This window comes from Pongo abelii, chromosome 13, assembly GCF_028885655.2.
Source record: "Pongo abelii isolate AG06213 chromosome 13, NHGRI_mPonAbe1-v2.0_pri, whole genome shotgun sequence".
Classification (NCBI taxonomy): domain Eukaryota; kingdom Metazoa; phylum Chordata; class Mammalia; order Primates; family Hominidae; genus Pongo; species Pongo abelii.
In genome coordinates, this window is record NC_071998.2 from 17,015,965 (window position 1) to 17,088,053 (window position 72,089).

The following is a 72,089-nucleotide window of genomic DNA, read 5'->3' on the forward strand; positions in this document are numbered from 1 at the left end:
AACAAAAAGAACTAGAGAACCAAGTGCAAACAAACCCCAAAGCTAGCAAAAGACAAGAAATAACCAAGATCCAAGCTGAACTGAAGGAGATAGAGACACACAAAATAATCCTTCAAAAAGTCAATGAATCCAAGCTGGTTTTTTTTTTAATTAATAAAATAGACCACTAGCTAGACTAATGAGGAAATGAGAGAAGATTCAAGTAAATATAATCAGAAATGATAAGAAGGATATCATCACTGACCCCATGGAAATACAACCATCAGAGAATCCTATAAACACCTCTGTGTGCATAAACTCAAAAATATAGAAGAAATGGATAAATTCCTGGACACATACACCCTCCCAAGACTGAACTAGGAAGAAATTGAATCCCTGAATAAACCAATAATGAGTTCTAAAATTGAGGTAGTAATAAATAGCCTACCAATCAAAAAAAGCCCAGGACCAGATGGAGTCACAGTTGAATTCTACCAGACGTACAAGAAAAGCTGGTATCATTTCTCCTGAAACTATTCCAAATAGTTGAAAAGGAGGGACTCCTCCCTAATGCATTCTATAAGGCCAGCATCATCCTGATACCAAAACTTAGCAGAGATACAACAGAAAAAGAAAACTTCAGGTCAGTATCTTCAATGAACATTGGTGCAATAATCCTCAATAAAATATTGGCAAACCAAATCCAGAAGCACATCAAAAATCTTATCCACCACAATCAAGTTGGCCTCATCCCCAGAATGCAAGATTGGTTCAACATACACAAATCCATAAATGTGATTCATCACGTAAACAGAACTAAAGACAAAAACCACATGATTATCTCAATAGAAGCAGAAAAGGCCTTTGATAAAATTCAACATCCCTTCCTGTTAAAAACTTTCAATGAACTACGTATTGAAAGAACATACTTCAAAATAATAAGAGCCATATATGACAGACCCACAGCCAATATCATACTGAATGGGCAAAAGCTGGAAGCATTCCCCTTGAAAACTGGCACAAAACAAGGATAATCTCTTTCACCAGTCTTATTCAACATAGTATTGGAAGTTCTGGCCAGGGCAATCAGGCAAGGGAAAGAAATAAAGGGTATTCGAATAGGAAGAGAGGAAGTAAAACTATCTTTGCTTGCAGATGATATGATCCTATATCTAGAAAACCCCAATTGTCTCAGCCCAAAAGCTTCTTAAGCTGATAAGCCACTTCAGCAAAGTCTCAGGATACAAAATCAATGTGCAAAAGTCACAATTATTCCTGTACACCAAAAACAGGCAAGCAGAGAGCCAAATCATGAATAAACTCCCATTCACAATTGCCACAAAAAGAATAAAATACCTAGGAAGACAGCTAACAAGGGAAGAGAAGGACCTCTTCAAGGAGAAGTACAAACCACTGCTCCAGGAAACCAGAAATGACAAAAAGAAATGGAAAAAAAATCCATGCTCCTGGATAGGAAGAATCAATATCTTGAAAATGGTCATACTGCCCAAAGCAATGTATAGATTCAATACTATTCCCATTAAACTACCATTGAAATTCTTCATAGAATTATAAAAAAATTATTTTAAAATTCCTATGGAACCAAAAAAGGGCCCCAATAGCCAAGACAGTCCTAAGCAAAAGAACAAAGCTGAAGGCATCATGCTACCTGACTTCAAACTATACTACAAGTCTACAGTAACCAAAACAGCATCGTACTGGTGTAAGAACAGACACATAGACCAATGGAATAGAATGGAGAGCACAGAAAGAAGACTGCACACCTACCACCATCTGATCTTTGACAAACCTGACCAAAATAAGCAATGGGAAAAGGATTCCTTATTTAATAAATAGTGCTAGGAGAACTGGCTAGTCATATGCAGGAAACTGAAACTGGAACTCTTCCTTACAAAATCAACTCAAGATGGATTAAAGACTTAAATGTAAAACTCAAAACTATAAAACCCAGGAATAAAAATCTAGGCAATACCATTCAGGACATTTTGTGATGAAGATGCAAAAAGCAATTGCAACAAAACCAAAAATTGACAAATGGGATCGAAGTAAACTAAAGAGCCTCTGCACAGCAAAAGAAACTATCATCAGAGTGAACAGACAACCTACAGAATGGGAGAAATTTTTTGCAATCTATCCATCTGTAGCAAACCTCCTCATGGGTCACACTTTGTACTGAATCCCTGAGCTCATCCTTTTCTTTCTGCAATGCAATTAGAAGCAATTAGCAAATTTTATTCTATTCATTAGTTTGACAAAAATATTATAACATATTAAATATATGGTCACCCAGTAGCTTGCCTTTTATGAGCTTTTGATTAAGAGTATCTAATGGTGACATTGTGTGTGTCTCTATTGCCAGATCATGCCAGTGCTGTCTTCACTAATGGAAATAGAGTAATTGATGTCTTTAAATCTAATCAGATTAGAGAACCAATTCCAGAAACCTCAGAGCCAATCCAGAAAATTTATTCTTAAGATTTTGTTCCTGGAGAGCTATTCTTGGTAGCAAACGTTGGATTAGCATTGTTGAGCGAAATAGAACCATTATGAGGTGTGTGTATATGTTGCAGTCTTGAATCTGAAGGTAGTCTGGAGGCAGAGCTCCTTTCTCCTCGGGGGGACCTCAATCTTTTCTCTTTAGGCTTCCCACTGATTGGATGAGGCCCGCCCATACTGTGGAGGGTGGAATGTAATGGACTTTACTCAAAGCCTCAAGCTATGCTTATCACATCTAAAAAATACCTTCCCCACAACATCTAGACTGGTGTTTGCTGAAGCAACTGGGCATGTGTTAGTCAGGGTTCTCTAGAAAAGCACAATAGGGTATGTGTGTATGTATGTATGTTTGTGTGTCTGTGATTTCTGTATATGTGTGTGTACATGTATATTTACTTAATTGATATTTGTCTAATTTTTGGTTACTTATCTATTATCTATTTACTTATTTGGAGTTGGCTCATGCAATTATGGAGACTGGAGAGTACCAAGATCTGCAGGGTGAGTTGGCAGGCTGGAGACCTAGAAGACCTGATGGTGTAGTTCCAGTCTGAGTCTTAAGGCCCAAGAACCAGAAGAGCCAATGGTATACTTCCAGTCTACAGGCCAGCAGCATCAATATCCTAAGAGCCAATATTTCAGTTTGAGTCCAAAGGCAGGAAATAAAGAAAGCCACTGTCCTTCTTTGAAGGTCATTAGATAGCAGAAATCCTCCCTTACTTGGGGGCGGGTCAGCCTTCTGGTTCTCCTCAGGCCTCTCACTGATTGGATGGGGCCCACCCACATCAGGAAGGGCAATCTGCTTTACTCAGTCACTCAGTCAACCGATGTAAATTTTTATCTCACCCAAAAACACCCTTGCAGAAACACCCAGAATAGCGTTTGACCAAACAACTGGGCACATTGTGGCCCAGTTAAGTTGACATATAAAATTAACCAACACAGGGCACTATAGTTTACTCTAGTTGACAGATGTCGCTATGACACTTGTTAAATCTCCAAGCAACATTGTGGATTTCTCTATGTTTTCTTTTTGTTCTCTCAGTTTTTGTATCATGTATTTTGAAGTTCTCTTATTAGGTATAAACATCTTTATGATGATTGCGTTCCCTGGAGAAATTAACCTGTATTAAGATTGTGATATATCACCTTTTATCTCTTGAAATAACCAGTTGTTAATGCCCACTGTCCTCACTTCAGTATGAATACAATTTTTGATATGATTAAGTGAAAGATTACCACCTAAAAATTCATTTTCTACTTGCCCCCTGTGTTTTGTTTGTTTTTCATTTGGGCCTCTGTTTCATTTTTCTTGCCATCTTTTGGATTAATCAAATATTTTTTAGTATTCCATTTTTATTATTTTATTGGATTTTTATTATATTTCATTGCATTTTTTTAGTGGCTATGCTAGGGATTACAATATGTATCCTCAGTTTATCGCAATCTATTTAGAGTTAAAATTGGACCACTTCACATTAAGAGCCTTTCCACAATAGAATTCCACTTATTTACTGTCCTTTTTGTCATTGTTGTGATATATTTTGTAGCTACATATTAATCAACCCCATATGATGGATATAATCCTGTCATTTGTGCCTTTAACTGTCTTTCATAAAAGCTAAGAAAAAATGTAGTCTTCAAAAAAAATCTATCCATATATTCACCATTTCTAATGCTCTTCATTCATTTCTATGTATCCAAGTTGCTGTGTGATATGACTTCTCTTCAGATTGAAAAACTATCTCAGTTTTTTTGTTTTTAGTGGAAATCTGCTGGCAATGAAATATCTTAGTTTTTATTTATTTAAATGTTTTTATTTCATCCTCACTTTTGAGATATAATTTCCTTGATAGAGAATTCTGGGTTTATACTTTTAAAAAATTTCATCATTTGAAGACATCATTCCCTCATAGCCGGGCATCCACTGTTTCTGATGAGAAGCCTGCTGTCATTTGTATGGTGTTCTCCATGGGGCAGCTTGCCTTTTTATTCCCTCTTTCAGTATTTAAGGTTTTCTTTTTCTTTCTGGTTTTCAAAAGTTTTCTATGTTCTGCCTAGATATGATTTTCCTCATATTTACCTTCTTTGGGTTTTACTGAGCTTCTTGGGTCTATAAGTGGTATTTCCCACTGTATTTTGAGAATCTTTAGCCATTATTTTTTTTGAAGATTTTGCCATTAGTCCTTCCCCTGTGTCTCATTACATATAGGTTTCATAATTTGTGAAATTAGTGCTTCTGAGGCTCTGTTCACATTTGTCCAATCTATTCTTTTCTCCAATTTTCAGTTTGGATACTTTCTATGGATTTATCTTCAAGTTCACAAATAAGCCATTCAGTAATGTTTCATTCCAAATACTCAGCTTTAAAGTTCAAGGATTTCCTTTTTTTTTTTTTTTTTTTTTTTGAGATGGAATCTCGCTCTGTCATCCAGGCTGGAGTGCAGTGGCGCGATCTCGGCTCACTGAAAGCTCCACCTCCCAGGTTCACGCCATTCTCCTTCCTCAGCCTCCCGAGGAGCTGGGACTACAGGCGCCCACCACCACGCCCAGCTAATTTTTTGTATTTTTAGTAGAGACGGGGTTTCACAGTGTTAGCTAGGATGGTCTCGATCTCTGGACCTCGTGATCCGCCTGCCTCGGCCTCCCAAAGTGCTGGGATTACAGGCGTGAGCCACCGCTCCCAGCCAAGGATTTCCTTTTTTAAAAAAATAGTTTTTAGTTTACTGAAATTTCCCATCTGCTCACTCCTTATGATAATATTTAAGTCCGTAAACTCAAAATAGCTCCTTCAAAATCTGTCTGCTAATTCCAAGATCTATATCCTCTCAGGTATTTTTATGGGTACTTCCTCCCGGGATTTTGGATTCCATTGTCCGGGTTCCCAGGTCTACTGGTTCATGACTGGATGCTGGACAGTGAGGATGGGATGTTATGTGGTTTCTGGATTCTGTTTTTATTCATCTCTAGGACCTTGAGTTTTGTTCAGGCAATCAGTTGAGTTACTGGAAACCCTTTTTGTCTGGCTTTGTTCATACTTTGATAGGCTGGGTTTATGATGGCATTGAGCTTAATCTTAGGGCATGGTCCTTTTGCTAAGATGTAGTCTTCACTCTTCTATAGTTTCATTGAAATGCCAAGGTGTTCCTTAAGGTCTCTCCTCTCTGAGTAGCCAGAAGTGTTCACATACCTCTCAGCCCAAGCAGATGACCTCCGCTAGGCTCAGGAAGCCTCAGCCTGTGTAATTAGACTTGCTCTTGCTCACTATTACATGTTGAAATCTGTGGTATAATACAAAAAAAAATCTGCTCTTTGTCCCCAGTTCTTGACACAGTGCTCCTAAACTCTTAGAATATCCTGAGTGACAGAAGTATCTTACGTCATTCATAACAAGCCCCTTTTCATCACACCTGAGCTTATGGTAATGAGGTGACTTAGGGTGAACCCCAAGACAGCCTCAGCATGGGACTAGTTAGTAGAAACACCAAATTGTTAGAGAGTTGGAGCTTTCTGCCCTAATATCCAACCTCCAGGGAAGGGATAAGGGGTGCTAAAGATTGAACTCTCTATAAATGCTCAAACAATGATATTCAGAGAGCTTCTGGGATGACAAACAGACACCCTGAGCTGCAGAGAGGGTGGCATGCCTGGGGAGGCATGGAAGCTCCGCAGAACCCCCCATACCTTGCCCTATGCATCTCTTCCATCTGGCTGTTCCTGAGTTGTATCTTTTAGAATAAACCAGTAAGCCTTAAGTAAAGTGTTTTCCTGAGTTCTGTGAGCCATTCCAGCAAGTTATCACACCTGAAAGGGTACAGTGCCTTGGGAATCCCCTGACTTTGTAGCCATGCTGGACAGAAATGTGGCTTACCTGGGGACTCAATACTTGCAACTGGCATCTGAAGTGAGGGGGCACTTGTGGGACTGAGTTCGTTTCCTGTGGAGTCTGATGCTGACTCTAGGAGCTTAGTGTCAGAAGTGAACTGAGTCACTGGACAGGTGTTTGGTGTCTGGAGAGTTGGATAATTGGTTGGTGTGAGAAAACCCCCCACACATTTGGTGTCCAAAGTGTTGTGAGTAAAAACAGCACAAATTCCAGACAAGCTTTTGCCACACCTCTCCTTCCCACATACTAGAGATTCCATTTCTTGATCCTGACCCAGATTCAAATTCCTTCAGCAGCTCAGCAAGACCATTGCTCCATTTGAACTTAATCTCATTGTCCCCAAGTGTCCATAAAGCAAAGAGACAGAGGATAGAGGGACCGAAATCATGCATTTCTCTTCCCTCAAGGATCACTGTCCCCAAACGCCTGCTGTGTGCAGTGCTTGAAAACAGTTGTGTCATATGTTGTCATTTTTGATAGTTGTTTTTGAGTGCAAGTAGCTTCGTATGATATTGTCATCAGCAGAGTGGTAGTCGCAGGTGCTGAGCCTTTTAGAATCACTGTGGGTGTTGTGCAAACAGTGGACTGAAAGAATTAAGATTAGAAGCAGTTAAGAGGCTTCTGAAGTAAGTCCTGGGGTTGCTGGAATAAGATGATGGCCTCAGGGATAAAGATAAGGAAGGAAAAATGTTAGGTACCTAAGAGGCAAAAATGGAAAAGAATCAGTTTTTGTTTTGGGGGGTTAGGAGAAGAAAGAGGTAAAGGATTCCTTCTACAGCTCCTGTGTGAGCATCCTGAGTTGGTGCTGTCCAGTGAAACAGGTCAAGTTGATTCTCATATTCATACTTGCTTCTTACAAAAAATATTATATTTAAAAATGAGTAACAAGTTTCATTTAGTAAAGATTAAATGTTATTAAATCATACACTGAGTTTACTCAGTGTCTATGTGCTCAGAAATTACACTCTATGTTTTTACAGACACATACACTTCTGTGAAAAGACTATAGGATGCACACACTACTATTCAGAGCACAAACACATGAGTGTAATTCTACAACACAAATGAACAGACGTTTTCAGAGACAGAAATCTACGTAAATTATCTTCTCAACGATCATTCTCAAAGGTGCACGTCTGTTAGCTCCGACAGGATGGTGTCCTGTCAGGGTCCTTTTCCCTGAGTTGAGAGTGAAGAGTATCTGTCATGAAGGGAGAAGTCACAGTCAGCTGGAATAAGAAGGCCGTCAGCAACACAGGCTGTCAGGCTCTCCTGGGATTTCTCTGGAAGACTTCAGCCCACACCTCCCCTCCTGGACACTGAGTGGGAATAACGAGAATCAGAGGCCGCCCTGAACAACAGAGCTCCAAGTGGAGCTCGGGGGTCAACTCAGAGTCCTGCTCTTTCTCCCCCTCATTTGACCCCAGAGAGCAGCAGAGTACAGTGCAGTGGCTGTGAAATGGATTTTGAATAGACTATGATATTCATGAGCATTTTTTGCGGGGGAGTCTCTTTTGAGTAGTGTTTTTTTTTTTTTGACAATTTTGAGACATTTAAGTTAGCAATGACATCAAGAATCTGATGGAAACCATAAGCTCTCACCACAGCAACATGCGCACAAACTTGGTGGCTTATGGACTCTCTGCAGGTCACTGATGGTTCTTAGGTTAGGAAGGGGCTGGAGGCATCTCAGAATATTTATTTGCTGGTTACCTGATCCTAGCATCTGTAAGTGTGCTCAAGCGAGTGGATAGGCATGGATCTGGAATGCAGAGGAGCCCAGGCATGAAGCAGCAGCACAGGCAGCAACTTGCTCTGACAACACCCCCTGACTTCTCTGACTCGTTGGGTTACACAACCCAGCGGCCTGTCATCCTGACCATCAGGTCAGAAATGATTGGTGGTAAAGTTAGTCACTCAGTCACTTAGATAAGTGGGCAGGCAGTGAAGTCTGCTTCATAGACTACCTATTAAGTTTAGTTCCAGTGTCAGGCAAGCAGCTGAGATTCAACATCATTCATTTAAACATTTTCGTTTATCTTGAGATATTTTTTAAGTTTCCTTTTCATTTTCTCTTTGACCCACTGGTAGCTCAAGAGTATTATTTAGTTTCCATCTATTTGTGAATTTTCCTGTTTTCTTACCGTTATTGGTTTCTAATTTTCTTCCATTGTGGTAGGAAAAGATACTCGGTATGATTTTCAACCTTTTTTTTTTTTTTTTTTTTGAGATGGAGTCTTACTCTGTTGTCCAGGCTGGAGTGCATTGGCACAATGTTGGCTCACTGCAACCTCTGCCTCCCAGGTATAAGCGATTCTCCTGCCTCAGCCTCCCGAGGAGCTGGGACTACAGGCACACACCACCATGCCCAGCTAATTTTTGCATTTTTTTAGTAGAGACGGGGTTTCACCATATTGGCCAGGCTGGACTCGAACTCCTGACTTTGTGATCCACCTGCCTCAGCCTCCCAAAGTGCTGGGATTACAGGCATGAGCCACCGTGCCCGGCTGATTTTCAACTTTTTAAAATTAGTTAAGATTTGATTTGTGACCTAATGTGATCCTCGGAAAGTTTTGTGGGCATTTGGGAAGAATGTGTATTCTGCTATTATGTGGGAAGTTCTGTATGTGTCTGTTGGATCCATTCAGAATATAGCATTGGTCAAGTCAGCTGTTTCTGTATTGCTCTTCTGCCTGGATATTCTATTATTACAAGTGGAGAATTGAAGTCTCCTACTATTATGGTATTGCACTTAATTTCTCCCTTTGGATCTGTCAATATTTGCTTTATATATCTGTATATTTGGGTGCTAGTCACATAATTTGCAGTTTTTCAAATGGATTTTTGACTTTTCATCAGCTTGGAAGAGCTTTTTTTATCATACATATGAACCGTGAATAAATTTTCTTAGTCGATTTGGGTTGTTTTAGTCTCTCAAAGGTATCTAATGTTTTATAGAGAAATCCTTTCCCTTTTCTTTTACAGTTTCTGTATTTTTGTTTTCATGTAAAAGTTGTCACAATCTCTACAACACACATAGGTTTTCCTTTTTTATTGTCTGTTTCACCAACTAAAATGTGTTCTTCATGTGGAAAAGGACACAACCTATCTTGTTCATCATTGTATCACTAGTTCCTAGAGGAGGCCTCAAGTATGGCAACAACTTAATAAGTATATTGCGAGTACATTAATGGAATTATTTTTATTTCTGTAAAACCCCTTGTGTATGCACTTGACTGACTCAAGCAAAATGGTCTGAACTGGAGAAAGGAACTTTTCCCCTCAAAGTATGTCATAGGGCCTTCAACTTGCACTGTTAGTGCAACAAGATCTCCATCATTGCTGAAGTATGTCAAAACTCAGACATTCATCAATAGCTCCAATAAGACAAAGTTGTCATATGGGTTAGCCTCTGATTTTTCTTTTTCAGATGGAGTCTCTCAGGCTGGAGTGCAGTGGCATGATCTCGGCTCACTGCAACCTCTGTCTCCCGGGTTCAAGTGATTCTTCCAGCTCAGCCTCCCAAGTAGCTGGGATTACAGGTACCTGTAATCATGCCTGGCTAATTTCTGTATTTTTAGTAGACACAGGGTTTCACCATGTTGGCCAGGCTGGTGTTGAACTCCTGATCTCAAATAATACACCAGCTTCAGTTTCCCAAAGTGTTGGGATTACAGGCATGAGCCACTGCGCCTGGCCAATTTTTCTACTAAGTTCTAAATTAGACATTGCCTGTATATCACCTGATATACAGGTGATAAAATAGTTTATTCATTAGGATGTCAGGTAAATCCTAAAATATAGGATTACTTTAGGCAAGGAAAGTAATTTTTGTTTCCTCAAATTTAAGTATATAGGTTTCTTAATTTTCTTTTTAAAAAATAAATTTTAAAAAATAAATTTTTAATTTTCAAATAGGTTTACATTTACAGAAGAGTTGCAAATAGAATACACAGAGTTCTCCTCCACACCATACCCAATTTTCCCCATTTTAATGTCTTACATTACTATGTTACATTTGTCACAATTAATGAATCAATATTGATACATTATTAAGTTTATACTTTATTTCTATTTCCTTGGTTTTTTCTTAATGTCCTTTTCTGTTCCGGGATTCCATATCAGGATACCACAGGACACTGAGTCTTTAGGTTTTTCCCGGCTGTGATCATTTCTCAGGCCTACATTGTTTTTGATGACCTCGATGGTCTTAGGGGGCACTAGTCAGGTGTTTTTGGGAAGTGTTTCTCAGCTGAGGTTTGTCTGATGTAGTGGGATTATTAGTTTTGGGAGGGAACATGTCAAGGTAAAATGCCATTCTCATCCTGTCGTATGATACACACTTTCAACTTGACTGATCACTGCTCACACTGGCCTTGATCACCTGGCTGACAGGATTTGTTAGGTTTCTCCAATGTGAAGTTACTCTTTTTCCTCCTTTGCTATACTGAGTTCTTGGTAGGATGTCATTATGTGAAGCCCACAGTTTAGAAGTGGGGAGTGATGCTCTGCTTCCTGGAGTGCCTGATCTCCTTTTCAAATGATTTTTCATGCTGAACACAGAGTAATTAAAGTAAGAAAAATACAGATATTGAATGACTAGTTGCAAGAAGTCCATTATGGCATCTGACATGAAAAATTATCTATCTACCTGTCTATTAAATGATTATGTCTATGTATACAAACATTAAATACTAAGCTATGCAATATTGTCTTTACTGAAGGTAAAGGTCATTACATTATATTTCATGCAGTGAACTGAGAAATATCTCATTTTTCAGACCTAAATCCCATCATTTCTTCAGAATACCAACTCTTTATAGAATGTTGTTCTGGAAGAAGTTTATATTGGTGAAAGTTTACTTTGACTTATCTATGGGATAAGATGACTTTCTCCACTTCATAGATTTTGAATTCAGGATCCGACTTTCTCTACCAATGAGCAAAAATGGACCAAAAAATGGGGTAACATGAGGAAATCAAGTCTGAGACGGTCCACAACTGATCCCTTTTCTTCACCATACTTAGGTAAATGCTGTGGCACGAGCTGCTCACATTAAATACAACGAAGCAAATCATAAGCAGCAGCGCAGTTGTGATGGTTCCAGTCTCATGGGAGGCTCTAGAGGAACAGCCGTTGTTGTGAAGATGTTGATTATTTTTCTGGTGTCTGTGAAGGAAAATCACAAAGTAGCCACTGGCCCAACTCATGAGAACCAGAAAAATTAAGTCCTGGAGTGTGATAACACTCGTATGAAAGACGGCAATTGCGTTACCCATGTGTGGTGTAGCTAAACACATTTTATGGAGAGATTCTTGGTGACACTGCCATATTTGATAGTGCCAACAAACGGCACAAGCCTGATGTAGATGAGACTGTTGATGACTCAGAGTTTAAGAAGAAGCATAGTGGTGTTTTGAGCATTTTATCTTTCAGCCATGCCCACCTGGATTTGCTGGGGCTCCCACGGAGGGCCTGCACCATGCTTAGGAGGTATGTTGTACATAGGGGGAGTCCCCAAGATACTCTATATAAAAATTCAAATTCCCTAAATCCAGCATAATTCAAAAGTTTTTAATATTGAAAGATTTTACTGCCAGTGGAATAACTTTGTGGAGAAGTGTCATCGTATTAGCAACAGACAAGTGAAGGAAAAGCAAGCCCATGGGCTTCTTCTGCTGGGGACATGTCAAAAAGGTGTAAATAGGCATCAGGAGTAGCAGTAAGTTCCTCCAAATCCCAATGTCAATATGAGAGAGGAAAAAAAATTCCGTAATTGTATTGCTGGAAAGCATGGTGTTACAGGCTGTCAGAATGATACAAATATTATATTTCAGCCTGAAAAGACTGAAAAACATCAAATTAAAATGTAAATTAAAAGTAGAACGCAAAAGGATACATGTCCCAGGGAGAAAGGATTTCATCTCTTATGTAGTTCCTTTAAAAGGGAATACAAAAGGAATAGAACTATATTAAATATCATGTTGGAAAATTCCATGGTAACCAATTATCCCTCTCAATGTTCACAGGTAATTTTGGGATATGATGTAGACCAATAGGAAATAATGAGTATTTCCATAGCAAATAAGCCTTCATTTATGACACACATTTATTTTGGCAGTAATAATTAGTCTCTCTCCAGAACCCAGAATAACATGAGAAAAATCAAGTGGGTTTTGATCTGCAGTGCCATTTATATTTGGTAAGATTTCTCATTATGTTAGTCAGTGTGAAACAAAATACAGTGGAGTGTGGCAGGAACATGTATTATGAACTAAATAAATACTCACTAATGCACTCATTATCCGGTTAGATGAAAACATTCAGTGTCTACTCTGATGGAAGCCAAAGATGCTGATCATAATGAAGTCAAAACCATCAGTACCTGATTCACACTCTTACATTTCCTTAAAAATACCAGGAGGCTGAAACAGAAAAGTGGAAAAGAGAAATTAAAGATAATGTATAGAAGGTTTATAAGTGATAAAAACATGAAAAATAACTTTTTCAGTTATTACATCAATTCAAATGGAAACAAATAATTTTGCTCATCAATTTGTAAAAGTTTCCAAATTAATCTGCTTCAAAAATGTAAAGGTCCAGTAAGATAATAAATTTTCCTATAATGCTAATGGGGATTAAGTGTTGATATCTTTGGCAAAGCAATTTAAAATACATATTAAAAATTTGAAGACAATTGTACAAAAATAAATAGCCTTCACACATACAAATTACAATCAGAAGCTATAAGGGCAGAGATAACTACATTTACAATAGCAATAAAACATAGTTAGGAATAAACTTACCAAGAAATGTACAAAGCCCATAAGAAGAAAACTGTAGGCCAGGAATTGTGGTTCACACCTGTAATCCCAATGCTTTGGGAGGCCAAAACAGGAGGATCACTTGAGCCTGGGAGTTTGAGACTAACCTGGGCAATAAAGTGAGACCCTTGTCTCTACAAAAAATAAAAAAATTAGCTGGGCATGGTGGTGCGTGCCTGTGGTCCCAGCTACTAGGAAGGCTGAGGCAGGAGGGTTGCTTGAGCCCAGGAAGTTGAGGCTGCAGGATGCTGTTTCATGCCATTACACTCCAGCTTGGGCGACAGGGCAAGACCCTGTCTCAGATACAAAAAACAACAACACACACACCAAAAAAACACTGTAAAACATTTCTAAAAAACATAAAAGTGTCTTGAACAGATACAGAGACATTTGGATAGAATGCCTCAATATCATCAGTATGTCAGTTCTCCGGTAATTTAGCATATGAAGTCAATGCAATCCCAACTGAGATAACAACAGTAGGTTTTTTTGGTTGGGTTTTTGGATCTAGACAAGTTGATATTGAAGTTCATATGGAAAAATAATCACAAGGGTAGAAAAATACTATCAAGAGAAATGAGGGGGATTAACATCACCACATATTAAACCAACTGCAAAGACTGTGTAATTAAAACAATAATAATGGCCCACGACTATACAAATAGATGAATGAGATAGAACTAAAATCAAGCACACAAATAAAATCCAAATATTATGGAAAATTAGTAAATCATAAAAAGTTCATATCTCAAATCATTGGGCTAAAAAAGGGGATTTTTTAAGCAAATGATGCAGCCATTTATTTTTCCAATGGCATAGCCATTTGAAAAAGTCGGATTAGTTTCTCACACTATACACAAGAACAAACACCATAACAATGGGAAATATAAAGAAAGAGTCATGCATGGTCTCTGTTCTGGCTGCTTGAACTCTATCTGGGAGCAGTGCAATCTAGAATTCTCCATTCAGCCCCCAAGTGCCCCTCTCCCTTTTGCTCCAGCCCCTTATTTATCCTCTCTGGGCTCTCAGGGTCCTGCCTTGTGTCCTTGTGCAAGTGCAGCTTAGTGTACAACCAGGACATCACATGACCTGCATGCAATCCTGGGGCTCCTTCCCTGCCCCACTCTTTCCCCTCTGGTGACTTTCCACATAAAATTCAGCCACTTCAAAAGCCCCAACATCTCATAGGTTTCATCACCCAGCAAGATCTCTGCTCTACGTTTGGGCTCCATTTCCTGGCTCATGGCTCTGTTCCCTTCACTTGAGAATTATAGTCATTCAGCCTGGCCAACATAGTGAGACTGTCTCTACAAAAAATTAGCCACATGTGGTGGCGTGTGCCTGTAGTCCCAGCTACTCAGGAGGCTGAGGTGGGAAGATTGTTCGGACCTGGGAGGTCAAGGCTACAGTGAGCTGTGATGGAGCCACTGCACTCCAGCCTGGGCCAAAGGGCAAGATTCTGTCTCCAATAAATACATAAAGGAAAGAAAGAAAATAAATAAATAAAAGGAACTGTATTCTGTACTGTCTGTTTTTCAAAACCTGGACACAGTTGTTTATTTTCTTCCCCTTTGACAATTGTTGATGGTGAAACAATAAATCTGCTACTTATTCCTCTGAGAGGGCTGCCCCCCCATCTTTTTTTGTTATTATGTTTAAAAATTGAAGAGATCATGCCACTATTACTATAGATTTTTCCTTTTTTCTCTTTTTTAGTTTTTCATTTTTTAGAACAGGGTTTTGCTGTGTCACCCAGACTGGAGTACAGTGGTGTGATCACAGCTCACTGTAACCTCAAGTGATCCTCCCTCCTCAGCCTCCTAAGTAGCTGGGACTACAGGTGTCAGCAACCACATCTGGCTAGATTTTAAATTTTATGTAGAGAGAGGGTCTCACTATGTTGCCCAAGCTGGTCTTGAACTCCTGCCTCCAGCAATCCTCCTGCCTTAGCTTCCTAAACTGCTGGGATTACAGAGATGAACCATTGTGCCTGGCCTACCAAATTTTTCATAATCTGGATTTGACAGACGGTTTCCTCATGGTTTCACTTTACTTGTATCTCCATCCTCTATATTTTGCAGAACTTTCAACTGTATCTACAGATTTGATATATTTCATTTTTGTTTTATTGAGAATATTTCACTATAGTACCGTGTACTTCCTTTTGCATCAAAACAAAGCACAATGTCTGTTTAGTGATATCAAAATTGATTATTGGGTCCAAGTATTATCAGCCCGAGTCATCCGTTATATAGGTTCCTCATCAACCTGTTAAACACTTGGTATCCGTTCATGTTCGTTGCCTAGACATAGTCCTCATTAGAGTTATAAAGTAGTGATTTTCTAATCATACTATTTCTCCTCTGTTAATTAGCTGAAATGTTCTGGCACTAGAATATTCATTAGTGAATTTCATTCCTAAGTAGAAGAAACACAATGAACAAATTCAAATGATAAATGGTAAGAGAAAAATGGAAAATCTGCAACTCTTACCAGATACAAAGGGCGAATTTTGATATTTTTGCGTTCTAAAAATGATCAAGATATAAAACAAAAACCCAATAGAAAACAATGTGCAAAGGGTATGAGGCTACAGTTCACAGAAAAAGAAAATACAATGACTCTTAGATGAACATATTTTCATACATATTTATAATGGGATAAATGCAAATCAAAACTTCAATTCCATTTCTTTGACAATTAGAATGACTAAGATTAAAATTTTAATTAAAAAATGTATGGGCAACATAATAAGACTGATTTCTTAAAAAAAGGTAGTTATTCATTTCTGTTGGTAGAGTCGTTGGGTAAAAGGTACTTTCATAACATTTCCTACAAAAGGTACATTTTCTCTTACCATTTCAGTCAGCTGTTTCATATTCACAAATTTATCCTCTAAGTATACTTGCATATGTGTAAAATTTTTATTTAAAAAGTTATTCACTGTAATAAACTTTTCACTGCAATGAATGAATATTCCTTCATTTTCTGTAGTAGCAAAAGACTAGAGCAACCCATTAATTATGGGTTGAGTACACAGAGTGTATCAATAAATGAAACAATACAATTTCACGTATTTATTTATTTATTTTTATTATTTTTTTTTTGAGACAAAGTCTTGCTCTGTTGTCCAGGCTGGAGTGCAGTGGTATGATCTCAGCTCACTGCAACCTCTGCCTCCTCAGTTCAAGCAATTCTTCTGCCTCCGCCTCCCAAGTAGCTGGGATTACAGTCATGTGCCACCACATCCAGCTAATTTTTGTATTTTTAGTAGAGAGAGGTTTCACCATGAGAGCCAGGCTGGTCTCGAACTCCTCACCTCAGGCGATTCACCCATCTCAGCCTCCCAAAGTGCCAGGATTACAGGTGTGAGCCACTGCACCTGGCCAACAATTTCGTGTGTTTAAAAATCAGAAAGCTCTTTATGTAGTTATCTGGAATTATGCAAGAGACGGTTAGAAGAAAATATGTGAACATTACTTGTTAACTAGTGTCAAGGGTAATATTTCCAAGATAAAAAGTTCATATAAAATAAGAAAAGGATTGTTAAAAATTGACCTAAAGAACTTTTGCATGATGAAAATAACGTAAGTCAAAATGCATATAATAAATCTGAAAAATATTAGTAACCTGTTCATAGATAATTGGTTAACATCAGGTGTGTGTGTGTGTGTGTGTGTGTGTGTGTGTGTGTGTGTGTCTATATGCTTTTAAAAACAGTGAAGAAAATCTTACCAAAAAATAAAAACAAAGCAAAAGACATGAGTAGACCTGAATTGCTGGGACATGATCAGATGGAGCAAAGAGAAAACGAATAGTAAGATGATAGATTTAAAATAAACTATATTAGTAATTATACTATATGTAAATAAACTAAATAAAATACAGACATTATAAAGCAAGACCTACATATATACTAAAACATATACAATTCGAATAGATAGACACAGATATGCACAACACTAAACATAATAAAGCTTATGTGACTATATTCATTTCAAATAAAATACACTTGAAGAAACCGGAAATGCCAGAGAAAGAGACTACTTCCTAATGATAAAACTGTCAATTCATCAAAAAGTCACAGCAGTTCTAGGTGTGCATTTATCTGTAACAGCTTCAAAATGCGATGAGCAATATCTGTCAGAACTAAATAAAAAACTCTATCAACACACATCATAGTTGGATGTTTCAATGCCATTATCTCAGTAATTAATGACATACTAAAAAAACTGTAAGAATGTAAAAGATCTGAACAAGTCAAATTGATTCAACTATTTACAGAGTACTACACCACAAAATGGCAGAGTGAAAATGGCGGAGTTCTGGGAAATAAAAATAAATTTCAATATACTTTAAAATATTAAAGCCATACAAAAACAAATAAGAATAAAGGAGGTGGGAGGAAATTTGGAAGGTGATGGATATGTTTATGTTTTTGAGGGTGATGATGGTTTCTGGATGTATACTTATCCAAACTCATCAGGATGTATACATTAAATATGTATTGCTTTTTTTATGTAAATGATTCCTCAATAAAGTGGCTTAAATTTTAATTACAAAAACCCATGTGAAATATCTTATGTGAGCACAATAGTATTATAATAAATTAGAAATCAGGGCCAGGTGTGGTCGCTAACACCTGTAATCACAGTACTTTGGGAAGCCAAGGCAGGTGCATCACTTGAGGTCAGGTGTTGAGACAAGCCTGGCCATCATGGCGAAATCCCATCTCTACTAAAAATACAAAAATTAGCTGGGTGTGGTGGCAGGCACCTGTAATCCCAGCTACTCAGGAGGTTAAGGCAGGAGAATTGCTTGAACCCAGGAGGTGGGGGTTGCAGTGAGCCGAGGTCGTGCCACTGCACTCCAGCCTGGGTGACAGAGCAAGACTCTGTTTCAAAAATAATATACAGATAAATAAATAAATAAATAAATAAGTTAGAAATCAGGTACTGAGAAAAATCACCAAACATTACAATTAAATTACACACTTCTAAATAATCCATGGTTACTAGAAGAAATTACAGTGGACATCAGGAAACTTATTGAACTAAACAATTAGGAAAACAAATGCCAAAAAATATGAGATCTATCTAAGGAAGTACTGAATGAAAAATGCTTAAACAATAAATTATTAAACTTAATGATTCACTTAAGAAGCTAGAAAAAGTAGAAATAAACTAAAAATAAATAGAAGTAATGCACTAGTAAAGAAAGGAAAATAAGTCAATAAAATAGGAAAAAACTCAATAGAGAAAATTAAAACCAAAATTTGAACATTTAAAAAGAAATTAAAATGAATAAATCCCTAAAAATAAAGCACAAATTATTAATACCAGGAATAAAACGGGGCATAAGTGCAATTCCCAGAGATATTAAAAATTATAATAAGATATTATGAGTAACTTTATGCCAATATATTAAATAACCAATTAAATAAATTTCTTGAAAGCCACAATTCATTAACCTGACATAGAAGAGAAAGCTAAGTAGCTCTATATATGATAAAGAGAGTTCATAATGAAAAACCTTTCCAAAAAGAAAACTTCAAGACAATAGTGAATTCACTAGTGAATTCTTGAAGCATTTAAGAAAGAAATATCAATTTTGTAAAAGTATTTTTAGAAATAAAGAATGAATACTTTCTAACTTAAGTGACCAGTGTAACTTTGGTACCAATACATTACACAATGTAAATACAGAGACCAATATTCTTCAAGAACAAGAGATGAAAAAATTTTTGATAAAATATATGGAAATAAATATAGTGATATCATACATAATAAAATGTATGAAAATGTAGAGATATCATATATAATAAAATATATGAAAATAAATATAGAGATATATAAAATGTTTAAAATAAATATAGAAGGGCCGGGCGCCAGTGGCTCATGCCTGTAATCCCAGCACTTTGGGAGGCTGAGGCGGGCAGATCACGAGGTCAAGAGATCGAGACCATCTTGGCCAACATTGTGAAACTCTGTCTCTACTAAACGTACAAAAATTAGCTGGGCATGGTGGTGCACACCTGTAGTCCCAGCTACTTGGGAGGCTGAGGCAGGAGAATGGCTTGAACCCAGGAGGTGGTGGTTGCAGTGAGCTGAGATCGCACCACCACACTCCAGCCTGGGTGACAGTGCGAGACTCTGTCTCAAAAAAATAATAAGAAGAATAATAAAATAAATAAATAAATAAATATGTAAAAGGTATAATCTCTAAATATAGAGATCTATAAAAGGTATAAGTACAGAGAAAATAAATATGGAGATATATAAAGGTATAATATAATGATTTCTAATTTATTATAATACTGTTGTGCTCACATAAGATATTTCATGTGGGTTTTTTTAATTAAAAAAATTTGGCTGGGCATGGTGGCTCATGCCTGTAATCCCAGCACTTTGGGAGGCCAAGGCGGGTAGATCATGAGGTCAAGAAATCAAGACCATCCTGGCCAACGTGGTGAAACCCCATCTCTACTAAAAATACAAAAATTAGCTGAGTGTGGTGGTGTGTGCCTGTTGTACCAGCTACTCGGGAGGCTGAGGCAGGAGAATCACTTGAACCTGGGAGGCAGAGGTTGCAGTACACTGAGATCGTACCATTGCACTCCAGCCTCGCAACAGAGTGATACTCCATCTCAAAAAAAAAGAAAAAATATTTAAGCCACTTTATTGAGGCATAATTGACATATAAAAAGCAGTATATATTTAACATATACATCCTGATGACTTTGGGTAGGTATACATCCAGAAACCATCATCACCATCAAAAACATAAACATGTGCAAAAGGTAAAAGATATATAAAGGTATATCATGACCAAGGGGGATTTATCCCAGGAATGCAATGTTGCTTTAGTATTTAAAAATAAATCCAAAGAATTAATCACATTTATAGAATAAAGGAGAAAAAGTACATGATCATCTAAACTGTTGTACAAAGAAACATTTGATGAGATTCAATACGCATTAATAATAAACTTTCAAGCAAATACATTTCCCCAATATGATTTTTAAAAGTCTGCAAAGAAACCCAGCGCAGCTAATATTATAATTAATAATGAATTATTGTATATGTCCTTCCTAAAATTGGGAACAGGAGGAGGATTTCTATTCCCAATACTTCTGTTCCAGTTTGTATTGGAGCTCCTAGCCAGTGCAATGAGGAAAAAAGATGAAATAAAATACTAAGATAGTTTGGAAAGTAAGAAGACCGTCTTCATTTGCAGATAGCTTGACTGTGTATATGAAAAACAAAGAAATCTACAAAGATCTACATGAACTAGTGAATGAATTAAACAAGTTTGGAGTATAAAAGTTCTGCATATAAAATCAATTGTGTTTTATTAAAGAGCAACACCCAGCCGGGCGCGGTGACTCAAGCCTGTAATCCCAGCACTTTGGGAGGCTGAGGCGGGTGGATCACGAGGTCAGGAGAGCGAGACCGTCCTGGCTAACAAGGTGAAACCCCGTCTCTACTAAAAATACAAAAAATTAGCCAGGCGTGGTGGCGGGCGCCTTAGTCCCCGCTGCTTGGGAGGCTGAGGCAGGAGAATGGCGGGAACCCGGGAAGCGGAGCTTGCAGTGAGCCGAGATTGCGCCACTGCACTCCAGCCTGGGCGACAGAGCAGGACTCCGTATCAAAAAAAAAAAAAAAAAAAAAAAAAAGAGCAACATCCATTTGCAAAATGAAATAAATAGTATTGAAAGTATAAAACACTTAGGAATACATTTAACAAATAACATGTAAAACACATACACTGAAAACTGCAAAACGTTTCTCAGATAAAGACCACAAAATGGCTGGGTGCGGTGGCTCACGCCTGTAATCCCAGTAATTTGGGAGGCCGAGGCAGGTGGATCACTTGAGGTCAGGAGTTCGAGACCAGTCTGGCCAACATGGTGAAACCCCGTCTCTACTAAAAATACAAAAATTAGGCGGACATGGTGGCGGGCGCCTGTAATCTCAGATACTCCGGAGGCTGAGGCAGGAGAATCATGTGAACCGGGGAGGCAGAGGTTGCAGTGAGCCAAGATCACGCCATTGCACTCCAGTCTGAGGGATAAGAGTGAAACTGTCTCAAAAAATAACAACAACAACAAATCAATGGAAGGATACACTATTTACAAAGATCAGGTACTGGATATCGTTAAAATTTCAATTTGCACAAGGTCGATCTATAGATTCAATGTAATTTCTCATCAAAATCCCAACACGCATTTTTGAACAAATTAAAACATCGGTCCTAACATTTATATAAAGATTCAAAAACTTAGGATAGCTTCAGTAATCCCAACAGTGTGAAAGTTGTCTGCTCATGCAAAGCCGACAAATGGAAAAATGGGACAGAAGAGAGAATCCACAGACTTAGACATACATAGTTGGCTGTTTTTTGTCAAAAGTAGTAAGGCAATTGAATGGGGGAAATAAGATTCTTAGCAATAATTTTTCTGGGGAAACTGAATCAACTTACAGAAAGAAATGGACCTGAACTACTGCTTCATACCATACTTAAAATTAGAGATTGATTAGAGACTTAAGCATAAAACATACATCTTTTAAGCTTTGTTGGAAGAAAAACTTCAGGCAAATTAATTTGAACAGAATTTAACTGTGCAAAGAATGATTTGCAAATCAGGCCGCCCCTGAACCGACTCCCTTGCTGCTGCATGGTGGGAGAGGATTTATGGACAGAATAAAGAAAGTGATCTACAGAAAACAAAAGAGAGATACAGAATTGGACTGGTTACAGTTTGACATCTGCCTTATTTGAATATAGTTTGAACAGCTGGCAGCCTTTGGCACAAGAGTAGGTTACAATCTGTTCCAGTTCACTATGTATGGAGAGACCTTTTGATTCAAATTTAAAATACAAAAAGAGGTAGCTTTAGGCCCAACATAATTTAAGCACTTCTAAAAGGTAGGAGGGAAATAGCTTTATAACATTAAAAGAGCACTAACTGCTCAAAAATTATAAATAGGACTTTATGAAAGTTTAAAAATCTTATGTTCATCTAAAGGCAAAAGCACCATGAAGAAAATAAAAATGGGCCAGGTGTGGTGGCTCACATCTGTAATCTCAGCACTTTGGGAGGCCAAAGTGGGAGGATTACTTGACCCCAGGAGTTCAAGACCAGCTTGGTAACATAGACAGACCTCATCTCTAAAAACATAAAATAAAATAAATTTTAAAAGAAGAAAATAAAAATGCAAGTAACAGAGATACAGAATACACTGTAGCTGCAATACTGATATATATATCTATGTATATCTATATCAATATCTATATATCTATATATATCTATATACATCTATATATCTATATATATCTATATATATCTACATATCTATATATATCTATATCTATATATATCTATACATATATCTATATATATCTCTATATATATCTATATATAGAGAGAGAGAGATATATATAAATATATATATATATATATATATTTTTTTTAGATGGAGTTTTGCTCTTGTTGCCCAAGCTGGAGTGCAATGGCATGATCTCGGCTCACCACAACCTCTGCCTCCTGGGTTCAAGCGATTCTCCTGCCTCAGCCTCCCGAGTAGCTGGGATTACGGACTTGTGCCACCATGCCTGGCTAATTTTTTTTGTATTTTTAGTAGAGATGAGGTTTCTCCATATTGGTCAGGCTGGTCTCGAATTCCCATCCTCAGGTGATCCGCCCACCTCGGCCTTCCAAAGTGCTGGGATTACAGGCACGAGCCACTGTGCCCGGCCTGATATTTGTTAAATAATTTGTATCAAGAATCAAAAAATAAATTATCACTTAAAAAAGTCAGGTAACATTTGAGACTAATCATTCAGTATTTAAAGACAAAAATGGAATATTTTAAATGTATGTACTATGAGCTCTTCAAAAGTGAAAAATTTTTCCAGTTTTTCTAACTTGAAATGAAAGTCACTGAAGTCTCTTACAGGGTAAATTATCATAGTGCTTTGGCTGGAGAAGCTCACACAGAAGCAGAAACAGTAAAAACTCTTCTTAAAATTTATTTTTCACAGCATGATTGAGTTACAATTGATACACAAGGAACTGCACATATTTAATGTGGACAGTTTCTCTTGAATAGCTGACACTGCTGCATACCCACTGGGTGAAACATCAGGAAAAATCAGGGCAGTGCCACTTCTGATGTTACTCTGACTCATCGAGTTAAAGATTCAACTGCAAACATATGGTTTGAGCTGGTATCTTGTTTATAGAATTTGACTTTCACCGAACAAATGAGCAAATCTACAGACCTGGCTGGACTTGTATCAGCACCCACTACTCTTCAAAGGATGTTTTTTAATGTGAATGCTCAGCAACAAATGTAAGTGGTGATAAATATTCAGAGTTGAATAACTTTATTGAATCTCATGGTTCTTCTGGAACAACTTTGTTTATATTTGCTCTGTGGGTGCAACAGCCATGACAGAAAATGGCTGGCTCTAGGGCACAGATCAAGGCAGGGGCACCAGCAGCAAATTGGTAATGGTAGCATTCTTCCCTGCCACACACTGGGGGTTAAAAGAAAAAAAGGCAAATTCCCTTAAGAATGTCCTGGACGGCCAGGCACGGTGGCTCACGCCTGTAATCTTAGCACTTTGGGAGGCTGAGGCGGGTGGATCACGAGGTCAGGAGTTCAAGACCAGCCTGGACAAGATGGTGAAACCCCATCTCTACTAAAAATACAAAAATTAGCCGGGCGTGGTGGCGGACACCTGTAATCCCAACTGCTGGGGTGGCTGAGGCAGAGAATTGCTTGAACCTGGGAGGCGGAGGTTGCAGTGAGCCAAGATCGCGCCACTGCACTCCAGCCTGGGTGACAGAGCGAGACTCCATCTCAAAAAAAAAAAAAGAATGTCCTGAAAACGAGGCACTAAATATTGATAACTTTAATTAATCTTCTTCATCCTGCCCCTATACAAAATGCCTCTTTAGTATTCTGAGTGCTGAAATGCATGGAGTCCACAAAGCATTGCTGCTCCGTGTTGTAGCATGATGGTTGTCTCAAGGCACAGCGCTCGGGAGGCTGGGCAGGACCAGCTGCATGGAACAGCATTTGGCTTGAAAGAATGATGGGTGGACAAACTGATTTTTCAGACTAGAATAGTTAGCAGAAGCTGTCTTGAAAATGAAGAATGCAAGTCAATTACTGTTGCCAGTAACAGAATTCATGTTTTCAAGCAAAAATTAGAACTTTGGAAAACCTTGGAATCATTAAATATTCAGAAGGTGAGCTTCAAAAGTTCTGATTACTTAATGTTTCTAAGGAGATCGGTGGTGAAATGAATGAATGTGATTTATGGATAGTGTATGAAATGTCAATATTTGAAAATTCTGCATAGTTCAGTAATAAAATATTTTCAAATTTGTCAAGGAAAATAGAGCCAAAGTGCAAAATAATCAATGGATATGAATGTACAAGTATACAGAAAGTTCACTGACAAGATTTCAGATTCCACATTGCAACTAACTTCCAAAAACTATCTCTTGTTTAGTCTGGCATCCAAGAGGAAAATCCTCAGGAAAGTCTATTAAACTCCATTTTCCCACTAAAAATCTATGTGAAGTGAGATTTTCTTCATATACCTCAATCAAAACAACATGTCAAAACATAGTAGGCCAGGCACAGTGGCTCATGCCTGTAATCACAGCACTTTGGGAGGCTGAAGTGGGTATATCACTTTGAGGCCAGGAGTTCAAGACCAGCCTGGCCAACATGGTGAAACCCCATCTCTACAAAATATAAAAACTTAGCTGGGCACAGTGGCCCATGCCTGTAATCCCAGCTACTCAGGAGGCTGAGGCACGAGAATCACTTGAACCCGGGAGGCAGGTGTTGCAGTGAACCGAGGAGGCACCACTGCACTCCAGCCTGGGTGAAGGGTGATACTCTGTCTCAAATATTAATAATAATAATAATGAATGCAGAAGTACATATGAGAAGTCAGCTATTTTCCATTGGAACAGACATTTAGGAGATGTGTAAGAATGTAAAATAACACAACTTCTGTTATGGGAATTTCTGTTTTGGGAAATACAGTTTTTTTCATTAAAAAAGGTAATTTTTGTAAATGTGATTTATTGTTATTTTGACTGAATTAACAAATATTTTTAAATTTAAAAAAGACAGGAAACCCAAATAAATGGGAAAATGGCTTGAACAGACCCTCACACAGGAATGGAAGTGTATGGAAAAGTGCCCAATTGTACCAATCATCAGGGAAACATATTAAACAACAGTGAGTGCCATCATAACCCCAAAAAAGCAGGAAGGACCTCCACTCAAACTTTGGCCCAGATGTTGAGACTGACGATGCCACACATACCAGGAGATACGAAAATGTTCACTGCCGACATAACTGAATTCTCTGGGGAGCCCAGGGCAGGCCTCTCCAGCAGATCCAAAATGACTTGAAGGAGCAAGAAAAAGAGACTGCCCCGGGATTTTACTGTGGTTAGGGGTGGTCTGGGGTGAGAGGCCTCACATGAGGGCAAGGACTTGCATGGGCTGAATCTCCTTTCTGTGGGCACCAAAGGAAAGGAGTAGCAGCATTTCTTGTCTGCCCACATGTGGGGCACAGGGGGAAGAGGGAAGGGTGAAGCTGAAAAGCTGTCAGGAGTCAAACAGCAAAAAATGCAGTCAGAGTCCCCAGTGCAATGAAAAAGCACCACACACCCACTAGAAAGGCTGAGATGAAGGCCTGAGAACCCAGCACACTGGAGATGACGTGGAACAACTGGAACTCTAAAGTTCTGCCTGGAGGAGGGTCACACAGCCACTTAGAAAACTTTTCACCGTTTCTTTAACACACACTTAATTCATAATAGAGCAATTCCACTTTAGGTAATTCCTCACAGCAAAGTGAAAAAAAATCATAAAAATTCTTGTACTAGAATATTGATAGTTGCTCTTAGTAATAAGTGAAACTGGTAATAAACCATAAATTCATCAAGGGATAATGAATAAAGTGACTGTGGCATATTCCTAAAATGGAATCCTACTCACCAACAAAAGAATACATTTACTTTACATGCAGGTGACCAAAAAAAAAAAAAAACAAACACATTGTGATACATGCAATAGCATGACTGACTACCAGAAATACTATGCTGAATAAAATAAGCCAGACATACTCAAGTACATACCGTGTATGACTTCATTTATATATAAAGTACAAGAACAGCCGAACAAATACACGGTCATAGAAATCGCAACAGCAGTATGATTTTTTGCATGGTGACTGACAGGGACACAAAGGAAATTTCTGTAGTAATGGAACTTCTCTATATTTTGAATGGATGTAAATATCAAAACACACTGGAGTGTACATTACGAACTTACTTTTCACAGAATGCAGATTTTACTATAATTATCTTTTATAAAAGGAATCCAGAAACGGAGAGACGATATGCGTAATACATATATTCCATGATACTAATATCCAAAATGTATAAAGAACTCCTAGAAATCAATTTAAAAAGACAGATACCCAAATAAAAATACACAAAATACTTGAAAATCTATTTCACAAAAGAGGATATCTGCATGCACACTAATCATATAAAAAAGTCCTCAACATCATTAGTCACCTGATAAATGTAAATAAAACAATAATGCCACTATACACCTACCACAATGTCTCAAATTTAAAACGCCTAAAATACTGAGTTTGGCAAGAATTTGGATCAACTGGAACTGTCTCACATTGTTGGTAAAAGGATAAATTGTTTGAGTCCCTTATAAAATATTTTGGCAGTTCCTGCTAAAGATAAACCCACACACAAATATACACACATACGTGCACATCTTATGACCTAGCAAATCACTCTTAGGCGTACACTGAAAGGAAGTGGGTACTTATGTCCAAGAGTCATGAACAATAATGTTCACAGTAGAGATATTCACAATAGCCCAAACCCCAGAATTATCAAATGCCCATCAAATCTAGAACAGGTATATGCATATTGGGATATTCATACAACAGAATACTACACAGCAATAAAAATGAAGTACAGTGACATGCATCAAATGTCACCAAGGGCTTCCAGTTTCAATTAGAATACAAGAGATTCCTTGAGCACAACAAAGCCTGGTCACGCCACCCCTCTCCTTCCTCTGTTCTGCTCCTGCACTCTAGCGACACTGTGCTTCCTGCCCTCTCTTGAACAAAGGAAGATGTGCTGCTCAGAGACTAGTTTCTGAAAGGTCCTTTCCTGGACTTCTGACATGTCTGATTTTTCTCTCCTGAAACTCATCTTTGTCTCAAGTACCCAATAATCCACCTCCCTAGTCACTCTCCATATCCTTACTCTAATTTCCCACATCAATTGTTATGCACTGGATTATTTTGTTAATCTATTTATTAATTTGTTTACTTATTAACTCCTTCCCTCAACTAGAATGTAAGCTATTTGAAGAAAGGAGTCTTTTCTTTTCTTTCTTTCTTTTTTTTTTTTTTTTGAGAGAAAGTTTCCCTCCATTGCCCAGGCTGGAGGGCAGTTGCTCACTGCAACCTCCTCTTCCTGGGTTCAAGCGATTCTTGTGCCTCAGCCTCCACAGTAGCTGGGATTATAAGTGCTCGCCACCACACCCAGCTAATTTTTTTGTCTTTTTAGTAGAGACGGGGTTTCACCATGTTGGCTAGGCTGGTCTCAAACTCCTGACCTCAAGTGATCCGCCTGCCTCGGCCTCCCAAAGTGCTGGGATTACAGTCATGAGCCACTGCACCCAGCAAAGAAAGGAGTCTTATATGTCTCTTTAATTACCCAAAATAGTCCCAGCTAGATTCAAAGCCTATTAAATATTTGCTCAATAAATCTGTGGTTCAAGGGCTTTCTCATTATATCAGTAGAATATTAGTTATAATAGAATATTATATATCCATCGAGAGTGATTTTAAATATTTAGTTAATATGAATAAATTTTCTTCTGAGAAAATAAAGTTAGAATGAAAATTTTAAATTGTATACTTAGCATTAGAAAAACTGTGCTGGACAAGGTAATGTATACAGAGCAGTTGCTGTAGTGCAGATATTGTACAAACTTCTTGAAATATGTGCATATTTGTCCAGCATTGTGTTAGGTCCTGAATAATTAGTTTCAAAAATCCCTGTCTCTACGTAGTTAGTATTTTATTAGGGGGGAGTGAAAAGATAGACTACTAACAAGTAAGGAAACATAGAAAAAAGTTGTGATAAATATGAAAATATTATATGAAGCAATGGAAAGGACTAGAAGAATCAACTTTAGACAAGGGCCCGGGGAAAACCTCTCTGAGTGGGTAATATTTGAGCTGACTCCTGAAAACCGAGGACAATTCCACGATGTGTGTGAATTTCTGGGCGGAAATCTGAGCGGTCCGTGCCTGAAAGGGACCAGAAACAACATAGCAGAATGTGTGAGAATTTAGCACTGGTCTGAACTCACGCAGGTGTGAGATGAGGCTCTGGGAAGCAGGCAAGTGGGGAAAGCGTGAGCATCACTGCAAAGCATTTAAAGATCAAGGGAGAGCTGAACCACAGCCCAAAAAGCGCACTGAGCTGTATTATGAACCTAAGCACTCTCTGTTGTTGTCTGAGGACTCTCTGTTGAAATAACAGGTGTGAAGCATATCCAGTCTCATGATGTATAATAATACTCAGCACATTCAGGATACACTCCAAACCTATTCATTATACCAAGGACTATAAAACAATAAACTTGCACAAGAAAATACAATCTTTAGGCACCAACATTGAGATGAGACAGATGTTGGTATTATGTGATCAGGATTTTAAAGCAGCTATCACAGCAGTGCTCCAACAAGCAATTACAGGCATACTTGGAACAAGGAGAAAATACGAATTCATGGCAAAGAAATGAAAGATACCAGTAAAAACTAAATGAAAATTTTAGAAGTGAAAAAAATAATAGAAATAAATTGCACTGGACAGATTCAAGAGAATGGAGATGACAGAGAAAAGATCAGGGATCTTGAAGACAAGTTTAATAGAAATTGTCCTGTTAGAATAGAGGAGACAAAACACAATGGAGAAAAGTGAATACAGCCTCAGAGACCTGTGGGAAAATAACAAAAGGTCTAACTTTCAAATGATTGGCTCCCAGATGGAGAAAAGAAAGGAGTACCTGCCGGGTGCGGTGGCTCATGCCTGTAATCCCAGCACTTTGGGAGGCCGAGGCAGGTGGATCGCTTGAGGTCAGGAGTTTGAGACCAGCCTGGCCAACATGGTGAAACCCCGTCTCTACTAAAATACAAAAATTAGCCAGGCATGGTGGCAGGTGCCTGTAATCCCAGCTACTTGGGAGGCTGAGGCAGGAGAATCACTTGATCCCGGGAGGCGGAGGTTGCAGTGAGCCGAGATCATGGCACTGCACTCCAACCTGGGCAACAGAGGAAAACTCCGTCTCAAAAAAAAAAAAAAGTACAGGACTGAAAACATTTTTGAACAAATAATGGCAAAAAAACATCACAAACATGGTGAAATACATAAATTCAAGGAGATAAGATAACCACTAAGAGGTCATGTCCAAATGAATCCATGTCCAGATACACCATGACCAGATTTCCGAAAACTCGAAAAAACCAGACAGAAATGCTCTATTCCTTATATGAGGACAATTCCCACGACATCAGAAACCATGGATGCCAGAAAGAAACTTCCCTAATAAGGTGTTTATTTAAAACTACTCAAATTCACTAGGATTATAACCAGGCTCTGTTACTTACCCACTGTGGACTTCAAGCAATATTATGAATCAGAATTTCATTTTCTTTATCTTTAAGAGGGGGACTATAATTACAGCTACCGTAATACATGTGTGAGAATTGATACAGTACCATATACATAAAATGCCAAAAAGCGTGTCTGGCTAAGACATGTTAGCTAATATACCATCATGATCCTCAACAACCACAAAATAACAGTAACCTAATACACTGTTATAACTCACTGGAACACGTCCCTGTTTTGTGCATTCCTCACGCATAGAGAATTGGAAAGGTGAGGCTCTTACCAAAGGGAACTCTGCTGTTCTGCAGCCGCCTCCTCACACACACGGAGCCTTTGAGAGCAGGGGCCTGGAGGGGAATGACAGAGAAGGTCCCCAGATATAGGGAAGGATCCTGGAACAGACCTCCCCACACCAGCTGTGATTATCATCGCAGCTGCAGTCTCAGTGACACTGTCTGCAAAGGGGTGTCTGACAAGGTCCCAACAATTAAGGCCCTGTCAATGAAGTGAAGTTTTCCCACTGACCCACCTGGAGTAACCTGAAAGGCACAGTATCAGCATCTGCTCAGCACAGGATCAGCCTCTGCTCAGCATGCCTCCTGGGACCAGGCCCTTCACCATTGGGCTCTATGGGCTCTAAATGGAACCTAAGAGATGATCTGTTCCCAGCATTAACATTTACAAATGAAAAAACTGAAATTTGGGGATAACGAGGAAAGTTTCTGCAGCCATTTGTGGCAAATCTAGCAGTGAAGAGTCTTCCAGTTCCCACCCCTCATGTCCCTCTTGTTTTCATCGCTCTCCACAGAGAAGAGAAACACACTAGGGGAAAGCCCCTCTGCTTCCCCATCATGCCCACTTTCATCCCAAATCTCTGTGTGTTTTCATTCTCCCCAATTCAGAGACCTTCACTGAAATTTAAAATGCTCCTTCAGGCCGGGAGTGGTGGCTCACGTCTGTAATCTTAGCACTTTGGGAGGCCGAGGCAGGTGGATCACTTGACGCCAGGAGTTCGAGACCAGCCTGGCCAACATGGTTGAAACCCCGTCTCTACTAAAAATACAAAAATTAGCCAAGCGTGGCGGCACACACCTGTAATCCCAGCTACTCGGGAGACTAAGGCAGGAGAATTGCTTGAACCCAGAAGGCGGAAGCTGCAGTGAGCCGAGATTGAGCCACTGAACTCCAGCCTGGGCAATAGAGCAAGACTCCGTCTCAAAAAAATAAAAAACAATAAAAAATAACATAAAAATAAATAAAATGCTCCTTCAAAGATCAAAGCACAACAGGCACTCCCATCACTGAGGAACAAAGAAGTAGGGAAGAAGTGTTCATGCTAATGATTAGGGAATATTCAGAGGAAGGATTCTACCCAAATAGCAATGCAACTATGATGTTTTAGAAACAGAGAGAAATACATATAAACCAGATAAAAGAACCCATGAACTTAGGAAATGACATAAAGAAAACTTTAAAATCCTAGAAAAAATATGAGGGTGATGGAAAAAAAGATTAAGTATTCAAAAGCTGCTAAATGTTACAAATTCAATTTATTGATAGAATTGTAATCAAGGAACAAATATGCTATAAAAAAGATATTCTGAAAGCCATTTAGAGTAATAAATAGGAAAGAATCATCAATAAGTGATGTTGGAAAAGTTCATCACAAAAAGATGAAAAGTTCATTCATGAACTTTTGTATATGCAATGTATTTCATGTAGTAATAAGAAAGATAAATAATTAAGTTACGAGCATAGAAATAACCTGATAAATCAAAGAAATAGAACACAGAGAAAAGAAAATCATTATATTATAAAGAAAAATAAAGTACCTGATAATTTGATGCTATAAATTTGGTGGAAAATTTAGAATAATTTACTGAACAGTGTTGTGGAAACTAGGTAATTATTTGGAGGCTATAAAGTTGTTTGACAATTTTTACACACAAACAAAATAAGTTCTAAACAGCTGGACAATTAATTATGTTATAATAGAAATTTCATGTTTTTTGAGAGGTCTTAGGATTTCTTAAGCAAATCAAAAAAGAAAAGAAAGAGGCCGGGAGTGGTGGCTCACGCCTATAATCCCAGCACTTTGGGAGGCTGAGTCAGGCGGATCACTTGAGGCCAGGAGTTCGAGATCAGCCTGATCAACATGGTGAAACCAGGTCTCCACTAAAAATACAAAAATTAACCAGGCGTGGTGGTGCACATCTGTAATCCCAGCTACTCTTGAGGCTGAGGCAGGAGAATCACTTGAACCTGGGAGGCAGAGGTTGCAGTGAGCTGAGATGGTGCCACTGCACTCCAGCCTGGGAAACAGAGTGACTCTCTCAAATTTAAAAAAAAAAAAGAAAAATTAAATGGATTAAATTAAAATAATTAGAAATTCTCCATGCATAGCACAGCATAATTAAAAAATAGACAAACTAGAAAAATATTTAAAAATACATGAGAAATACAAGGTTAAATTATTACATGGACAATTTATAAATCAATGGCTAAAGAAAGAACGCACAGAAATACAAAATGAGGAATATGTGAAATTACTTGCAACTTCATGTTGAAATGAGAACATTTTGTAACACTTTATGCCTATCAAATTGGCGAGGTAACATTTTAATTTACAAATCTGTTGTAAAAATATAGCAATAAAATTATCCTTTTTTCTTTTACTATTGGTAATTCACTTGTTGTGGAGTGCAACTTGGCTAGAGGCTTCAATATTCTTAAAGTGTTTTATACCCGTTGATCCCCCAAATTCAAGTACTAAAATGTAATTGCCAATGTGATAGAATTAAGAAGTTGCGCCTTCAGGGAGTGATTAAGTCATGAGGGTGGAGCCCTCATGGATGGGTTTTGGGCCTTTATAAAAAGACTTGAAAGGGTGAGTTTGTCCCGTTCCACCCTTTCCACCATGTGAGGACACTGTTACGCTCCTCTGGAGGATGGAGCAACAAGGCACCATCTTGGAAAGAGAGAACAGCCCTCACCAGACATCAGTCCTGTTGGTACCTTGATCTTGGACGTCCCAGCCTTTAGAACCATGAGAAATCAATTTCTATTGTTTATAAATTGCCGGGTCTGTGGTATTTCGTTTTGGCAGCAGAAATGGACTAAGACAATCCCCCAAATTGTTTTTTAATATTCCAAGAAATAATCAGAAGCACAAATAATGACTTAAAATAACTTCATAATTCTATTTTGATGAATATAATAGGCAACACACAAAATGGGGACATGGTGTAATGAGCTATAATAGTATATTATGTTGCTATTATTTTTTGTTATTGTTGATGATGACGATGATATATTAGCTTGCAAATTTTGTTCAGTGCCGGGAATTGTTTTCAGCATTTTATACATAATAGGATATCAATTCTCATACACCCAATGAAGTAGATATAATCCCCTTTAAGGATGAAGGAAATGAAACTCAGGGTGCTTAAGACTATTCCTTAAAATCACATAGAATGTAAAATGATAGAGGCTGGATACAATCACAATCATTTTGACTGTTGTTTGTTGAATGTTTTTTGTATGAAATTTTTCAAAAACCAGAAATGCATTAAAAATAAGAGGGTATGAACCAGGCGGCGGCTCGCGGAGGCGCTTCTCTGAGCATGACGCCTGGACTCCGCTCCCGCAGCCCGCCCGCCCGCCGGTCCAGCAGGCGCCTCCCTCGCTCCCTGAGCCCGCCCAGCGAAGGCCAGAGGCCGCAGCGACGCGGCGCGGAGACGGCGGGCGGGCGGTGGGAGCGCGGGCCTCTGTATGGCGGCGGATCTGTCGGGCCTGGCTGTCCGGCTGTAGGGCTCGGCCGCCGCCCGCCCCTGTGGGGTCTTCTGCAAGGGGCTGACTCGCAAGCTGCTGTCTTCTTCCATCTGGCCTGGCGGCTGCGCATCAACTTCCCCTACCTCTACATCGCGGCTTCCATGATGCTCAACGTCCGCCTACAGGTTCATACTGAGATCCATTGAAGGCCCTCCCGGACTGACGAAGGCGTGACCTCAGGCCCACCGCATCCAAGGACACGAAGCATGAGGGACAGGAGAGGGCCCCTCGGCACCTGCCTGGCACAAGTGCAGTGGGCCGGAGGAGGTGACTCGGACAAACTATCATACAGCCTTAAGAAAAGAATGCGGACGGAGGGCCCTTGGCCTGCAGATGCACCCTCCTGGATGAATAAGCCTGCGGCTGATGGAAATTCACAGAGTGAGGCATTATCACTGGAAATGAGAAAGGATCCGAGTGGGGCTGGCCTCTTGCTTTCCGGTGGCGGCCCAGTTCTTCCATATGTGAAAGAATCAGTAAGAAGAAATCCAGCCTCAGCAGCCACTCTGAGCGCAGCCGTGGGTTTGTTCCCTGCTCCAACAGAGTATTTTGCTCGGGTGTCCAGCAGTGGTGTTGAAGCTCTGGCGGGGGACTGGCTGGGAGGAGGGCCCAGGGCCACCCACGGCCACAAAGGAGAGCCTCGGGTGTCACGACTGCCATGCCATCAAAAACTGCCGGAAATGGGAAGTTTTCAGGATGACCCAACAAGTGCTTTTCCCAGTGGTCCGGGCTCGGAGTTGGAACCCTCTTGCCTGCATTCCATCCTGTCTGCAACACTGCACGCGTGTCCTGAAGTGCTCCTGAATGATGAGACGAAACGCATTTTCCTTGACCGTTTAAACCCCATGTTTTCAAAGCAAACAATAGAATTCAAGAAAATGTTTAAAAGCACCTCACGTGGTCTGCAGATAACACTGGGGTTACTGGCGCTGCAACATTTTGAATTAGCAAATTCATTATGCCATAGTTTAAAGTACAAGCAGAACAATGCAAGTAGATTAATTTTAAGAGTTGTCTTAGAATGATTTCTTTCGCATTAAGTCTGGATGCAAACTATCCAGCCCTTAGGTTCCTGGTGTGGTTTGTACGATCTGGCAGACTTAGTTGAGTTTTAAATTCAAAGCTGGTTGATGCCGAAGGAAATTTTTTAGCATGTGTTAAATTGTGCTTTAAAAGACATATAAAGAATTGGGAAACATTTCAGGAGACCATCATAGCCTGTATAAATATCAGATTAGAACATACGGATTTACCATGAAGTTCTGTCTTCAACACCCAACACTGTCTAAAAGGCCACTGTCCCAAATCCTGTGTGTCCCTTCGGCTTTTCTGATCACCCAGTGGAAGTGGATACTTGTGAGGTCTACACCGCTGTACTTGGCGTTAAATCTTGCTGAATTCATGGTAAGCTATTATCATGTCTACATTTTGTAGAATGATTTTGGTCTGCAGCAAAATTCTATTTCACTTCTCACACCCCTTTCCTTCCACTTGAAATACAATTTAGACAGAGGCCTTGTGGTGAAAGTTGCAATATTAAGCTTACCTTTAGAAGATCCCTTCTCAAACTCGGAACCCTAGCAGTGTTACCTTAAAAATGAGCTAGAGAAAAAAGTAGCTCAGTTACAGAGAAGCAAATCAAGTTATTTCCCACATAAAAATTTTCCCACATTCTAGGAATTGCAGTATCTTGTACCCTAAAATTTTTCCAGATGACTCCTTTTGTTGTCTGTTGATAACTTTGATAAAGGTCATTTAAGAGCATAAGATTTTAAAGACTCCCAAAGTGAGACTTAACCATTTTTGGGATTAGTGATTGCATATATCAGTTTATGCTGTGTGCTGAATTACTATGCCATGTGCTATTTTAGTGTTTGGGGAAAATGAAAAATAAAATTTGTTCTTTAGCTTAATAAATATGTCTTATTAAAAAATACAATGAACTGAATGACAATGAAAATGCAACACATCAACATTTGTGGGCATGTATAAAGCAGGGCTGAGAGAGAAATTCATAGAACTAAATGCATAAATTAGATGATAAGAAAATTATCAAGCCAATAATTTAAGCTCCCACTTGAAGTACATAGAAAATAAGAGAAAAAAAAAAAACACTCAAAATAAGAAGGGAGGAAATAATGACTATAATAGCAGAAATCAATAAAATTTAAAACTGAAAAACAATAAAGAAAACCAATGAAACAAACAGCTAGTTCTTTAAAAAGATCTATAAAATTCACAAACATCTAGCAAGAGTGACAAAGCAAAAAGGAGAGAATTATAGATCATAAATATTAGGCATGAAACAGAAGGCATCACTAAAGACCTTGTAGATGTTGAAAGGATAATAAATGAATACTACAAACAACTCTAAACACATACATTTGTCAACTTAAATGAAATAGACCACTTTCTTGAAAAGCATAAACTACCACAACTTATCAATATAAAACAAATAATGCAAAGAGCCCCACATAAGATCTCCAGGCTCAGATGGTTTCACTGGAAAATACTGCCCAAAGCTTAAAGAATAATAAATACCAATTCTATATGTCCTCTTCCAGAAAAAAGAAATACAACGGGATACTTTTCAAGTGATTTTATTTATTTATTTATTTTTACCACTATCAGAATAATCACATTTATTTACTTACTGTCTTATTTCACCATTTATATGTAAATTCTGTGGGTAAGGGCCTGCTCTTACATCCCACACCTCTAGGTCTACAGAGCCTAGAGACACGAGATGTAAGGAAAGCACTCCGTGACCCTCCCTGGCCAGGCCAAATGAGTTCTGAATCTGAATTTGGAGCCACAGACTTTAAGCACTAAAATAAACCTGAGATTTTCTAGAGGCATTTAACTTTCTCCTTTTATAGACAAGAATGCTCCTAAGAATGGAGAGTGGCTTCCTGTAGTAACCCGGCCACTCAATAGAGACTAAGCCCACAATGACCTGAGTCAAAAATTCTGCAACCTTTCCCCCCAAATCCCACCTTCTCCTTCTCTCAATTCATTTTTAAAAGCTAGTATTACCTTCATACCAAAGACAAAGACAGTTAAAAAAAAAACAAAACAAAACAGGAACTACAGACCAATATCCCTCATAAATATAGACACAGAATTAAGCGATATGTAAAAAGAATTATATGCTATGAGCAAGTAGGGTTTATTCCTGGAAAGCAAGGCTTGTTCCACATTTGAAAATCAATGTAACCTACCATATTAACAAGATGAAGAAGAGAATCACATAATCATATCAATTGATGCAGAAAAATCATTTGACAAAATGCATGATAAAAACTCTGAGAAACGCCAGGTGTGGTGGCTCACACCTGTAATCTGAGCACTTTGGGAGGTGAGGCGGGTAGAACACATGAGGCCAGGAGTTTGAGACCTGCCTGGCCAATGTGGCGATACCCTGTCTCTACTAAAAATACAAAAAAATTAGCCAGGTGTGGTGATGCATGCCAGCTACTTGGGAGGCTGAGGTATGAGAATCACTTGCACTTGGGAGGTGGAGGTTGCATTGAGCTGAGATTGAGCCACTGCACTCCAGCCTGGGTGACAGAAAGAGACTCCATCTGGAAAAAAAAAAAAAAAAAAAAACTCTGAGAAAAATAATAGAGAGGAACTTCCTTAATTTGATAAAGAGCTTTTACAAAAACTCCAACATTTAACATTATACTTAATGGTCAAAGAAAGTATGTTTTTCTCCTAAGAAAGGGAATAAAGCAAAGATATCTGCTCTTACTACTCTAATTCAATATAGCACTGGAAGTTTTAGTCAGTTTAGTAAAGCATTTTAAAAAAGGCATATTGATTGGAAAGGAAGAAATAAAACTGCTCACTTTTGCCGATAACATGATGGCTATGTGGAAAATCCAAAGAAATCTATTTGAAACCACCAAAATCAACAACTCCTAGAACTAGTAAGTGAATTCAGCAAGGCTGCAGGATACAACATAAACATACAAAAAAGTCAAGTGTGCTTTGAGTGATGAACACTTGGATATAAAAATTAAAAATACAATAAGTACCATTTATAATTGCTCAAAAAAGGAAATACTCATTTCAAATTCTAACAAAACATTCATAAGATTTGAATGCTAAACATTAGAAATTCTGATGAAAGAAATCAAAGATCTAAACAAATGACAAGACACACCATGTTCTTCAATTTGGAGACTCAAAATAGCAAAGATGTTAATACTTCCCAAACTCATATATACAATTCGTATAAAAATTCAGCAATATTTTTTTGTAGATGAATACAAGATTATTTTAAAATTGTCATGGAGATGCAAAGAACTAAAATAGCTAAAACATTTTTGAAAAAGGATTACCAAGTTGGAAGAATCAATCTATCCCATTACAAGACTTATTGTGTAGCTATTGTAATCAACAGCACGTGGTATTGGTAGAGTGAAAGATACACAGACAAATTAAACAGAACAGAGAACTCATACCCACATAAATATAACTGACAGGTTATTGACAAAAGCATAAAAGTAATGCAGTGTGGGGAAAGGAAGTTTTTTCAACAAATATTGCTGGAGCATTTGCATATCCATGAGCAAAGTTGAATGGTGACATGAACCTAACACTCCATACATGAATTAATTCAAAATAGACCACGGACTTAAATGTAAAACTACAAATCTTTTAGAAAAATACATTAAAACCCTTCAGGACCTAGGGCCACGCAAAGAATATTTTAAACTTTACAACAAAAACATCATCAATAAAAGCAAAAATTGATAAACCGGATGCTATCAAAATTAAAGAAAAAAATTTTGTTCCATGAATGACCTTGCTAAGAGTATGAAAAAACAAACTACCGACTAGGACAAAATGTTTTGAAAGCATTTAGTAGACAAAGGATTAGTATCTAAATAACATAAAGAACTCTCAAAACTCAATAGTAAAATAAACAAACAGAAAATGGGCAAATGATATGAACACGCATTTCACCAAAAAGCACAGACAGAAGTCAAGGAAGGACATTTAACATAATTTGCTATTATGAAAATTACAATTAAAATTATGATGAGCTATTACTATACACATATGACAATGGTTAAATAAAAAATAGTGACAACTCCAAATGCTAGTGAGGATGAAGGGAAACTCTTTCCCTTATTTACTGTTAATGGGAATGTAAAATGGTACAGCCACTCTGGAAAAAAGTTTGGCAATTAAAAAAAAAATGAAACTGGCAGTGCCACACAACTCAGCAACTGCATCCTTGGGCATTTTTCCCAGAGAAATGAAGACTTGGGTTCACACAAAAACCTGCACATAAATGTTTTGAGCAAGTTTATTTGTAGTGGCCCCAACTGGAAACAACCTACATGTCCTTCAGTTCGTGAATGATTAAACAGTCTGTGGTACATCCATAGCACAGAATACTATTCAGCAATAAAAAGGAATACACTATTGATATGCACAACATCCTGGAAAATCTTCAGAGAATTACAGAGTCAAAACAGCCAATGCCGAAAGGCTACAGAATGCATAATTCTGTTGATATAACATTCTTGACATGACAAAACTATAGAAATGGAGAATAGATTCAGTGGTTGTCAGAGATGAAGGAGGGACTGGGGACAGGAGGGAAGGGGGTGTAGCTAGAAAAGGAAAACTTGAGGGGGCTTTTACAGTGAAGGCAATGCGTCTTGACTACATCAATGCTAATATCCTGGTTGTGATATTGCAATATAGCTTTGCAAGATATTATTGTTGGGAGAAACTGAGTAAATGGAATGCAGATCTGTGTAAATAATATCTTAAAATTGTTTGTGAATCTATGAGTATCTCAAAATTAAAATTTTAATTAACAATACATATGTTCTACCTCTATCCACTCAATATTCCAGGAAACAAAAATCTAGAAGCAACAAGCACTCCTGTTGTCTGCGTTGCGGACTCTAAATGTCACTTCCATCTAAAAGAAATGGCTTGTTCCCTACCTGGTGCAGGAAATGTACCAGATGAGCCTGGAGCATCTTGTTATAACAGATGCCAAGGAGCCATCAAGGACTACTGGGCACACGTGTAAAGGGTCAAGACGCCAACATGAACAGGCTCTCACTGGCCAAATATGGGATAATTTGAGCTATAAAAATAATAATTGGAATGTTTTGAAACACATCAAATATTTGAAAAACTCAAGACTTTATAATAATATTAAGAATGCTCATTAAGCAGGATGTGGTGGCTCGCACCTGTAATCCCAGCACTTTGGGAGGCCAAGGCTGGAGGATTGCTTGAGGCCAGGAGTTTGAGACCAGACTGGGCAACATGGTGAGACTTTGACTCTAGAAAAAATAAAAAAGTCATCTGGGCATGGTGGCACATGCCTGTAATACCAGCTACTTGGCTGAGGTGGGAGGATAATTTGAGCCCAAAACTTCGAGGCTGCAGTAAGCAGTAATTGCGCCACTGCACTCCAGCCTGGGCGACAGAGCCAGACCCTGTCTCTCTAAAAAAAAGAGCCCCATTTGTTTCCTTTGGAGGATGCTAGGGAACCAACTGATTGCTATGACAATTGGTAAATGAAGGAAAAGAATCAAGCAGTGATCCTACATTTCCTGCACAAACAATACTGAAGACTCAAGTGATGAGGGGAGGCTGCTGCACATACAGTCACCTCTGCCCTGACCTCCACGCTTTGGCTGTTCAATCTATTCTCAGCGCTTCAGGAGATGTTCCTGTTAAACAAAAGTCAGATCATGTGACTCCTCCACTCAAACCTGCCAATGGCATCCCGGTTCACTCATAACATGGACCCAAGCCCTTCCATGAGCTAAAGGGTCAACACCATCTGTCCCCACTGCCTCCTAACATGGGCCCCTCCCTCATTCTCAGCAGCCATCCTGGCCTCTTGCTTTTTCTCACACTCAGCACATGCGGGCCCCAGGGCCTGTGCACTTGCAGAGCCTTTCCCAGATTCCCCTGTGGCTATGCCTTCCTCACTTACCCAATGCTTGGCTCAAGGGTATCCTTATTAGAGAGGATTCCTGTTTTGTGTATCCACTTGTGGTCCCAAACCTCACATGGTTCCATCTGATTCTACAGACCGCATGCTTCTCCACTAAGCTGGACTGTGTCAGGGACTAAGTGGAGGGCAAAAAGTCAAGGGGCTAAGTGGAGGGCAAAAAGAAGAAAAAGGCAGTCCCTGCCCTCCATGATCTTCAATTTATAGCAGAAAGCCAGGAACACACACACACACACAGCCTGCTCAAAGTGAGCCTGCCCTGGAACATGTGGGAAGCTGGCCTAGCTCTGCACAAGAAGGGAACCCTGTATAAACTGACTTAGCGGAGAAGATCATCTGAGAGGAAATGAACCCTGTGCGCCGAGCTCTGAAGAGCAGGAGGGCTGAGGTGGTGCAGGGGATGGTGGTGTTTGTGGGACTGAAAGTAAGATTATCTGGAATTATCTGGGTGGGTCCGATCCAATTCCAGAAGCCCTTAAAAGCAAAGAACTTAGCCCGGAAGCAGAAGACAGTTGCATGCATGTACTACAGTTGGGTTATTCACTTCACAGTAGATGGACATTTGGGTTGCTTCTAGTTTGGGGCTGCTGTAAACACTTTTGTGCAAGGCTTTTTGTGGGCATGTGTTTGCATTTCTGTAGATGCTGTGGTTAAATGGAAGAGGTATGTATAAATGTTTTAAGAAACTTGCAAACAGTTTTCCAAAATGGTTGTATCATTTTACACCATACAGTCATGTATGAGAGTTGCTGTTGCATTAGCAGTGATTAGCCTTTTTCATTTTAGCAATTCTGGTAGGTCTGTATTCGTGTCAGGGGGCAATTTTGATCTGCACTTCCTTGATGACTAATGATGCTGGGCATCTTTTAATGTGCTGATCTGCCATATATCTTATTTTGTAAATTGTCAGTTCAAAGCTTTTATACATTTTAAAATTTGGATGTTAGTCTTTTTATTATTGAATTGTAGCAACTTTTAGAAAATATATTCTTAACATAAGTCCCTTGACAGATACATATGAATATTTTCTGTCAGTCTGAGATTTGTCTGTTTCTTAAGAATGTCTTTTGATGGTCAGAAGATTTAAATTTTAATGAACTCAAATTTTTCAAAACAATGTGGCCAGTGCTTTCTGTCAATTCCTTAAGAAATTTATGTCCACCCCCAAAGTCATAAAGATATTCTCCTACTTTTTCTTCTAAAAGCTTCCTAGTTTTACTTTATTTATGAGTAGGCCTGTGATCCCTTTTGGAATCATTTTTATATAGGGTGTGAAGTAAGGGTTGAGGTTTGTTTCCCCTTCATATGGATATCTACTTGTTTCCACATCATTTTTTGAAAAAAATTGTTTTCTTTTCATATTGAATTGCTTTTGGGTTTTTGTTGAACAAATCATTTGACCATATATACGTGGGTTTATTCCTGGAATCTTTTTTATTGTCTTCACCACTACATTATATTGTCTTCACCACTACATTATAATCTTGAAGATTGTGAGTTTATTCTAAATCTTGAAGTCAGGTAGTTTAAGTCTTCTAAATTTCTTCATTTTCAAAATTCTTTGGGCTATTCTAGGTTGCTTTTCCATATATATCTTATATATTCTAGATTAAATTTCCATATATATTTTTAAATCAGCTTGTTAGTTTCTATTTTTAACAACCAACTAGAATTTGGAATGGTATTCCATTGCATCTATAGATATATTTGGAAAGAAGTCATCTGTTAACAGTAGTTTTATTTTTCTCAGCAAAGTTTTAGTTTTCATTAGTTTTCTTACACACTTTTGTTAAATGTATCCCTATGATTTTAGATGCTATTCTAAAAGGTATTTAAAATGTTTAATCTTCAAGTGCTACATAATTATGCATGAATGTACTATGGGTAACTTTGGGTTTAACCAACATGGATTCACAGAACTTTTTGGATTTGTATATTTACATCTTTCCTCCAGTTTGAGAAGTTTTTGGCCACTACGTCTTCAAATAATTTTTCTGCCCTTTTCTCTTTCTTTTGTCTGGGGACTTCTATAATGTATATGTGTTTGGTATATGGTGTCCCATACTCTCTTAGGCTCTGTTTGCTTTTCCTCACTGTTTTCTTTTGCTCCTTAACTTGATAGTTTCAATGAACTTATCTTCAAGTTTGCTAATTCCTTCTTCTGCCTTTTCAAGTCTGCTTTTGTATCCTTCTAGTAAATTTTTCTATTAGGTTACTCTATTTTTCAGCTCCAGAGTTTCTATTTGGTTCTCTTTACAATTCCAATCTCTTTGTTGATATTCTTATTTGTTTACATATTGTTTTCCTGATTTCCTTTACTTCGTTGTCTGTGTTTTCCTTTAGCCCTTTGAGCATATTTAAGACAGCTGTTTTGAAATCTTGATCTAGTAAGTCTGAGACCTGTGTTTTTTCAAAGATGAGTCTGGATATTCATTTTCTTCCTTTGAATGGGCTATGCATGTTTTCCTATTTCCTTACACACCTTCTAAGTTTTTGTTGAAAACTGCAATTTGGATTAAATGGCCACCTCTCCCAATCTTTGAAGAACGGCTCTGCATGGAGGAAGACCTTTGTTAATCACTGTAGTGTAAAGACTTGAGGTCTTTTGGACATACACCTTCCATGGGCCTATGTGTGTGCTATTTTTCCAAATACCCCACATAGACAGCTGTTATTAATGTCTTAATTTCCCTAGGAGATTCACTCCTGCCTCTTCTAGAGGCCTCAGCATTCTTCTTTAATCAAAAACCTCTTTCCGCTGGCATCCCTGGTTCTGTAGTTTGGTACATTTTTCACAAGCCATACTCACTGCTTCCTGCAGATTCCACTACCCTGAGATTTGAGCTAGTCACTTTTGCCATCTGAGTTCTGATTTAGGCCACACAAAGACCAACTCCTCAGCCACCCCCAACAGGTGAGAGTGTTACATATCTGGTCTTCTCTGCATTTTATAAGTTGAGGTTTCGTGGCTGCTAGGTATATTTCATAACTTATTTTATTGTATTTTATTTATTTATTTATTTACTCCAGTATTTGCTATTAAAACTTCCTAAGCCTACAGATATTTCCAAGGAAGGTCTTGGAGAAAATTAAGTAGAGGCAGTAAAAAGCTGACATAGAGATCCACGTGGAGATTTGCAGGAAGTCATGGCATTATGATAGTAAAATAAAAGTTTCTTTGTCCTTATGCAATTCAATCATTCTTTTACAGGCGTTTACTGTGCACTCACTCTGTAAAAGTCATTGGAGATAAAGCAGCGACAAAGTGGAAAAAAATCCTGCCCTCATGAAACTTACAATCTAGCGATGAAGGAGAGAAATACACAAATAATGATGGTATTTGGCATACTGAATGATAGTGAGAGCTACAAGAGAAACGGGGCAGGAAGTTAATAGGGGGTGGTGGTTTGGGGGTGGGTGTCAACACTATTCCTAATGGATGATCACTACAAGTGATCTGGGGAGACATCATTGACAAGGTGGCATTTCAGCAGAGATTAGAACAGAAGAGAGACCATCATTTGGGTATCAGGGGTAGCAATTCAAGGCAGAGCAAATGCCAAGCCCTGGGGCAGGTGCATCTTCGTGCATTCAAGGAGCAGCAAGGTGACCTTTTAGACTGCAGCAGAGTGAGCAAAGGCCCAGCTCTGGAGTTAGATCAGAGAGATAACCAGTGGCCAGCTCAGCCTGGACTTAATGGGTGATGGGCATATTTTGGCTTCTACTCTGATGAGTGGAAATATATTGGGGTTTTGAGCTGAGGAGTGACCTGGGAGGTTATTCTGGTGCTGGCTGGAGCACAGACTGGGTGCAAGGGCAGGAGAAGGAATATTGTTAGTAGGCAGCCACAGTCATCCTGTCAAGAAGTGATGGTGTCAAGAACAGATGAAGGCAAAGACGTGGTAAGACACAGGCGTATCCTGAAGGTAGGGATAGAGGCTTTGCTGATGGGATGGAGAAGAGGCAACAGGGGAATAAGTCAAGAAATACCACAAAGCTGGATTCTGAACACCTGTCAGGATGATGTTGCTTTCACAGCAAAGGGGTACTGAGGGACAGTAAGTTTGGAGGATAAGTCTAAGGTTTGGTTCTGACATGTCAATTGTCCACATGAACAGTTAGTTTGAGAGGAGTTAGTTTCCAGGGGCCTTTTCAATATCAAAGTAGAAATAACCAGTGCTCAGGAGGATATAAGGGTCTGAGGCTCAAGAGAAAGGTCATAGCTGCAGGTATAAATGTGATGGCTCATCGGGGAGTGAGCTGTCCAAGTTCTGTGCAGATTTCAAGGGGTAAATTCAACGAGCCTGTTTGTGGCCACAGCCTTCCTCAGGCTTCCCAGTATCTGCATTACCACAAAAAGCCTCAATGGTGATCTACTTGAGTCTGTCCCCACATATTGGGGCTTGAGTTGTGCAGAATCCCCATCTTGCTCCCTTTCTCCGACATGACAAGAAGATCTCAGTTAGCCAAAATGTCCTGAAGAGGGCTGAGGAATTTGGTCTGAATCATCCCACAAATTCATGGTACAGGAAATAAGTGCTGCTGTTGTCATTGGCTCTAGAAAGATGATGTCGGCGGGGTGCAGTGGCTGATGCCTGTAATCCCAGCACTTAGGGAGGCCGAGTGGGCAGATCATGAGGTTAGGAGATCAAGACCATCCTGGCTAATACGGTGAAACCCCATCTCTACTAAAAATACAAAAAATTAGCCGGGCGTGGTGGTGGGTGCCTGTGGTCCCAGCTACTCGGGAGGCTGAGGAAGGAGGAGAATGGCGTCAACCCAGGAGGCAGAGCTTGCAGTGAGCTGAGATGGCGCCATTGTACTCCAGCCTGGGTGACAGAGCGAGACCCTGTCTCAAAAAAAAAAAAAAAAAGAGAGAAAAAAAGAAAGAAAGATGATATCAACCAATGTTTTACCATAAGACTTTGCTTTGGATTGGGATTTTAACTCTGGAATCCGGCTCCAGGTCTCTTGCCTTCCTCTTTACCAGGTTAACTTGGGATGGTTAGCCATCCAACCAAGTCCTCATGTTTCTGAGAGTCACTCCCAGCCATATCATCCTATTAACCATTGAATCCACTGTCTACCACTGCCCAAGGCTGGGATGCAGTTTTTTTTGTTTGTTTGTTTTTGTTTTTGTTTTTGGCTAGCTTCATTGAGATATAATTGACAAATAAAAATTATGTCTTTAAGGTGTACAATATATTTTGATAAGTGTATACATTGTGAAATGATTACCACAACCAAGCTAATTAACATTCCCATCAACATACATAGCATTTTTTTTTTTTTTTTTTTTTTTTGAGATGGAGTCTCACTCTGTCACGCAGGCTGGGAGTGCAGTGGCACAATCTTGGCTGACTGCAACCTCTGCTTCCCAGGTTCATGCGATTCTCCTGCCTCAGCCTCCTGAGTTTTTTGTGGTGAGAATGTTTAAGATCCACTCTGTTAGCGTATTTCAAGTATCCAATACATTATTATTAACTAGAGTCTCTATGTTCTACATTAGGTTTCCAGAAAGTTACTCATTTTATATTTAAAAATTTGTACGCTTGAACCAACATCTCTCCATTTTCCTCACCCCCTGACTGCTGGTAACCACTCTTCTACTTTTGGTTTCCATGAGTTCTTTTTCAGATTCCATGTATAAGTGAGACCATGTAATATTTATCTTTCTGTGTGGCTTATTCATTTCACTTAGCATGTCTTCCACGTTCATCCACATTGTCACAAATAGTAGGATATCCTACTATTGCTTGAACCCAGAAGGTGGAGGTTGCAGTGAGCCAAGATCGCACCATTGCACTCCAGCCTGGGTGACAAAAGTGAGACTTCATCTCAAAAAAAACCAAAAAAACAAAAAACAAAATTTGAAAAGAAGTGAGGATTTGAGGCTTGACACAGTGGCTCGTGCCTGTAATCCCAGCACTTTGGGAGGCTGAGGTGGGTGGATCATTTGAGGTCAGGAGTTCAAGACTAGCCTGGCCAACATGGTGAAAGTCCATCTCTACTAAAAGTACAAAAATTAGCTGGGCATACATCTGTAGTCCCAGCTACTCAGGGACTGAGGCAGGAGAATAGCTTGAACCCAGGAGGTGGAGGTTTCAGTGAGCTGAGATCACATCACTGCACTTCAGCCTGGGGAACAGAGTGAGACATTATCTCAAAATAAACTAAATAAATAAAAGAATAAAAAGAAATGCAGATTTGGGACAATGGGGACACTTAGCTGATGCACAGCACAGGTGAGCAGTCCTTCTTTTGTGACCATGAAGACACAATTCCCAGGAGCCCACCTTGGGGTCTCCTAGAAAAAGCATGTGGGCTGCTCACCAGCTGCATGTCCACCTTTCCTTTCCTGCACTCTCAGGAAGACGGGAGTTCTGGATTCAGCTGAACTGAGTTCAAGTTCAGACTCTGTGACTCACTGGCTGTGTAATTCTGGGTAAGTTACTTGCTCTTCTTGAGTCCCGTATCCTCCATGGTAAAATGGAGAAGTGGAGTTATTGTAAGGATTTGAAGGCAAGGCAAGAGTTAAAGACACACACACACACACACACACACACAGGCACACACAGAGATTGGCCGCTTCAACAGCAACACAGGTTTATTACTAGCAAAACCCTGCGGAGGGGGAAACCAGCTTAGTGTCAGCACCCACTGCCGCTCACAGGCTGGGGTAATCATGGGGCTGGGAGGGAGCACTCTGGACAGTATAGCTTGCTGCCCAGTAGAAGATGATAAGGATGTTCCTGAAGTCAGGCTGTTGGGCCTTTGCCCAGCAGGATGTGATAAGGATGTTTCTGCAGTCAGGTGGTTAGGATGTTTCTCACAGCCCGAGTTCCCATGGAATGTTTTACTCTGACCAGGATCTGCAAAACAGCAAGGGGTTTACCAAATAGTGCAGCTTAGATTAACAGTAACCTCTCCCAGGTAGACAGTTCTTCAACAGTAAACTTCCCTTGAGCACCTACACTGTACCAGACATGGTGCTAGGACCCAGGCCACAGGAGGAACGGGACAGATGAGGCCTCTGCCATCCTGGTGCTCATGTCTGATGAAGGAAGCTAACAGGTCGTAAGACCAGGTCAGATGGTGGTGGTAATGAAAGACATTACCAGAGTGAGATGAGCTAGAAAGAAACTGAGGGAGCTGTTCCAAACACAGTGACAGGGAGAGACCCCTCCAAGAGGTGACCTTTGAGCAGCAACCTGAGAGATGTGGGGTGGGGGGAGGCATGGAAAAGGAGCTGCCCCTGAAGGCATCCCAGGAGTAAAGACCCAGCACGAGGTGGGCAACAGAATGGCCTGACCTGTGCGTCCTTCATGCTTCCTTCCTCAGTGGTGCCCAAACAGAAACATGGCGCAATTCCACGCAGGGTCCATGGAGGGAGCAGAAAGCAGCTGCAATGAAGAGCCACGGTGGGGATGAAATCTGGCCAAACAGTGAAGCTAGAAGCAGGTGCTGCTTACCACTCCCCACAACACAGGTCGTGAAGCATAACCAGCCCCTGAAGACACATCCTGGGCCAGACCAGCTGGCTGGGCTGCCAGCATCCTAGTAGAGATCCCAGGAGATCAGATAAGCTGGTTGAAGGTGGGGGAGAAAAGGAAAGCTTCAGAAAATTCCATAGGACCCATGACACTTAACATGAACTTCCCCTGAGTGGGATCTGTTTGGCATTGCTGGTTCTAAAGAGTTGGTCCCACCACCCCCACCTGCCCGGTGCCCGACCAGGGGAAAACCTGGGGTAAGGTCCACAGAAACAATCGTTGTGGAACGGGAAAGGGTGTTCTCATCCAAAACCAAGAGAGGAATCCCACAAAACACCAGTCATAAGGAGCAGAGGGGCCTGCAGGGAGAAACAGGATTCTGCTGCTCATTGGGGAATCTGCTTTTCAGCAGGAAAGGGGAACATGCAGGATACAGAAGCAAAGTGGACCCTGAGCAGTGGGGTTAGGGGAGCTGGTGCTGACACTGTCAGGCATGAGCCACAATAGGAGGCTTAGAACCCCTTACTTGGAACACACTGACTCAGAGGGCACCTGAGTGTAACCTGAGATGGTCCCTGAAGACTTTTCATCCAAGCAGGATCCCTCCTTTGCCATCTCCAGACCTGCCCCACAGGCTCCCTCCCTGGTCTCCTGGCTCTTGTTCACTCCTTCCAGGAAGCCTTCCACAGTCATCTCTAAAACGTGGCTGACTGTCCCTTTATCCAGAACCTTCCATGGCTCCCCAGAGCCCTCCAGATCAAGTTCAAGTTCTTTGATCAGACACTTGATCTGAAGCTGCATTCTACCTCCTGAATTAAGATCCCAGAGATGCCCACCTTGCTCGACACAAGTGCATCAGTGAAGCCCAAAGTCTTGAATGTGGCCTTGGCCTTGAGGCTGTCGACACCCTGGCTAGTGAGGGTGTAGCGCTGCTCCAGGACGATGGTGGCTAAAGTTGTGCACCAGTTCATAGGCCCTGCAGAAGCATCACCCCTCAGGAGTGAGGTAGTACAGGAAGTCCATGCACAGGCAGATCTGCTGGTGCCACTACACTATGAGGGCATGGAGCTCCAAGATGGTGGCAACATAGTCACTAGAATTCCTACAGGGTAAGGCTGGGGAGAGGAAGTAGCTGCATAACACATAGGATAACCTGGAAGCACTTCCCAGCCAGAGTCTCAGGACCACATTACATCCAGATACAGGTGCCCTCTGAGCACACTTCTCTCTCTGCCTCCCACTCTGAGTTGCCTCCTGGCCCCACACGGGCAGCCTGGCACAGGGCTTGGAGCCCAGCAGGTGCTCAGTCCATGGTGTTGACTGCTCCCTGGGCCAGGTGAGTCCTTGGTGACTCTGTGACTCCTCCCGTGGAACCTCTGACTCTGCCTCGGGACCTCCCAATTCCCATGGGAAGCCCCCATGGCTCTGGATTGCCCCACCTTGCCTGGGATCCTCCAGCCCCATAGGCCTTACTTGATGCCTTAGCCCTCCCACAACATGACGTTTCTCAGAAAGTGGCTGATGTCCAGGGCCATCTGCGGGTGTTTGCTGGGGGCCTCTTGCTGTTCTCCTTTATGGTCTGTAGGGCAGGGCAAGGCCAAAAGGAGAAACCAATCCAACCTCAGAATGGACAAAATGCTCACTGCCACAAACGGCAGTCACTTACAGTCAGCAGTGCTTCTGGAAAGAAAGGTTTCATTCTGCAAAACGCTCCTTGTTGGCTTCTTTCTGAAGCCAGGGAAGGGTACAAAGCCCAGCTTACCTGCGGTGCCTACATTAGCATCTGTGCCTAGGATGTGCGATGGGCCCCTGGCTCCCACTGCAGGGTTGACGTTCCCTCCAGCTGGAGACCTGGGCTCCTGACACCACCTGGCCTGTTTGTCCTGCTCTGGATGAGGGTGGAAAGGCTGTATCTGGTATTTTCCTAGGTCCTTAATTTCCACCTTCTAGACATCCAGCAGGAGTGACCATGCCTAGCCCCACACCTGAAATGGGACCCCCTTGTAGAGCAGCTGAGACATCTACAGACAGAAGAGTGCTCTGGTGAGACAGGCCACAGGGGTCCCCAGGGAGGGTTGGGGGCCAGAATATTCTGAAGGTTTCCAGTCTTGGGCTCTGTGGTTCCTCAAAGAGGTTAGGTTTACCTAAAACCAGGCCTCCCCTCCCACGATTCAAAGAGTGGATGAGTGCTCTGCGTCAGGAACTCTGATCTGGACTTATTTTTTCATTTAGGTCACCAAGAGACAACCCCTAACCTCTGAGCTAGGGATAGTCCAAGCTCTGGCATGAGATTTTCTTCTAGCAACGTGATGTTTACAGGGACATGTAGAAAAGCTGGTGATCAGGCCTGCTGTCCTCCGGGTAAGGACAGTGTGCCACCCACCCTCTGAGACGCTGGTTGTGCCAGGCCACAACACTGTGTGCCTGTACCCCTGACTCTGCAGACACCGGTCATGGAGGCCCTCCCCTCTTCACATTACATTCTTGCTGCTCCTATATTTCTTCTAGTCATTAAACAATTTGGGCCATTTTTCTGTGCATCCGATCTGACATTTTTGCTCTCAGATGAAACGTGATAAAGGAAGCCAAACCGCCAGCATTCCTGGAGGGGACCTTGAGTGCTGGGTCTTGGGCTCCAGGGTCCTAATGGGACTGAACCAGAAGGAGCCAGGGAAGGGCAAACACCGGGGCTGAGGCCCTAGGACCCAATGGCCATTGGCGGCCGGGCCTTATGGCCCCAACACACCCTGTCCTCAGGCCACAGACACCATGGGCTTCAATTAGGTCCCAGCCTCCCAGTAGTGTCCTGGTACTAGCAGGTGCTGACCCCTGAGCCACAACCACAGTTCTGGGTTTTGGGTTTTGGTGAAACGACCTCAGGGACAGAGTTCTAGGGTTGGGTTTGGCAGGAACCATGGTGCCTCCCAGGGATGGTGTCACTCCTACTTGCCACAAAATGTGCACACAGGCTGTCCCACTGTCCAGCCCATCCTGCTGGACAGGATGAAGGAAGTCAGGGAACAGGTAGGGTGGACATCTGGGGTGCAGGGAGAGGCAGGTGCATGCTGGGAGGTCAGACCCTGAGAGGGCTGTGGGGGCATCAGGTGGAGTGGGCTCCAGGTGCACCCTCAATGCACTGGGCGGGTGTCAGGCCAGGCTCCCTGGACCCTGGCTGGGTGACATGGTCACTCCCTGGGGGACTGCTGTCAGGCTCTGGTCACCCACCCTGGGCAGCACTGTCTCGTCTCAGGACTGGAATTTCTGAGTCCTGAGACAAGACAGTACTGTCCAGGCCTGACAGACTGGGAGGACCTGTTAAGTCCTCCATCCCTAGACCAGCCTCACACACAGCAAGGAGAGTCTCTTAGCTCTACCTTCAGGGCACTGACTGATCCTGCTCACTCTAAGGCAACCAAGGCAGAGCTGAGGACCTGTGCCAGGCTGGGAGCCAGTCTCCTCCCTAAATGGGCCTGAGGGAAGCACCATCCCTGTCCCATTCCGCTGCAAGTTTCAGCCCAGGAGACACATAGGGAAGGGAGGACGGAGCCCCTCTGCTTGCTGACACTGGAAAAGCGGGACCCAGGAGAAGAGGGAGCAGAAGGCTGGCAGGGGACACTCCAGGCCAATGGAGAGCTCCGGCTGCACCAAGGGGCTGCCCCTCCTGGGCTGGAGGCTGTGTCCTCTGCAGGAACTGAGAAAGTCCAGTCCTGAGATGGGACAGTGCTGCCCATGGTGGGTGCCCGGTGCCTGACAGCAGTCCCCCAGGGAGTGACCACATCACCCGACCAGGGTCCAGGGAGCCTGGCCTGAGACCCACCCAGTGTATTGAAGGTGCACCTGGAGCCCACCCCACCTGATGCCCCCACAGCCCTCTCAGGGTCTGACCTCCCAGCATGCACCTGCCTCTCCCTGCACCCCTGCTGCTCACCCTGCCTGTTCCCTGGCTTCCTCCATCCTGTGCGGCCCATAGACTGTGACCATCTATCCGGCCACTCCGGCCCTTCCTTTACCTTTGTCCTGTTGGAATCTCTGAGCAAGATCTCCCAGGTCCATCCAAACACCTGCTTTGTCCAGTTTTGACTGGGCCTTTGGGCACTACTAGGCCATCCCGACTGTCCACAGGGCCCTTGATAACGTGCATCGCACCTGACATCTCCCAGCAGTGCTCAGCAGCCCCCGCTGACCAGGTCTCTGCTGGCCATATCCCGCACATCAGGTCCTCCCTGTCCACACCCTCACTGATTAGAAACCCATGACCAGGCCCCACTAACCAGGCCCTTGCTGCTAGGCCCACAGTGTCCAGGACCCCACTGACCAGGACCTTACTGACCAGGGCCTCGCTGACCAGGTCCTTACTGACTAGGCCTCATTGATCAGGTTCCACTGATCATGACCCCATTGCCTGGCACCACAGATGAGGCCCCACTGACCAGGCCTCCAGGGAACAGGCTGCCACTGACCAGGCCCCTATTAACCAGGCCTTAGGTGACCAGATGCCCCTGACTGTGACCCTAGTGAGTAGGCCCCACTGAATAGGCACCCACTGCTCAGATCCCCGCTGACCAGGTCACCCACAGACCAGTGCTACAAAAGCCGCCACTGAATGCACTCGCTCTGAACAGGCCCCCACTGATTAGGTTCCACTGACCAGGCTGCGCTGACCAGGGCCCCACTGACAAGGGCCTCACTGTTGAGGACATGGCCAGCAGGCCCTGCTGACTAGGTCCCATGTGACCAGGCCTCCACTGAATAGCACCCCTTGAGCTGGTCACCAGTGACGCAGCCCATGCTGACAAGGCCACCACTAAGCCCCAGCTGACCAGGTCTCCATTGACAAAGTCCAGCAGCCTAGTTTTACACTGACCAGACACCAAACAAGTGGCTGCCACTAGGTCCCCACTCACCAAGACCCCACTACTAGATCCCCCTAATGAGACCCTCTCTAAGCAGACCCCTGCTGACCACGCCCCCAGAAAATAGGCCTTACTGACCAAGTCCCAACTGACTAGGCCCACTGATGAGGCCCACACTCATCAGGGCCCTCATAACCATACCAGAGGGCCAAGCAACAATGAGATATTTCATATGGCAGGAGTAGGAGCAAGACAGAGAGAGAAAGGAGGTGCCACATCCTGTTATACAACCAGTTCTCATGAGAACTCACTATCAGGAGATCAGCTTCAAGAAGATTAACCATTGGTGAAGGAACCACCACCCACACCACCGCCCACTGTTTGCAGGCAGAAGCCTCCTGCAGAGGCAGAGCCTCTTGGGAAACCTCTACAATGGCAGTGCAGAAGGGAAATATGGGCTTGGAGCCCCCACACAGGAGGCCACCATCCTCCAGACCCCAGATTCATAAGCCCACCAACAGTTCACACCCTCAGTATGGAAAAGCTACAGGCACTCCACACCAGCCTAGCCCATGAGAGCAGACATGGGGGCTGAAGCCTGCAAAGCTGCAGGTGCACTGCCCTAGCAGAGGTTTCCCATGAGTCTCACCTCTGAAGCAGACTACTCCCCCTTCCTACTACCCACCACCCTACTGCCAACCTACTTCCCACCCTACCCACCCCTTTTCCTTCCAACCCCAAACCCCTCCTGCCATGATTAAATCACCTCCCACCAGGCCCCACCTCCAACATTAAGGAGTACAATTCACAGGAGTTTTGGTAAAGAAACACAGCCAAACCATATTATTCTGACCCTGGTACCCCAGAATCTCATGTCCTTCTCACAGAGCAAAATACATTCATGCCTTTTCAAAAGTTTCCAAAAGTCTTAACTCATTCCAGCATTAACTCAAATGTAAAAAGTTCAACATCTCATCTGAGACAAGTCTACAGTCCCTTTCAGCTATGAGTCCCTAATTGAAAAGGATGTTCTTTTCTTTCAGGGTACAATGATGGTACAGGCATTGGGTAAGCTTTCTCAATTCAAAGGGAAGAAATTTCCCAGGAAAAAAACACAAATAGAACCACAAGCCCAGTGCAAGTCCAAATCCCAGGAGGCCAGTATCCATTCAATCTCACAGCTCCAAAATCATGAAGAGAACTCACTATCATAAGCACAGCAATAAGGAGATGGTGTTTAATCATTTGTGAAGGATCCGCCCCCCACCACCACTTTTCACCCCTCACCCCCACCATAATCCCCTCATTCTCCCTACCCCCCACCTTCCAACCCCCACTCTCCACCATGATTAAATCACCCTCCACCAGGCCCCACTTTTAACTTTATTATTCTGTCCCTGGCTCCCAAATCTCATGTCCTTCTCACATTGCAAAATACAATGATGCCTTCCCTACAGTCCCCCCAAATCTTGTATCATTCCAGCATTTATAAAAATGTCCAAAGCTTAAAGTCTCATCTGACAAAAGACTACAGTCCCTTAGGCCAATGAGCCTCTGAAATATAAAGCAAGTTAACTACTTCCGAGGTACAATGCTTCTGCAGGCAATGGGTAAGCATTCTCAACTGAAAGGAAGAATTTTGCCAGAAAGAAAAAAACACATACAGGACTTACAGGCCTCATGAAACTCCAAACCCAGAAGGCCAGTCATTCACTCCTACAGTTCCAAAATCACCCTTTTTGAAACCTCATCCCACATCCAGGGCACAGGGACATGAGGGCTGGGCTCCCAAGGCCTTGGGCAGCCCTGCACCTGTGGCTTTGCAGGGTTTATGCCCCACAGCTGCCCCCATGGGCTGGGCGGGTGTTGAGTGCCTATAGCTTTTCCCGACTGATGGCACAAGCTGTTGGTGGGTCTATGAATCTGGGGTCTGCATGACGGTGGCCTCCAGTGTGGGGGCTCCAACCCCATATTTTCCTTCTGCACTGCCCTGGTAGAGGTTTCCTATGAGGCTCTGCGTTTTTGGGATGCTTTTGTCTGGTCACCCAGGCATTTCTGTACATCTTCCAAGGTCCACAGAGAGGCTCCCAAGCCTACTAGTGGCTTGACACTATGAGGAAGTTACCAAGGCTTCTAGCTTGCACCCTCTGAAGCAGTGACCCAAGCTGCATCTGTGCATTTTCAGCCATGGCTGGAGCTGGAGCTGCAGGGACGCAGGCAGCAGTGCCCTGAGGCTGCACATAGAGGCGGGTCACAGGACTGGCCCAGGAAACCATGCTTCTCTCCTAGGCCCCAGGGCCTGTGACACCAAGGGCTGCTGAAAAGTCTCTGAAATGCCTTCAAGGGCTTTTCCCTATTATCTTGGCTATTAGCACTGGGCTCCTTTTCATGCAAATTTCTGAAGCCTTCCTGAATTCTCCCCCTGAAAATCAGCTTTTCTTTTTGACCACTTGGCCAGGCTGCAAATTTTCCAAACTTTTGAGTCCTGTTTCTCATTTAATATAAGAGTTGGGACTCATTTAATATAAATCCCATCCAGAGGTCATTTTCTCAGTCACACATCAGAGCACAGGCTGTTAGATGCAGACAGGACACCTCTTGAGCTTTGCTTCCTAGAAGTTCATTCCACCAGATATGCACTAAGTCATCACCCTCAAGTTTAAAGTTTCACAGATCTCCAGGGCAGGGTCACTGTGCAGCCATGTTCTTTGCTACAGCAAAACAAAAGTAACCTTGGCTTCTGTTCCCAGTAAGTTCCTCATTTTTATCTGAGACCTTCCAAGTCTGGTTTTCACTGACCATTTTCCTGTCAGCCTTCTGATCACAAGTAGTTAACAATTCTTTACAAAGATCCAAACTTTTCCTCATTTTCCTGTCTTCAAAACCCTCCAAACTCTCCTCATCTCTGCCTGCCATCCCCTTCTGAGCCTGCTTCTACATTATCAGCTATCTTTGTCGCAGCCTGGCAATGTGGTAAAGGGAGACAAGTCCATTTTCAGGGAGAAAATACAAGAAGGCCTCAGATACTTGAATGAAAAGAAGCTGAGTGCTGATTGCCAAGACAATAGGGAAAAGGCCTTGAAGACATTTCATACATCCACTTCCCAGTACTAATTTTCTCTATGATCATAAAGAACCTCATGATTCTGCAGGCTGTAAGGAAACATACTGGCTTCTGAATCTGGGAGGACTCAGGAAGCCTCCCAATCATACCAGAATGTCAAGGGGCAATGAGATGATTCACGTGGCAGGAGTAGGAGCAAGACAGAGAGAGGAAAGAGGTGTCATGCCCTATTATACAAGCAGATCTTGTGGGAACTCACAAGGTCAGCATCAAAAAGATGGTATTTAACCATTGGTGAAGGATTTGCCCCCCACCCCCAACTCCCACTGTTTCCAGGCAGAAGCCTGATGCAGAGGCAGATCCTCTTGGAAAGCCTCTACTAGGGAAGTGTGGAAGGAAAATATGGGCTTGGAGACCCCACGCAGAGGGCCACCAACCTCCAGACCCCAGATTCATAGACCCACCAACAGCTCACACCCTCAGTGTGAAAAAGCTATGGGTAGTCAACACCAGCCCACCCCATGAGAGCAGCCACAGGGGCTAAACCCTGTAAAGTCAAAGGTGCACTGTCCTAGTAGAGGTTTTCCATGAGTCACTGCGTCTGCAGCAGGTTACTCCCCCTTCCTACCACCCACCACCCTCCCACCACCCTACAGCCAATCCATTCCTCCCCACCCTATCCACCCTTTCTCCTTCCATCCCCAACCCCCTCCCATCCATGATTAAATCCCCTCCCCCAGGCCCCACCTTCAGCATTTGGGATTACAATTCCACATGAGTTTCACAGGGACACACAGCCAAACCATATTATTCTGACCCTGATACCCCAGAATCTCATGTTCTTCTCACAGAGCAAAATGCAATCATGCCTTTTCAAAATTTTCCAAAAGTCTTAACTCATTCCAAATGTAAAAACTTCAAAGCCTCATCTGAGACAGGGCTACATTCTCTTCTGCCTATGAGTCCCTGAATTCAAAAGGGATTTCTTTTCTTTCAAGGTACAATGATGGTACAGGCATTGGGTAAGATTTCTCAATCCAAAGGGAATAAATTTCCCAGAAAAATAACACAAATGCAAGTCCAAACCCTTTTACACTAATTTCTTGAAGATCCTTCCAGAAATAATCCTGTACCTTTATATGCATGTATATGTATAAATCTTTTTTGGAAATTTCAACTGAGAACATATTTTGGGGTTCCCACGACTACATCATGGTCATGATGTGCTCAGTGATTCACCGGAAGGACTCATATAAGTCAAAAAGTTATGCCTACAGCTAAGATATATTACTGCAAAGGATACTGTGCAGGAAGTGAGACACAGGCATGCATAAGCAAAGACTAGAGAGGTCAGGCCCAGGTTTCCATGTTCCCTCTCTCGTGAGAATTGTGCAGACATGCCCTTTCTGGCCGCAAACTGCGGAGATGTGTGGCAGGCGTCTCCACCTCAGAAAGTCCGCTCATTAGTGACCAGCCTGCCCAACATGGCGAAATCCCCTCTCTTCTAAACATACAAAAAATTAGCTGGGCGTGATGACGGGCACCTGTAATCCCAGCTACTAGGGAGGCTGAGGAAGGAGAATTGCTTGAATCTGGGAGGCTGAGCTTGCAGTGAGCCGAGATCGCGCCATTGCACTCCAGCCTGGGTGACCAGAGCGAAACTCCGTCTCAAACAAACAACAAAAAAAATCCACTCAAATCTCAGAATCCAGTGTTCTTAAAGGCTGCTGATCACACAGCTACCCAACCAGCCAAGTTGCAGAAGCCAAACAGGCACCAGGTACACATCATGAATTTTCATGTTTAAACAATGCTGTCAGCCAGGTTCATCCTGACCCACTGCCTGGGCCATAGAGAATACTATCTTTATCACTGACCAAGCGAACATTCCTGAAGTTAGTTATTTTCCCTGTGGCTCCAAGCTTTCCCAGAGATTAAAAAGAGTTGAGTAAAACAAACCTACTGTAGTAACTCTTTCTTCACAGAGCACAATATGCACACTATTCTGTATTTTGCCTTTTTAACAGGCAATATATATTAACGTTATCAGTAAATATGACCTTATTTTGTCATGGCTGCATGTTATTCTTGGGCATGGAGGCACTATTATTTGCTTAGTCAGCCACCTATTGCTGGAGAACTGGACCTGTACTATTTCACTGTTATAAAAATTGATACAATTAACATCTCCATTTAGTGAGGGATATGAGTATTTCTCATAAGAATCACCACTTAGAAAAGAATGAATATGGCGGGTCTTAGTGGCTCATGCCTGTAATCCCAGCACTTTGGGAGGCCAAAGCGGGCGGATCACAAGGTCAGGAGTTCCAGACCAGCCTGGCCAATATGGTGAAACTAAAAAAAAATACAAAAATAGCCGGGCGTGGCGGCGGGCGCCTGTAGTCCCAGCTACTCAGGAGGCTGAGGCAAGAGAATCGCTTGAACCGAGGAAGTGGAGGTTGCAGTGAGCCAAGATAGCGCCACTGTACTCCAGCCTGGGTGACAAGCAAGACTCCATCTCAAAAAAAAAAAAAAAAAAAGAAGAAAAGAAAAGAATGAATATGAAAGTGGACTTAGATTAACCCTCCAGCCTCCTTGTGGATTGCCTTCTTCTACTCAGAAAAGTTGTCATTTATTTATTTGTATGGCATTGCCAATTATCCCTCTTGTGTTATTTTTTAAATTTTCCCACCAGCAGCCTAGGTGACTGTCACCTCCTCCCCACACCCTAAGGCAGCAATTTCTGATTTGGAACCATGGGAATTTCACTTTCACAATTTCATCTGCCAACATGCAATAACATCTGTCTCTATGCTGATGTGGTTGTGCACCGGGGCTTGGGTTTAAATCCCTGCACCACCTTAACTAGCAAAGTGACATTATGCAACTGACAACCTCTTGTGATTTTTCTGTGAATTAATTGAATATTTATGTGTAACACACCAAGTGTTCTGCAAATGCTAGCTTTACTGGTTTATTTAGTATTCTAATTTAAATTGATAAAATTCTTTTTATGATTGTCTTCTGCTAAACAGTAATATTTAAGGCTGATGTGTGATTTATATATTATTCCAAGACATATAACTACAAGAAATATGCTTTTCCTATCCATAGTTTTAAAAGCACTGTGTTAATCAACAGAATATTATTAAATATTTGGACAGTATCAGTTTGAAAAGTTAAGTGAAGTTATATCTCATTGCTGTGACCCCTCTTTTGTGGTACATTCTTCAAGGTAAAAACAAAATATGTATCAATCAAATGAAACACAGTTTTGTTCTAAATGTTAAATTCACTTTAAGTAATTGCTTATTGTTTTTCTTCTAAAATACCATATTCCCAGGATGTTCTAGGAACTTCTGTTTGGCAAAAGTAAAATCCTTATCACATGAAGAACCTGCACAGTAGGAAAGAAAATTATCTTAAATTTTAAGTTGTCAGTGAATTTGCATAGTAATTCCCAACTTGAACTCATGAGAAGTAGTTAACCTTTTCAATTAGAGTTCTGATGAGTTTTTAATATAAGCAATAAATCCCTAATTATTATTATAGAAAGCACAAATTAGGGAAAAGTTACAGTCCTCAAAGACATGGCTAAATCTAAACTCTTAGGTGCCTGGAAATTATTTACTGATAGAAGTAATTAGAGAAGAAACCTGGTGCTTTGTTCCACTAGAGCAATAGCTGCTGGGAAGAAGGCACCTCTCAGATGCATAGACATCAGGGAGCAGTGTCTGGAGCTGGGTTCTTTTTCTCTGAGATGGAGTCTTGCTCTGTTGCCCAGGCTGGAGTGCAGTGGTATGATCTCTGCTCACTGCAACCTCTGCCTCCCGGGTTGAAGCGATTCTCCTGCCTCAGCCTCCTGACTAGCTGGGATTACAGGTGCCTGCCAGTACACCCAGCTAGTTTTTGTGTTTTTAGTAGAGAAGGGGTTTCACTGTGTTGGCCAGGCTGGTCTGGAACTCCTGACCGCAGGTGATCCACCTGTCTCTGCCTCCCAAAGTGCTGGGATTACAGGCGTGAGCCACTGCGCCTGGCCTGGAGCTGGGTTCTTAAGGCCCATCCAATTGCAGGGATAGGCAGTAGGTCAGGGTGGCACATGAACATAGTATGGAAAAGTCTACACAATTTCAGATGGCTGAAAGTTGAGGTAAAAGGCCAAAATTAAACCAGTCTATTCCACAGAATAAATGTTCTTGTTGATATTTGAAGTGCGCCCAAGAAGTACAGAGTTGCACATGATTCACTAAATTTACTTCATTCTGCTCCAAGTACCTAAGGGTACAAGGAATCGGAATCTTCTGCCTTCCTTTTTAGGGGGCAGATGAGAAATAGAGAAAGGGAAGCCTCTGAGAACAGGGAGGTAGAAGGGAGAGCAAAGGGTCTGTTGTAAGGGGTGTGGGAGAGACAGCAGATTTGGAAGCAGGGTATATCCAGCCCTCTCTGGCCTTCTTGGATGAGCCTCTCTCCTCCCATCTTTGGGACTACAATGGGGATTACCTCGTTTTTGTTTTTTTGAAGAAAGCATGGTTACATTTGTCTTATATATTTTTTAATTTGTATGAATTTATGGGTTACAAGTGCAATTTTGTTATATGCATAGTGGTCAAGGCAGAGCTTTTAGGGTATCCATCACCCAAATGCTATACATTGTACCCATTAGTAATTTCTCATCATCCTCCCACAATTCTGAGTCTCCACTGCCTGTCATTCCACTGTTTACATCTATGTGGACACTTTTTTTAGCACTCACTTATGAACGATATTTTTCTATATCTGGCTTATGTCTCTTAAGATAATGACCTCCAGTTGCAACCATGTTGCTGCAAAATACATGATTTCATTCTTTTTGTGGCTGAATAGAATTTTTTCAGGTATATATACCACATGTTTTTTATCCAGTCATCCACTGGTGGACCCTTAGGTTGATTCCATATCTTTTCTATTGTGAATAGTGCTGCAAGAAACATGAGTGCAGGTACCTCTTTGATATATTGATTTATATTCATTTGAGTAGATACCCAGTAGTGAGATTGTGGGATCAAACTGTCGTTCTAGTTTTAGTTCTTTGGGAAATCTCCGACTATTTTCAGTAAAGTTTGTACTAATTTACATTCCCATCAACAGCGGGTAAACATTCCTTTTTCTCCATATCCTCACCAACATAGCAGGTGGGACGTTTTATCTTTTTAATAATAGCCATTTTAACAAAGATGATATCTTATTATGGTTTTAATTTACATTTCTCTGATGATTAGTGTTGAGCATTTTTTTTATATGCCCATGTTGGCCATTTGTGTGTCTTCTTTTGAAAAATGTCTATTTATATCCTTTGACCACTTTTAAAGAACATTATTTGTTCTTTTTCTTTTTTTTTTTTTAGACAGTTTCCCTCTGTCGCCCAGGCTGGAGTGCAATGTGGAGTGCAATGGTGCAACCTTGGCTCACTGCAACCTCCACCTCCCAGATTCAAGGGATTCTTGCCTCTCAGCCTCCCGAATAGCTGGGATTACATGTGCCCACCACCAGGCCCGGCTAATTTTTGTAGTTTTAGTAGAGACGGGCTATCACTACGTTGGCCAGGCGGGTCTCAAACTCCTTAAGTGGTCCAGTCGTCCTGGCCTCTGAAATTGCTGGGCTTAGAAATGTGAGCCATCATGCCTGGCCTTGTTTGCTCTTTTTGTTGTTGTTGAGGGAGTTGTTTGAGCTTCTTCTATATTCTGGATATTAGTCCCCTATGGGATAAATAGTTTTCAAATATTTTCTCCTATTCTGTGGGTTGTCTGTTTACACACCTGGTTATTTCTTTTGCTGTGCAGAAGCTTTTTAGTTTAATTGTCCCATTTGTCTAATTTTGGTTTCGTTCCCTGTCCTTTTAGGTCTTAAGTCATAAATTCTTTGCCTAGACCAATGTCCAGAAGAATTTTCTCAAGGTTTTTAGTATTTTGATAGTTTTGGGTCTTATATTTAAGTCTTTAATACATCTTAAGTTGATTTTTGCATATGGTGAGAGATAAGGGTCTGTGTCCAGATTTGGTTCCTGCTGGTGGGTTGGTGGTGTCGCTGACTTCAAGAATGAAGTGGCAGACCTTCATGGTGAGTGTTACAGCTTTTAAAGGTGGCACGGACCCAAAGAGTGAGCAGCAGCAAGATTCATTGTGAAGAGTAAAAGAACGCAGCTTCCACGCATGGAAAGTAACCCAAGCAGATTGCCACTGCCGGCTGAGGTGGCCAGCTTTTATTCCCTTATTTGTCCCTGCCCATGTTTGGTTTTTGTCCTATCAGAGTGCCCTTTTTTCAATCCTCCCTGTGATTGCCTACTTTTAGCTACTGCTGATTGGTGCATTTTACAGAGCACTGATTGGTGCATTTTACAGAGCGTTGATTGGTGCATTTTACAATCCTCTTGCTAGCTACAGAGCACTGATTGGTGCATTTTACGATCCTCTTGTAAGACAGAAAAGTTCTCCAAATCCCCACTCGACCCAGGAAGTCCAGCTGGCTTCACCTCTCGGGTTCTGTTTTATTTTTCTGCATATGGCTATCTAATTTCCCAGCATTGTTTATTGAAAAGGATGTCCTTTCTTCAGTGTCTCTTCTTGTTAGTTTTGTCAAAGACCAGTTGGCTGTAACTATGTGGCTTTATTTCTGGGTTCTGTATTTTGTTTTATTGATCTACGCATCTGTTTTTATAGAAGTATTACACTGTTTTGGTTACCATAGCCTTGTAACATAATTTCATATCAGATAACGTGATGCCTCCAGCTTTGTTCTTTTTGCTTAGAATTGATGTTGCTATTTGGGCTCTTTTTTTTGGTTCCATAAGGATTTAACATTGTTTTTTTCTAATTCTGTGAAAAATGACATTGGTATTTTGATAGGGATTGCATTTCATCTATAGATTGCTTTGGGCATTATGGTCATTTTTCTTTTTTTTGAGACAGAGTCTTGCTCTGTCGCCCAGGCTGGAGTGCAGTGGCACGATCTCAGCTCACTGCAAGCTCCGCCTCCCAGGTTCATGCCATTCTCCTGCCTCAGCCTCCCAAGTAGCTGGGACTACAGGCGCCTGCCACCACACCTGGCTAATTTTTTTTTTTTTTTTTTGTATTTTTAGTAGAGACGGGGTTTCACTGTGTTACCCAGGATGGTCTTGATCTCCTGACCTCGTGATCTGCCCGCCTCGGCCTCCTAAAGTGGGTCATTTTAACAATATTAATTTTTCTGATCCATAAGCATGGAATATTTTTCCATTCGTTTGTCTCATTGACAATTTCTTTCATCAGTGTTTTATAGTTTTCCTTGTAGAGATGTTTCACCTCCTTGCTTAAATGTATTCCTAGGTAGTTTATTTTTTATAGCTCTTGTAAATAAGATTTCCTTCTCAGCTAGTTATTGGTGTATAGAAATGCTACTGATTTTTGTATATTACTTTTGTATCAATTTTACTAAATAACCTTACTAAATTCATTTATCAAATCCAAGAGTGTTTTGGTGGAGTCTCTAGGTTTTTCTAGACATGTAATCCTATCATAAGCAAACAGAAATAATTTGATTTTTTCTTTTCCAATTTGAATGTCTTTTAATTCTTTCTCTTACCTGACTGCTGTGGCTAGGACCTCTAATACTATATCAAATATAAGTGGTGAAAGTGGGAATCCTTGTTTTGTTCCAGTTCTTTAGAAAATGCTTTCAACCTTTCCCCCATTCAGTATGATGTTGGTTGTGGGTTTGTCATATAAGCCTTTTATTATTTGAGGTATGTTACTTCAATGTCTAGTTATTTGAGGGTTTTTTTTTTATCATGAAGGGATGCTGAATTTTATCAAATGGTTTTTCGGCATCTATTGAGGTTTTTAATCCTTCATTCTATTTTCGTGATGTGTCACATTTATTAATTTGCATATGTTGAACTATCCTTCCATTCCTTATGTAAAACCCACTTGATCATGGTGTATTACCTTTTTGATGTGCTCTTGAATTCCATTTGCTAGTATTTTGTTGAGGATTTTTGTGTCTATGTTTATCAGAGATATTGGCATGTAGTTTTCTTTTTTTGTTTTGTTTTGTCTTTGTCTGGTTTTAGTATCAGAGTGATACTGGCCTTGTTACATGAGGAATGAAGAAGTCCCTCCTCCCAGATTATTTGGAACAGTTTCAGGAAGATTGGTATTAGTTCTTCTTTGTACATTTTATGGAATTCAGCTATGAATCCATCAGGTCCTGGACTTTTTTTTTATGGGAAATTTATTTATTACTGATTCAATCCTGCTACTAATTATTGATCTATTCAGGTTTTCAGTTTCTTCCTTCTTCAATCTTAGGAGGTTGTATGTTTCCAGGAATTTAGCCATTTCCTCGGGATTTTTTTGGTTTGTGAGCATGTAGTTGTTCATAATAGTCACAGATGAAATTTTGTTTTTCTGTGGTATCACTTGTAAGTCTTCTTTTCATTTCTGATTTTGTCTCTTCTCTTTTCTTGGTTGCTAGCAGTTTATCAATTTTGTTTCTCTTTTCAAAGAACCAACTTTTAGTTTCATTGATCCTTTTAATGGTATTCTTACATAGATGCAATGATAATATGTCCTATAGGTTTTAGAAGAATCTTAGTGCATTGTCAAAGAAACATTTTTAGTTGAGCACATACATTATGAGCAAAGGAGTGGCATTAGATCTTCATAGTAGAGACAGTTACAGTGCTTCTAATACATGTGTTTCTTAGAGAGACTCTAACAACATTGAAAGGGTCTACTCACAAAGGCCACTGTGCAGAGATAACAGGAAACTCCCCAAAACTTATCTTCAAGTTAGCTGCATCAAGTCCTGTGGTGCTTGAAAATCTCTCCATTAATGCTGAATTGAAGACTAGAGGGAGAGGAAAAGACTGTAGGATTAATATGCTTCATCACGATAATCTATAATATTAAGAAATAATTTAAAATTGTTGAAGAAATATGTCATGGTGTATGTCCCAAAGGTTCATTATGGGCTATTGAATTAATAACTTTATAAATCTATTCACATATTACCTAAGACATAAAATTATTTTGAAAAGAAACAGTAGAATTTGATATACAAACATTTTAGAACTCGAATTGCCTTGTAAAGATGTCCACATACGATTGGGAAGGAAGGCAGACCTTCCCAGAGGGAGTGAGTAAAGCACCATCAGCAAATGATAAGTTAAACAAAGTGAATAAAAGCTTATTGTTAGGTTTGTAATGTTTGTGACAATATTGTAGGAAATATTGTACATAAAATGCTGTATGGAGGATAAACTCAGATGTAACAGGATCATATTTTGAAAATAGTAAATATGTTTAATATTCTTCTTCTTAGTAAATCATGTTCCCTAGCCATCATTTTACCTTATTGCAATACCAATCCAAAAAGAGGAGAATAAGAGGCCATGTAATTCCACATCAGCCCAGAAAAGGTGTCCCCTCTTTCTGGTCATGACAGATTATGAGAATGAAAAGGGGATGAAGGCAGAAAGTTCAGGAGGTGAGACACGTATCTAAACTCCTCTATCAGAGCTAAAGTCCCAGAAGTCAAGTCTTCTTAGCTACACTGAGGAACAAGTGAAGAAGAGATGATGACTTTAATTTAGCTTCCTACTTGAGTTTTTGAAGGGAGATCACTTGGCAGGGTACTTGTTGTAGCCTGTTCAACAAATGTTTCCGGTTCTTTTCCATTTCAGGTACACAGCATAATTATAATTCCTGTCCACTTGAGGTAGGGTGGAACTATGTAACTAATTCTGCCCAATGACTTGTGAGTGGAAGTGGAATCATTTGATTACCAGAGTGAGACCATCCAGAGCTCTTCTTTTCCCTCTGGCACAGAGTTTTTCACATGTCTTTCAAGACAACACATATATTAGCTGAGAATCTGGGTACAAATTAACAGAGGAAATGATCAGGAAGTTAATTGAGTCTGTAGTCAAGGGCAGCAATGCTACTCAATGCCAGCAATCAGGTAGGCCTTACAATCAGAGTTTGGAGTGCCTATAGCATCAGCAGAAATGATGTGGCATCTATCAGCAAAGGGCGATGTACCTGTTTCTGGGAGTATGGCCTATGCCAACTGAATGGCCAGTGGGATGTAGCAACCAGAGACTTTGGAAGTGGTGTTAAAAAAAACACCTGTGATTAAGTATAGATTAACTATACCTTAGTGATGTCATCTAAGGACCTAAGGACTGAAGGACCTGACCAGTGGAGACCAACACAGATACTCATATGTCCCAAGAAACTTTCTCCACCCACCCAATGCCATGAATTTACATGAGCCCTCATATGCCCAAATTCCACCTTGGAAAACATTAGCAAGAAGACATGAAAATCTGGAAGACAACACTTACTGGAAAAGATCTCATCTAAAATAGGCTATTCAACCCGTTAGAGATTAGGCCACTGACTTAGATTTGGGTTTTTCCAAATCTAGGCAAATACTTCTGTATTAGTTTTGACTAAAAATGGAATTACAAGCAGGTAGTCCTTTCCTATAATATCTCCAATACTAGAGGTTGTTGATGATACTGAAAAGAAAAATGATTAATTCATTTTCATGACATTTTCTAGGCTCTAAAGCAGGGATCTTAAAAATCAGAGCATCCAAATGCTTCTACTCTGTGGGATTAATCTATGGCAACATCTTAATGAGTCTTTTGCTTATCTGGTGCCTATCTTCACACATGTTGACACCTATAAATATTGGGTAAATTATGATATGATAAAGCTACAAGTGCTGATCATAGGTAATGATAAATATCATTTGCACAAACAGATTAATTCATTCAGAATTGACATATCTGACTCCTTGGCCACATTTACCATTGATGCTGTTATGTTTGACTGCAGATATCAGATTCATCTGACATTCAAAATATCATTTAATACAACTCAGAGGAAAGGGTGAAATAAAAATAAAGGGTCTATTGGCTCTCTTATTTCTAGTAACTATTAGAAGAAGTAGTAAACAGAAGTTCATATCTCATGGCTACAAGCAGAATGTTTCCCTGTACAGTCATACAACTTTATCAATGCTGTATTCCAAATGCCTTTTTATTAGATTTGAATCACTGCACTTAAGATCTGGGAACATTGACCAGTTCCATCTGGCTGGCCTTTGTATCTGTGAACAAAGTGGAGAAATACACAAGGGTTATAATTTTTTTGGGGGGGGAAGCTGAGAAAAAAGGGTCACTATTATGAAGTTTGAGCCTAAACTTTTTGGATATATTAACATTAAATACAACATGTATCAGTAAACATTTAGATTTTATAAATTATATATTTTAATAATTTTTATTATTTATTTCAAAAAATCAGTTTTATACCATATTCTATTTTGAGATATTGCATTCTAATAAATAGTGGTGAGTTCATATGGCTAAACGTGTCATAAAGAAATGCTTCGGGGTAAACTTTCCTATTGTAAGTATTTTCCTTGTATTTTGTAATCTGATTTTAACCTATGGTGATCGATTGTGCACTAATAATTGTATTTCTCAAAGGAAGAAATAGTATAATATAAAAAGTATTTCATAAAGTGCTCAGAATTCTTTTTTTGTTTTTGTTGTTGTTTGTTTGTTTTTTGAGATGGAGTGTCTGTCTGTCGCCCAGGCTGGAGCGCAGTGGTGCGATCTCGGCTCACTGCAAGCTCTGCCTCCTGGGTTCACGCCATTCTCCTGCCTCAGCCTCCAGAGTAGCTGGGGCTACAGGTGCCCACCACCATGCCCGGCTAATTTTTTGTATTTTTGGTAGAGACGGGGTTTCACCATGTTAACCAGGATAGTCTCGATCTCCTGACCTCGTGATCCGCCCACCTCGGCCTCCCTTGTGTTTTTTTGTTTGTTTGTTTGTTTTTTGAGAAGGAGTCTCGCTCGGCCGGCCCAGGCCTGGAGTGCAGTGGTGTGATCTCGGCTCACTGCAAGCTCCGCCTCCCGGGTTCACGCCATTCTCCTGCCTCAGCCTCCCAAGCAGCTGGGACTACAGGCGCTGCCACCACGCCTGGCTAATTTTTTGTATTTTTAGTAGAGACAGGGTTTCACTGTGTTAGCCAGGATAGTCTCGATCTCCTGACCTCGTCGTGATCCGCCAGCCTCAGCCTCCCAAAGCGCTGGGATTACAGGCATGAGCCACGGTGCCTGGCCAAAATTAATTCTTTCATATGGACACATTAGGGCATTTTTCTGGTTCTACCAACATAAACGGTAGCTAGTGTTTTGAGAAAGCATTACTAAGTAGATCAGGATTCCAATGCTGGAGAAATATAAGGAGAAATAATAAAAAAAGTCGTGTTTAGTCTTTCTACCGCTTTTCTATTTGCAATAAAAAAGATTGTCTTCTCAATGATCCTTTTGACAAAGTTAAATGTTAATAAAACTATCACATCTATTATTTAATTCATTGGACTTTCTATTTGAATGTTTCACTGACAGCAGGGAGTATATACCGCTCTACAAACTTTCAATGAGGAAAGTATATTGCTCTACCAAGTCATTAATAAAGTAGTGTTTTGGCAGGCAATGAGAGTTAATTTGAACATTTTCTGGCAAGAGAGAAAAAGAGGGCCAAACAAATACCTATGTCCAATTAGACTGTATCAAATCTCTTTGGACCATACTGTGAATCTCATTGCCACCCCTGTTTACTAACTTCGCACCCTTAGAGTAGAATACGATGGTTATAACCTTATAGGACACGTAACTGAGAAAGTTCAATGAATGATTAAGATTAGAGACAGAGTAATTCCAAGAACAGACTACTGTTTTGACAAAGTGGAGAGTCAGTGTAGTTTACTGTAAACTGTGTGCGTGCACATGTGTGTTTGTGTGTGTGTATAATCTTGTTTTCTCAGTCTTTTGTGTAAATAATCTTGGAGAAAAGAGTTTTCTATAGGAGATAATTGGGAAGAAAAAATAGTTTAATTTTGTCTCAAAAAAAAGAAAAAATAGTTTAATTTTATTAGCACTTTCTTCTTTGGATTATATTTCAGATTTTGGTAATCTGGTTTTTTATTGAATGATATTTAGAAATTACAATTTTAGGTTAAATATTAATGCAATAATTTTGAAAACAAAGTAGTCAAATCCTAATTTTGAGAGCTTTACTTTTTTACTGACTTTGCCTTTTTGGAATGTGCTTATCAAACATTTAAAAGACTATCTATTTTGCAAAATTGCATATGCATGCAATTTGAAATGCAGCGTATTTACAGTTGTATGGCCATTTTACTAAATTTATTATCTGGGACTCAACCTTAACCTGGAAGACCCATATGTAAGGATTTAATAATAAATTATTGTAAATCAAGAGTATTTAAATCATACTTTTTGGGTCGAATTTTTATAATGATGTAAAATTCATGTAACATAAAATTAACCATTAACCATTTTAAGTGTATAATTCAGTGGCATTTAGCACATTAACACTGCTGTGCAACTATCACTTCCAGCTAGTTCCAAGTTATTTTCATCAACCCCAAAGGAAACCACATATCCTTTAAGCAGTTACTCCCTATTTCTCCCTTGCCCAGCTCCTGGCAACCAGTAGTCTGTTCTCCATTTCTGTAGACTTATCTTTTCTGGGTGTTTCATATAAATCAGATCAAACAATATGTGACCTTTTGTGTCTTGCTTCTTTCACTTAGCATAATGTTTTTGAAGTTCATCCATGTTATAGCATATATCAGTACTTCATTTTTTTTAGAGTGGAATAATATTTTATTATATGAATAGACCTCATTTTGCTTATCCCATTTCTTTCACTGATGGATATTTGGGTTGCCTCCGACTCTTGGTTATTGAAAATAGTACTGCTATGAAATCAGTGTGCAAATATCTCTTTGAGACCCTGTGTTCAGTACCTTTGGTTATATACTGTACTAATCTAGGTTATCCAGTTAATATAAGGAATTGGCTTATGTGCTATGGAGGCTGAGAAGCTGAAGATCTAAAGTCGACAATCTGGAGACCCAGGAGAGATGATGGTATGGTTATGGTCTAAGTTTCAAGGCTTCAGACCCAGGAGAGCCAATGGTATAAGTTTCAATCTAAAGGCAGGAGAAGACCAATGTGTCAGCTCAAAGACAGGAAGAAAGAAGGAATTCTTTTTTAGTCAGCTTCTTATTCTATTCTGGCCTTCACAGAGTGCATGAGGCCCACACACATTGCAAATGGCAATCTGATTTACTCAGTTTATCAATTCAAATGTTAATTTCATCCGGAAACATCCTCAGGGACACATCTAGAAATATTTAACCAGATATCTGAGTACTCCATAGCACAGTGTAGCTGACATATAAAATTAACCATAAGAAGTGGGATTGTTAGAGCATATGGTAGTTCTGTTTTTAATTTTTTGAGGAACTGGCATACTGTTTTCCATAGCAGTTATCATTTTATTTACATTGGTTTTATTTGCATTCCTCTAATGATTAGTGATATTGAGCATCTTTTTATATGCTTGTTGGCCATTTGTATATCATCTTAGGAGAAATGTCTCCTGAAGCCCCTTTCTCCATTTTTTAATAAGGTTATTTGATTTTTTTCTTGTTTAATTGTAGTTCTTTAGATTGTCTAAATATTAACCCTACTCTCTCTCTCTCTCTCTCTATATATATATATATAATGCAAATATTCCCTCCCATGTCATAAGTTACTTTTATATTCTGTTGATTGCGCCATTGGTACAGAAAACCTTTTAAGTTTGATGTAATCTCATTTGTCTATTTTCATTTTTGTTGCTTGTGATTTGGGAGGCATATCCAAGAAATCGTTGCCAATCTAATATTATGAAGTTTTCTTCCATGTTTCCTTCTGGGAGTTGTATAGACTTGCATCCTACAGTTAGGCTTTTAATCCATCTAAGTTAACTTTTGTATATGGTGTAACATAAGCCCCTACCTTTCCTCATTTGCATGCAGATATTCAGTTTTTCCAACACCGTTTTTAAAGAGACTGCCCTTTCCCCATCGAGTGATTTTGTTATCCTTATCTGACATCATCAAATATTTGATTGTTTCTTTCCAGGCCCTCTGTTTTATTACATTGGTCTATATACCTGTCTTTATGCCAGAAATATATGGGTTTTGATTACTGTAGTTTTATAACATATTATAAAGTCAGGAAAGTGTGAAAGTGTGAGTCCTTTAACTTTGTTCTTCAAGATTGTCTTAGCTATTTTGGGTCCTTGAAATTTCACATGAATTTTAGAATGGACTTTTCTATTTCTGTAAAAAAATGCCATTAGGATTTTTATAGGGATTGCTTAAATCTATAGATTACTTTGAGGAGTATTGACATGTCAACAATATTAAGTATTTTAATCCATGACCATAGAAGGCCTAAATCATACTTGTTGAGAGATGGTGCTTTTAAGTCATCATTTGTTTTTGTCTGGTAATTAGCTTAATCATTACTGTCACTTTACAATTGCCGCCCATTTCTTTGAGGAATCTGAGAGAAAAATTATAGGACAGTTTGGCTGGAAAACCAGAGATCACAACCAAAGTTCTGTTTATGGAGCCTCGTTTCCTCCACCGGCTCTCGGTGACACTGCCTTCTCCAGGTCCTTGTGCCAGGTCAGCCTCTGACCAGACTTGCTCAGTTTTCTTTCTATACCTCTGTCTCTGCTGTGGTTAACTACTTCTTTATAATATAGTTTTTATTAATTTTCATCATTTTTGAGAGTCTGAAACTTAGTGTGCAGTCTAACAAATATTTTTTAGTAGTTAAATTAATGAAGTACCTTAAAATCATAAAAGTAACTAAAATTTAAACTGTTATTCAATGGTAAGAAAGTGGTTGACATTATATTTACTGAAACCCCAGACTTCTTTACTGAATTTCATCTTATCACTTTTCTGAACTATGAA

At 40.5% G+C, this 72,089-nt stretch overlaps 1 protein-coding gene, 1 long non-coding RNA gene and 2 pseudogenes across 2 annotated transcripts; 2 read left to right on the forward strand and 2 right to left on the reverse strand.

Moving 5' to 3' along the window:
* Positions 11,240-12,090, reverse strand: PONPYGV1R-PS1860 (vomeronasal 1 receptor ponPygV1R-ps1860 pseudogene; annotated as a pseudogene).
* On the forward strand, positions 33,741-33,946 carry LOC129047719 (small integral membrane protein 10-like protein 2A; annotated as a pseudogene).
* Positions 33,947-33,989: 43 nt separating this feature from the next.
* LOC100432905 (putative protein FAM220BP) lies at positions 33,990-36,070 on the forward strand. The gene has a single exon (XM_009235964.4). The coding sequence runs from the start codon at positions 34,007-34,009 to the stop codon at positions 34,823-34,825; it is 819 nt and encodes a 272-aa protein (XP_009234239.3). The 5' UTR covers positions 33,990-34,006; the 3' UTR covers positions 34,826-36,070.
* An 11,319-nt stretch (positions 36,071-47,389) lies between these two features.
* LOC134759763 (uncharacterized) lies at positions 47,390-49,544 on the reverse strand. The gene is made up of 2 exons (XR_010136486.1): positions 49,130-49,544; positions 47,390-47,672 (listed from the first exon to the last, which is right to left on the reverse strand). It is a non-coding gene; the product is annotated as an uncharacterized LOC134759763 (long non-coding RNA).
* Positions 49,545-72,089: the final 22,545 nt, after the last annotated feature.

Excerpts from the sequence above, each read along its gene's own strand:
- LOC100432905 (XM_009235964.4), top strand. The coding sequence starts at position 34,007 with ATGAGGGACAGGAGAGGGCCCCTCGGCACCTGCCTGGCACAAGTGCAG.